This window comes from Telmatherina bonti (assembly GCF_933228915.1).
Source record: "Telmatherina bonti genome assembly, chromosome: 2".
NCBI classification, from domain to species: Eukaryota; Metazoa; Chordata; class Actinopteri; order Atheriniformes; family Telmatherinidae; genus Telmatherina; species Telmatherina bonti.
The window spans coordinates 15,991,697-16,063,785 of record NC_136620.1 but is presented as its reverse complement, the minus strand read 5'-3'; the positions used below and the strand labels follow the sequence as shown (position 1 = coordinate 16,063,785).

The 72,089-nt window shown below is 39.2% G+C and overlaps 3 protein-coding genes across 3 annotated transcripts in view; 2 read left to right on the top strand and 1 right to left on the bottom strand.

The window, feature by feature from the left end:
* spg11 (SPG11 vesicle trafficking associated, spatacsin) overlaps positions 1–23,289 on the top strand; it is a 28,401-nt gene extending 5,112 nt beyond the window's left edge. The window contains 37 exon segments of the mRNA XM_079260903.1: positions 100–245; positions 325–454; positions 1,028–1,038; positions 1,040–1,069; positions 1,071–1,160; positions 1,162–1,186; positions 1,265–1,434; positions 1,581–1,757; positions 3,333–3,404; positions 5,011–5,138; positions 6,507–6,688; positions 6,772–6,967; positions 8,659–8,862; positions 8,938–9,044; positions 9,414–9,559; positions 9,990–10,154; positions 10,300–10,366; positions 10,598–10,760; positions 10,893–11,098; positions 11,561–11,669; positions 12,041–12,200; positions 12,310–12,573; positions 13,000–13,200; positions 13,384–13,491; positions 15,095–15,260; positions 16,843–17,057; positions 17,890–18,625; positions 18,724–18,869; positions 18,974–19,178; positions 19,608–19,745; positions 19,870–20,003; positions 20,559–20,678; positions 21,384–21,552; positions 21,661–21,737; positions 21,835–21,990; positions 22,658–22,809; positions 22,889–23,289. Of these exon segments, the coding sequence (XP_079117029.1) occupies positions 100–245; positions 325–454; positions 1,028–1,038; positions 1,040–1,069; positions 1,071–1,160; positions 1,162–1,186; positions 1,265–1,434; positions 1,581–1,757; positions 3,333–3,404; positions 5,011–5,138; positions 6,507–6,688; positions 6,772–6,967; positions 8,659–8,862; positions 8,938–9,044; positions 9,414–9,559; positions 9,990–10,154; positions 10,300–10,366; positions 10,598–10,760; positions 10,893–11,098; positions 11,561–11,669; positions 12,041–12,200; positions 12,310–12,573; positions 13,000–13,200; positions 13,384–13,491; positions 15,095–15,260; positions 16,843–17,057; positions 17,890–18,625; positions 18,724–18,869; positions 18,974–19,178; positions 19,608–19,745; positions 19,870–20,003; positions 20,559–20,678; positions 21,384–21,552; positions 21,661–21,737; positions 21,835–21,990; positions 22,658–22,809; positions 22,889–23,063 (5,846 nt within the window). The 3' untranslated portion in view covers positions 23,064–23,289.
* Positions 23,290–26,642: 3,353 nt separating this feature from the next.
* Positions 26,643–31,864, bottom strand: fem1b (fem-1 homolog b). The gene is made up of 2 exons (XM_079248080.1): positions 31,393–31,864; positions 26,643–29,695 (listed from the first exon to the last, which is right to left on the bottom strand). Exons 1-2 carry the CDS (start codon positions 31,638–31,640, stop codon positions 28,060–28,062), a joined length of 1,884 nt encoding a protein of 627 aa, XP_079104206.1. The 5' UTR covers positions 31,641–31,864; the 3' UTR covers positions 26,643–28,059.
* A 4,587-nt stretch (positions 31,865–36,451) lies between these two features.
* On the top strand, positions 36,452–62,833 carry LOC306762744 (actin nucleation-promoting factor WASL-like). The gene is made up of 10 exons (XM_079249344.1): positions 36,452–36,876; positions 45,619–45,753; positions 47,900–47,986; positions 48,163–48,259; positions 51,609–51,810; positions 52,136–52,178; positions 56,770–56,923; positions 58,263–58,828; positions 60,496–60,604; positions 61,598–62,833. The coding sequence occupies exons 1-10, from the start codon at positions 36,772–36,774 to the stop codon at positions 61,657–61,659; spliced, it is 1,560 nt and encodes a 519-aa protein (XP_079105470.1). The 5' UTR covers positions 36,452–36,771; the 3' UTR covers positions 61,660–62,833.
* Positions 62,834–72,089: the final 9,256 nt, after the last annotated feature.

Here is a 72,089-nt window from a genome sequence, read left to right as displayed (position 1 = left end):
AATGTTTAACTCATAGAAAACTGAATGCCTTCAGGAAAAGCAGGTTGTTCTTAAAAACAAACCAAACCAAAATCAAACTTATCATTCTCCTATCTCCAGAGACCGGCATCTTCCAGGTCCTGTTCTCTGTGTCCCAGCAGGATCTGCTGAGCCGATTGATGTTGTTTGGCAGTGCAGCCACAGTAGATGCAGTCTGTCACCTGAACAACTGGGGACACTGCTCCATTCCCATCCATGCCCTCCAGGTGGGACGCACCGTCAAACTCATTTATCGTGATTTACCAACACACCACCAGCGTCACCTGATTATTCTGTGTTTTACAGGCTGGGCTGAAGAATCGTCAGCTTGACACCGTAGATCTTTATCTGAAGAGCAAAGAAAATGTCCTGAACCCATCAGCAACAGTCAGTGCAGCTGATGCCCCAGCAGACTCCTCTCTGAGCCTAAAAGACGGTATGTACAAGGCTATATCTATCTATCTATCTATCTATCTATCTATCTATCTATCTATCTATCTATCTATCTATCTATCTATCTATCTATCTATCTATCTATCGATCCATCCATCTTATATATATATATATATATATATATATAATATAATTATGTATATATATCTATATAAGATGGATGGATAGATAGATAGATAGATAGATGCAATGGTGAAAGCATGTGCAAGGCATTTACCCTTCTATTGGGGGTATGCCTCTGTTTAATACCAAAGGGTGCATACCGAAAAATCCTAATCCAGATACATGTCCTGTTACATCTCTATAAAAACATTGAACCTCATATGGACAATTTAGGAATTACATCTACTTTTATGAAAAATATTAGTTAATATCTTCTATATAATTTTCACATTAATCAAATTCATCCCATGGACCAGATTATACACCTGGTATAATCACAGAGTGGCTTCTTTATTTGTTGTTTGTGTTTATAGTCACTTTCATCACTTCAGCTCGGTATAAAAACTTTGTGCAGCCTAGCAGTGTGACGTTTATGTTCCTTCTGTGTGTGCAGGTGTGCAGGAAGCTGTGTCCCGCATTGGAATTGTTGTGTTCAGGCTGTCAGGGATTCGAACAGTGAAGCTCAGAGCCGACAGTTCTCCGAGCAACTGCTAAACATCACCATGAGCTTCATCAATACTCAGATCCCGCTCAGTGCTCTCCTCTCCTCACTGTAAGACATCATCTTTATCTGACTGTAAGTCCTGTGGTGACCTCCGTAAGCTGAAGATGTTCATGTTGTGCCTGGCAGATGAGAGCTCAGATGTTCAGGAGTGTGTCAGCATCTTGGATCGCTATGTGATCGAGCTGAGGAGTTACATGAAGAGATTCCCATGGTCCACAGGAGTTAGCGTAAACACCGGTGCTGCTCCTGTTGAGGTGGAGGCTCAGGGTGATGAGTGGGAGCTGCTTTCAACAGAGGTGACATTTACATGATTCTTTTTGTTTGAGCGTCAGACAAAAAAAGCGTATCGCCTAAAGAAGTCATCTTTAATTCTCTCTTTATGTGTGCAGTGTAAGACATGATGGAGTCTGATATATGATTGATTTGTTTGTTTGTATTTCAGGAAATAATCAGTCGATCCATGTTGACCAATCAGATCCCCAGAGCTCAGGCGGTGCTGCGAAGGCAGAACCGGCCTGAACAGAATCTGTCGGTTCTGAGGATGGAGGGTCTACGTCAGGTGTTTTCCTGCCTGCAACGCAAAGACCTGCAGACTGCCAACACACTCTTTACCAACATGGTGAGAACCCCTCCCTGTAGGAACCAGTCAGTCAATGAGGTGAACTTTCCTTAGAACCAGTGGGCATAGTCAGCCTGGAGGACAGAGCTGGTCTTGTTGTGGCTGTGCATGCTTCGTCCACATGCTAAATAGACCTCTGTTTATTAAATATAAGTCAACAGCAGAATCAGGTGTTTTGTAGCAGAGATGTCATGATTACTTCATTTTAGAGCCCAACCCTCATGGATTTTTTTTCAGGCCGATACCAGTTATGATATTTGGCATAATAATAATAAGAATAGTGGTAATAATAATAAATTAGCCATTAATAATTAATAATTAACTATTATTATTATTATTATTATTATTATTATTATTATTATTATTATTATTATTAAATAAAGAATAAAATAACTTACTTTTTGGTCACCTTAATGCTTATTATTATTATTATTACTATTATTATTATTATTATTATTATTATTAATAATAATAATGATAATAATAATAATATTATCATTAAAGAATAAAATAACTTACTTTTTGGTCGTCTTAATGCTTACAACAACAAAGATATCGGTTACAGACAGAACATTTTTCTTTTTCACAATATTTTTTTCCTTTAGTACTTGTTTATCTTTACAGCAGGGGAATGTTCAAGTACAAAAACATGCAACAAAGCATCAAACTTATGGCTACCAGCTGTACTAATGAATGTATCTTTAGATTTAGACTAAAGGTGTATGCAGTATTAAAGCAACATATTGAGTGAAGTTAACATTAAATGACATCTTTAACAATAAAGGACATTGTCTTTACTCCATTATTTTCTATGCTATGAAGTGATGTCTCATGAAGCCAAATAAAATCCAGAGGAGCCTTTTTTAATGTTAAAACATGTAATCTTTGATAGAATTGCATTTCAAATAATAAAAAAGTCGGACACCAATGCCGACAGAGTGATTAACAGTTATTCTTTACTCTCACATATTTTGTAAACTTATGGTATTTCTGCACTTACAGTAGCCACAGCAGTGTTATTGCCAGCAAACAGACAACATAAGTCTTTCGCTGACTGAGAGGACCCTGTATAATGACAGGGAAGGTTTGCTCCACTCGATGGTACAAACTGATCATTTATTGTGACAAGTCGTTCTTTTAAATTACAGATTGTACTCACTGACTGGACCACACACACACAGATCACACCTAGTACGCGGCACTATATACTACAGACAGGCAGTGATTTAAACTAAGTTAACACAACTTTTGAAATGCTACATAAATGAAAGGCACTTGTCATTACACATGACAAAGTGAGTTAAACTGAAACTGCTCATAGAGCTTCAAACTCAGAGTTTCCCCGAGTCTAGGTCTATGACTGCATATATTATGAAACGTTTAAATGTTTACTTCACTCCAGTAACAAACAGTTTGGCTTATTTTAGCATAATTTCAGTTGTCAACAGGTCATATATCAATCTTTTTCTTTCTTTCTTTCTTTCTTTCTTTCTTTCTTTCTCTCTTTCTTTCTTTCTTTCTCTCTTTCTCTATTTCTTTCTTTCATCTTTTGTCTTTTGTCTTTTGTCTTTGCAGGGTCTCAATGTGAAAAAGGAGCTACATAGCATCTGTCTCTACACCAAAGACAAGGACATCAGGGAGTTAATGGTGAGGCTGGTGTTTTAAAGGAATCACAACCAGCAACTAAAGTTTTTTCATACTGAATACATTAATTATTTACTTTCTGTTTTCAGCATAAGTTTGTTTTTAACTATAGGATTATCACTTCTTGCTCATCATATATTCAGCACTTACTTGAATCATTTGTTAATTTCCTTTTTCATGACATTTGATATATATTATACTTTCAAAATGAGGGTGACCGCTTTGAAGTACCCTAAGGTGCATTCACACCAGGATGTGGTCCACGTGACGCAGTCCGATTGGAGACTTGGTTCAGTTGTGGGTGAAGTATTCTTCTGGACCAAGATTGCATTCACAACTCAAATGCATCAGACTTCTAAATAAAACCTTCTAAATGTCATCTAAATAGCATGTTCCACTCTCTGCCAGAAGTGGCGCTGGGACAAGAGTTACTGAACGGGAGAACGAAACACACTGAAGAAGAAAATTCATTCATTTATTGGTTAATACATAACAATTTTGGTTTCTTGTACATAACAGCTAAATGGAGCTGCATCAGATAGTAGTGGTTTTGGATAGATCAGATTTCTATCAAAGCTCTTACTGAATTAATTCCTTCGTGTCTTACTGTGAGCCATTTGTCCTGCCCAGAGCCACCTGTCACCCCACAAGCACACATGTTTTTGTTGTTTAACCATGGTGTCCAGCGCTTGAACCCACAGTACACTTTGTTTTGTAGTGGTCTTCCTGTATTTGTTCAGCATGAAGCAGACTGAGACCTTTATTTGTGGCCAACAGAGCCCGCTTCTTTTATTCAAATCACAATGGAGTATTGTGAATACACAAACTAATTCTGATTCAAATAAAAGAAGTGCAGAAAGTGGACTATAAAACAAAATGCATTGTTGGTTCAGCTCAGGGTTGTGGGTAAACACAACCAAAAAGAATCAGACTGTCCAGCAAAAACACTTGGGTTTAAATGAAAAAAGGCTGGTGTGCATGCACCCTTAGAAGTTAATAAGATTTCCCCAGACTCCAGCCCCTTGTACTGGATTCCGGTATCAGGGATTTTAACTTTGCAGCTTGGGTCAGAGTGAGATCTGAACAGCATTATGATAAATGATAAATGATATGATATAATAAAATGCAGAATTGCTTCTTCCCTGCCATCTTAGACTTATAAATGCAGTAATTAACATATGCTTTCAAAGATATAAAGCAGAAATACATATTATTATTATTATTACAATCGGCCTTCTAAGTTAAGTGTTTATTTTCTGGTGCTTATTACATGCTGCATTCTCAAGGCTTTGCCAGACAATGACTCCTGGTGTTTGATTTAATGAGAAGTTTATCAGCTCACCTGCATTATTAATCCTCAGTTTGCATAAGAGCTGTGGAAACTTGCAGTGCATTGTGGGAGTTGTAGAACTAGTTGTAGCTGCCCTTGCAACCGCGAGCCATCTCACTAGAGGTGACACGCCTCTTCTTGGAGGAGATACAGTCTTTCTTTATTAATTGATCTATAGCTGGAGATGTAAGGCACTTTCAACTTCCCTTGAAATGTTTGTAGTTTAAAAATGTGCATCAGAAATGGTCTTTGTAACCATGTGACTAACCTAACTCTCAGGTGGAGGAGTTGGTGAATCGGAGTTCTTTCTCAGAGGAGGAGATGCAGAATGTGGTGTTTATCCAGGAGCTGGAGAAGCTTGGGTTAATGCCACCTGTCCGCTGTGCAACCCACAACGTTTCACAAAGGTAAAGTTACTCTGTGCTAACATAAGAATGAAGGGTGAGATATTGTCCTGAAAACATCATCAAAATCTGTTAAAAACAAAATCACAATTAAATATCAGTAAAGACAAAAGAACACTTTAAATGTTTAGTGAAATGAGTAAACTTTTTTTTAGTTTGAATTTTCTACATTTCTCTTTGCTTCATAACATAATGCAGCTTGAATTTCAGGATCTTCTCAGTATTCATAACTCAGTTTGATGACTTTTAACCTTTTCATCCCACAGCCCCTGTACAGTTGTAGTTAAGTATTAACTCCTCTAATGATATACTGGGTTCACTTCTTTTAGATCCTCACAGTATTTCTAAGATTAATTTGGGGCTGACTTTCAATTATTTGACTCTGGTTATTGATAGAAGTGTCCATCATCATTTTCTGGTGGCTTCATGAGATATCTACCTTTGTAACACCTCTATTAAAACATTTGAAACAAACAAAAAAAAGCCCTGCCTGTAGCATCACATGGCAGCACCTGTGTCCAACTGGACTCACGGCAGTCTGACAACCCCTTAAATATGACATGTCATCATGTTTGATTTCTTGCTTGTGTTGTTCTCACTTAGATGTAAGTCGGTTTGGAGAAAATGACCGATTGATTGTAGAGTCTGTAAAACTGCTCAGGTTCACTTTTTTTCCTTCTACTGTGGCACAGGTCCGCATCAGAAATGACTCATTCCTGGGACTACTGTACTGAATCCCTAGTTTAATCAGGCTGCTGTCTCTTTCTTCTTTTTCTTCTGGTTTTCGTGGAATGTCTTGTGGTTTTCCTTTCGGAGAGCATAACCATTTGTATTTTCTGCTATGTTCTAGGTGAAATTAGTCTCACACAGGAACCCATACCGTGATTCTGACACTTCCGTATTGGTCTCAGCTTTCTTTTAAGACCAAGATGATACAAATAGCCCTTGTAGTTGTGAAGACACACTTTCATTTATTTCGATATGTGAGGTAGGCTATGAAAAATTCTGTGAAAAGTCCTTTTTTTCTCTATCCCATCCACTGACTCTCCTGATCTCCTGTCCTGTCTAACGGTCTGCCCCTCTTTAGACTCTCTGAATAGTGTGGATGATAAAACAGCATCGTCTAGCCATGTCAATTTCTTCAGTCTAATGTTGTCTGTTAAACTTCCATTTTGCTTTTGTTACAGCAGTTGGATCTTGATAGTGTCTTTACACACTGTATTGATTCATTATTAAAGCAGAATAAGTCCAATACTTTGAAATGGAATTTGTATTTGACTCAATCGGAAGCTTTTTCAGCCTCTATAGTAAGTAACATAATTCTGACTTTTCATTGAGCCATGTGGACATTGTCTGTGTTTTGACCTTCAGGGTTTCCAGGTCTGTTCAGATGGTTCAAAAGGAGCTGGATGGTGAGGAGCTACTGAAGCAGCTCCTGGGACAGAGGACTGGGGAGGTGGGAGAACTGTGGAGGAACGTCCGACTGGACTGGGTGAGGAACTGGAACCAGAGCTGCAAGAAATTCATTGTGTTGTCCAGAATCCAACACACAGGTAAGACACATGGTCAGACGCCACCGTAGGTCTGGACAGTGTCAGTACAGGTCTACCGGTATTCTCTTTATTCTGTCCTCCAGACTTGAGTTCTTATGATCCGTCAGTGTTGTGGCGTTACCTGACTGCCCTCCACAACCAGCATGGAGTGGTTGACTGGATCCAGAGCAAGCAGTCCACCAACTCCCTCTGCTGGCCAGAGATAACCCCAGAGCTGGTGAACAACAACACAATGTGCAGCAACTACATGAAGGAGGACATCCTGGACCAACTGGCCAGGTACAGGAACTTATTACCTTTCTGTGACCATAACAGGAAGTTGAATCCATGACCCTGCGGGACAGTGCTGTAAGCTGAAACATAAACATGAAGACATTTAAAGACTTCATCTCTACAGGGATGGAGGCAGCAGTTTGTTCACACTCATGGAGAGAAAAAAAAAAGGGTTCAGCTTCAAAGTTTTGCTTCTCAGGCCACAAATATGAGGTTAAGCACTGGTAGACCAGTAAACCAGCTATAGACCAAATGTTACATTAACTATACTGTGCTTTGCTAGTTATGTGGAACACTCAGAGTGCCTTTACACTTTACATTTGCCCGTTGGCACGTTTTCATGGTTGTTATTCCAGGACATTCCTTACAGTGGTGGCCGGTTTTCAGTGATGCTCCTGCAGCTTATAATTGGGTTTCTAGGATGTTCCTGGGACTGATGATTGGGATTTTAGTACATTCCTGAATGGATGGTTGGAATTTCAGCACTTTTTTTGCACTGATAGTTACTTTTTCTTGCATATATCTGAACAAATGGTTGATTTCTAGACAACTTTCCTGGATTGATGTTTTTTGTTTGTATATTTAGTTTAAACTTTGTTTTTGTTTTGTTTGCAATAAGAAAATAAGTGAAGGACCTGACATAATATAAACATCAGTGATTAAACCAATGTTTAAACAACACTGACATACAGGGGTGACATCATGGAATAATAATGGCACAGTGTTCAGAGCATAATATATAGCAGGTTTGTATTAGATATGAGTTATATAGGTTTTTATTTATGACAATCCCCTTTTTTCCCAAAGTTCCTCTCCTTTTTTCTTTCTGAAGTCACAGTGCATTGTCTCTACGAGGTGACTGAATTGGTCATACTTATTGAGTTTCAGACTAGGTTGTTCTGGTTGGAGCAAGCCTTTTTACTTTCAGCCACAAGTATTGTTTGAAATACAAATGTGTCACTTTTATTTAGTACTTCAGGGAGACTTCCAACGTACATGCAGGTAAAGGAAAAATCTAATTCAATGCCAAGGGTTCCAGACATGAAATCCCTGACATGTTCACAAAATGTGCTCCCCTTTGGGCAGGACCAGAAGATATGGCAAAAGCATACAGAGACTTCCCCACATTTCTTCGAGCAAGAAAACTGTGACCACTGAATTTAAATTTCTGTTTTAAAGTAATAGAAACCTAGTTACAATTATCCAGCAATAATCCCCCCACAGTAGTGTTTGTAGTCGAGGATGTGTTAGTGTGTTTTCTCAAAATCCAAAATCTCCCCCAACTCATCTCTGTCTGATGAAGCCTTTAAAGTTCTTTCTCACAAGTGTACAGTTTGTCTGTTATGCCTTTTGTATTTTTAGGGTAATAGGCATCCATATATATCAATGTAATCCCAGACTTTATATTCAGGTCAAGGTTTCCTGCATTAAGATACTCCGAACCTGCAAGCACCCATTAAAGTCTTCTTTGCCTGCCTGGTGATGGTTGTTGTTCCCTCCTGGGACTGCTGGTTGGGTTTCTATGTTCCTGGAGCTGATAGTTGGCTGATAGCATGTTATCAGAACAAGGGCGTTCCCAGAATAACTTTTAGGTTTCTAGCTCATTTTGATCTGATGTTTTCTTATCTAGATGGTGTTCGTGGAATGATGGTTGGTTTTCTCTTATGATCATGTCATATTCTTCTTTACTCCTCCAGGAGAGGTCTGTTCATCCCAGACGAGCTGTCAGACCTGCTGCGGCTGCTGTGCCGACTGGCTCATGGTGGAGGCCTTATAGTTGCATCCCCCCCTGTCTCCCAGTACCTTTCTACTCTGGGTCTTGACTTCCATGGTGCCTTCATCACATTCTGCCTGAACCATGATCTTCAGTACCTCCTCTACAGCTACCTGGATCACCACAGGTTTTTTTTTATCAGCTGCTTGTTTATTCTGCTTCACAGACAGGTCATTAATCAGAATTATGGTCTCCTCTTCAGACTGTCACCAGGAAATTACAACCTCCTGACCAATCACAAGCTGTCAGTGGGCCATCCCTGGTTGGAGATGTTAGTGAAGGTCCAGGAGATCACCAGAAATCTGTCAGGTAGCACACTGGTTCCTCATAGAAACTCGTATGATAAGTTCAAAGTGACTTTTTGAGGTTGTTATGCATACAATTCCCGACAGGGCAAAACCTGAACAGCTTATGCTAGAACCAGTTTAAAACCAGCTTTAGGACTGACCATGAACCTGTCTTTATCGAACAGACCAGTATAACCTCTTGGTTTAAACAGATCTTCTTCCATACTGTTTCTTGTACCTCCATCCCCTTATAGTCCCCTTAATCTGGATTGAACCAGTTTTGATCATCCAGAAACTGATCTTGGTCTGGAGGATAAAGCCAGATCACTAGCAAATAGATTATTATGGGTGTACTGGTTATATCTGAGTCTGCTCATCTCTGTGGTTCCAGATCCAGGACTAGTTTTCCAGGCCAGCTTAACCTTTGCTCAGGTGCTGTTACCAGGCAACCAGGCATCTGTCAGCAGTCTGCTGTTAGAGGGACACAGTCTGCTGGCGCTGGCTGTCATCATGTTTTCTTCTGGAGGAATCGACCAGGTAAAGACTTGTATCCTCTGTACAGAGAATAATTCAGTACATGCAGATAATTCTGACAACAGGACAAAAAAAACCTAACAAATAGTGTCAGATTTATTTCTTAGTCAACCAAAATGCTTAATTTAAAAAAACTCCAAAAAACCATCAATCAGAGAAGCAAATCCAGTCAAACAGAGTAAAAGCAACTTAAATCTAAGGAACACCTCAACATGGACCTGATGGACTCAAATTGATTTCTGATTAAATCCAGATTTAAAAAAAAAAAAATCCATTTTCAGATGGAATGTGAATGATCTTTACTGGGAATGTTGTGCTGCAGGTTTTTTCAGAGCCTTAGAAAACCTCATTGGATCTATGCTTTTATTTGAAGTCTCCTAATAAACAGTGGAAGAGAAACACACTGTAAATCGCTTGTGCTTCTTTTGTCCAGGTGATGGCTCATGGAGAGTGGTCTGGCAGGTCGGAGAGGACAGTCGACCCCCAGCTCCTGAAGATGGCGCTGGGGCCCCATCCCAAGCTGAGAGCAGCTCTGTTCCCTGCTGGACCATGTGGGAATATCCAAACCTCTGACATTTCTGTTTATCACCTTCTTCAGGTGCACACAGAGACTTCTTCAGAATACCTGTTTATCAAAAGTGTTGGATGTAAACCTGCATTTATCAGTGACTTGTTAACATGCTGGTTTTCCCCTGATACTAATTATCTGTATTTTGATTCCATTTTGATCTGTTTTTTGACAGTCTCTCTACCCACTGGACCCATCTAGGCTGTTTTTCTGGCAGACAGCAAACAGTCTGAACTCTGCTGGTAAGTGTTCATCTGGTCTTTTATCAGTAATCAGATCAGGCTGCGCCATCTGCCTTAAAAAATGCTGCATGCTTGTGTCCTCCTACTGGACAGTAGCAGCAGAGGTATGTGAGCAACATGAGCAGTAGCATCAGCAGCATCATTAGAAGCATTAACATCATTCAGATTGTTGACATCAGCAGCATAAGTTGCAGAAAAACTTGACGTGGAAGCTGTTTGTTCTCTCCTCAGAAACATCTGAGCTGCCTCATTTCTCCAGCCCGCACCTGGTCAGCAGGTTTGCTCTGATGGAGAACCTGGACTTTCTCTACTACATCCGTCATGGCAGACCGTCGTTTGCATATGGCAACTTCCTCATCCAGCAGCTGAGTGCCTGCAGTGATGTGAAGCTTCTGTGAGTGTGACACTGAACTACACGTTTGCAACAAAAGTCGGCGCAGTTGGATCTGTTGGGCGAACGAGAGGGATCAGGGTGAGGGGTTAATGTTCTGCTGCTCAGTATTCACTCTGCATGTGTGTGTTTCAGGCTGCAGCAGGCATGTCAGCAGGTCTACAGGCTGACTCTGCAGTTTTTCAACGTGCCTTCTGTGACATCGGCAGCTGTCTGTTTCTATGAACTCCTGGGAGTCTGCAGCCTGAAGCTTAGAGTGGACATCAAAGCCATGAATACCATCCTGCAGCACTGGAACCAGCGCAATGGTCAAGTCCCAGCACAGAATCTACGTACTCTTGGTAAACACAGACATATACATTACACTGGAACATGTTTTCTTCCCTCCTTTTTGGGGGAAGCTGTAAACTCCAGGACTTTCATCTGTCTTTCTGTCTGTCTGACTCTCTGGCTCTGAAAACACACTATTCATTTGATCTTTCTGGAGACTGCTATCGTGTTTACTTCCCTCTCAAGCTTGTTGCTCTGTCCAGTCTTTCCTCAACCACCATATTGGCATTACATTTTTATTTTAATGAGTTAAATAATGAAGCCCTGATGTTCAGACCTCAACAATGCCAGCAGGACCCACTACATCCACCTTTCCACTCTGGCTGCACATAAGAAATCATGATCACAAATTTAGGTGGGAAAATGGGTCTTTGTCAAGACCTGATGCCAACCCAAGTGGAGCTTTATGGTCATCAGTCTGATGGTTTTAAACTTTTTTATGGAAGTTCACCCCCTCTGCTGTCTCTTTTCAGTGTGTACAGGTGTAAAGCTGGTGGAGGCAGAGCCTGGAGTGGCAGAAGAGCTGATTGGTTGCCTGGAAGCGGCGGTAACAGACAGTCTGGAGCAGAGGAGCATCAGCAGGTTAGCACCAACTCTTTAATACTGACAACATTAAAAACCCTTCTAACACATCTGTGCAGGACAAAGACACTTCAGACCTGGTTTAATGGACCAATGTTTGACCAACCATTGTGATTGATTATATAAATAACAAACCATAATTACTCATGTAAAGCCTGAGGATTAAATTCTGTGGAAATGGGTGGACTGGCAGAGAAAAAAAGGAACTTAATAATAAAGACAACCATGGAAAATGCATATTCAATGAATGAGAAAACAGAAATTGAGTCATAATTCCTACAGAGATCATGTGGAAGGAATAAAACTTCCTGATATTTAGTTTAATATTGTGATAGATCTCTGGAGTTTTGCTGAGCTATGTGTGTTTTCAGGTCGTCATACGAGGCAGCTCAGGAGTGGGCTCTTCCTGTTCAGTTCTGCCAGCTCCACGGTCTGAAGCTCAGCTCCATTTATCCCACCCACTGCTCCAAGGACAGACAGTTTATCCACTTCCTGTTGTTTGTCCAATTGCACAACTTCCCACCTGAGCAGGTAAACACCGCCACCCTCTCACATCCCTCCTGGAGCCGGTTTATTCATCTTTCTCTGCACTTATGTCATTTCGGTTCCTCCCTCTGACCATATTTGGTTTTTCCTGCAGGTGAAGTCACTAGTGGTCCAGTTCGAGCCCACCCTGCAGGCCCATCTGAGCCTGGCGTTTCAGGATTTACAGGTCCACAGTGAGAGTAGGGGACACTCAGGGTATCTGAGAACTGGAGGAGTCTCTAGAAGTTCGGAGCAACCCAGGGAGCTGTTCTTGGTCCTCCTGCAGAGCCAGGAAGCGCCGGCACCGTGCAGGTATCTTCTGCAGAAGGCGCTGGCTCAACGATGTCCGGTGCTAGCCGTACTGGCCGCCTGCCTGCAGGTAACTCTCAAAAAGTACATCCACAGTTCTACTTGTTTATATTCTGTCTCAATCACTCAATACCAAACTCTATGTGGCTGAAAACAGATCTCCTTCTCAGCAGGTCATAGTGTGAACGTATGAAACTGGTGTTTCTATTCTATTCTATTCTATTCTATTCTATTCTATTCTATTCTATTCTACAGTCATTTAACAGACGCTTTTATCCAAAGCGACATACATGCACACTCATAGCCCGATAAACACATTGGGGGGCAATTTAGGGTTCAATGTCCGTGCCCAAGGACACTACGGCACATAGTCGGGGGAAGCCTGGAATCGAGCTCCCAACTTTCCAATGACAAGCCGCCTGCTCTTCCTCCTGAGCCTGACAGAATCAGGTCTTTATGAAAACTCAGGAATGATTTGTTTCCTCTCATTTGACAGGAGCCACAGCTGCTGCCCTGCCTCTGTGTGTGGCTGCTGACCTCCGTGGATCACGTCACTGCTCAGGAGGCCACATCCCACCTGAATGAAAATCCTGAGCACCATGAATGGACCCTCCATGACCTGTCCATAATCTGGAGGACGTTACTTGGGCGTGGCCACGTCAGACCCCTCCTACGAGGCTTTGAGCTCTTCCAGAGGGTAAAAGATACTAGAGCATAATACTTAAGAAGATGAGTGACCCCTAGTGGTTTTATTGTTTTTCAGTTGTAGGTTACGTATCTGGGATGATAGTTGGTATCATCTGACTTCTCCTCGTGGTGTTTTTTTTTAACTGATCATGTCTGTTGGTTTAAACTCTGACCGAGTCTTTGTTCGTCTCAGGACTGTCCTCTGGTTCTGGTGCTGAGGATGTTTGAACTGTGTTGTGACTACAGAAAATTCACAGAGGCCAAATCAAAGCTGCTGGACTTCCAGAGGACACTCATCACTGTGAGTCAATACTTCATTATTATTCATATCACTATCGTCCACTAAGAAATATTATTTTATATCTCTTTATTTTCCAAAACCAGTTTTCTATCTGCTGTTTCTGTTTGTGATTCATGCAACTGGGCTTTCTGTAGAACTGAACAGTGGAGAATTGTTTCCCTTTCAGAAAGAATCCATGTGACGCATGAGTTGAATTATCTCAATGTATTTATAAATACATTAAGATAACTGATTGACAATAAATAAATAATAAATGACAATAAATGACATTTTCATTATTCCGTAATTAAAAGTTTTAACTTTTCTTTTATCAGCTGGTATTATAGTTATCTGAGAGGCCCTCATGGAACTCACTCATGGAGTTCAGGAGTAATTAATGACCTGTTTGTACATGAATCCATTTTTATGTCATTTTAAACTCTCCATGTGATAATTTATAATCAAGTAACCACTTGAAAAATGAGGAGAATCAGACTTCTTTCCATCTTTTTTATATTTTGTTTTCATTCATCATTTGATCACATTTGTTAATTTTTCTCATCTGTCTTTATGTGTATGCACAAGGCCCAGAAAACCTGACCTATAATGGGCATTTTATGTCCGTTTACCGGTGCAAAATTGGACCATCTGGTTCGTCCTTTCAACATGCGAAAGATCGGTTTTCATCAGTTTAAGACTAAAGATGAGAACAATTCTGGGGTCTATGAACACATTTATGAATCGGATGGATAGTTTTCATTAAAAAAAAATCCTAAAGTACAACTTAAGAACAAATTTAAGCGATCTTATAAGAAGATAATGGTGAATGAGGCCCATTTGAAGATTGTTCCAGAATCAGTGGAGTCCAGCAGGAGATCTGAGTTCTGTCTGGAGGAAACAGGATTCCCAGAAAGCAAAAGCTATAGTTATAGTTAGTCAGCCTGATCACATTCTGTCTGAGGATTTTCACTTTATGTCTGCTTACTATCTAACCACCAAGCAGAAAAACTGATACTTTTTTATTGTTTCTTACATCAGGCTGTTAAGTAATATGAATAGTAGATGATGATGCTCAAAGTCACTGTTTCCATTTATTTATTATCAGCTTTATTTTTTCACTTGTTACTTCTTATCTATGATCTTCTATTTTATCTTGTTGATGACCTGTAGACCTGGTCCTGACCTACTCCTCACCTGATCCATTGTACTGACATAGTCTGAATGCTCTTTGTATCGTCTTTTGTTAGTCACTGCAAATCTAAATCACTTGTCTGTGATGAATGAAGTTGTTTAAATTTTGACTTGAATCATAAATTTCTTTCAGTATTTTATCAACCAGTAGTCTCTAACAGACACTGTGAATTAGGTTTTAGGGGGTAAACTTATCAGGAAGGGGTTGTAGCTGAGACAGGAGCTAGTTCTGTCTGTAAAGGGGTCATGGTGGGAATCCACGGCCCATCTTTTCTGTTTCATCACTTTTTACATTTTTTATTTCAGATATGATTATGGTAGTGTTGTTAAGTGTGGTGACAGTAAACTTAAACCCTGATGTTAATTTCAGGACAATGAATATATCTGTAGGTAAGCCGGATCTTACCTGAAACTTCCTCTTTTTCTTCTGCAGCTTCGTAATGGGGGCCCGGCCCCCTCAGACAGCCTCCCCCTGCAGTGGGTGGAGAGCCATGCTTCCGTGCTGCTCCTTATCATGCTGCAGAGCTGCTCTTCTCAGTATGACCTCCACCGGATGCTACGGCTCTTCGCTGACGTCGACAAGCTCCTAAAGTCCAACGGTGAGATGTTGTTGTGTTGTTGTTACACCTTGAGTCTAACGTTCTACCTTCATCCTTACCATCATTCTCACCTTCCACTTTTGTCCTGATTATCAGCCTTGCATTCCACCGGCAGTCTAAAGTTACACCTTTAACCTGACTATGAGTCTGATGTCCCACCTTCGTCATGCTTTTCTTTTCTCAGACTTTCCACCTTCACTCTGACGTTCCACCTTTATCCTCATTATCAGTATAAAGTTCCACCTTTGTCCTGATTGTCAGACATTCCACCTTCATCCTGATTATTAGTCAGACATTCCACCTCCATTATGATTTTTTTGTGAAAAAAAAAACTACCAAAGAGTCTGGAGGAGTTGGAAAACGATTAACGACGCTCACTATGATGAGACAAGTAAATAAACAGGTGAATAAAGAAGAAGAACAAAGTAATTTATGGTTGGAAATGGAGAAGCCATTCAGAACATCGTATCTGAAGGAGCTAGGTCTAAACAAAGTTACTGAGATCGCTTGACCCAAGAGTAGGTTTGCTGTGATGGACTGGCGAGCTGTCCAGGGTGTACCCTTCCTTTCGCCCAAAGACTGCTGGGATAGGCTCCAGCTTCCCCGCAACCTTCATTGGATTAAGCGGTTAGGATAATGAATAAATGAATGAAGAGTAGATTCGACCCGCCGCTTCGCTGTAATTGATTTCCATTCAGATGACTTCTCTGCAGAATAAATCACTTTTATTCTTCAATATGTGATCTTGTGGCAAACAACTACATTCACTTGTGCCGTTCCGGGCCAAACATCTGGCCAACCAGTAACGCCTCACCTGGCCAGGTAACAATACAGTGCCCTGTAATGGCAACAATAAGGAAAACAGTTAAACAAATTGGCTCCTATAGTATCTGCTGGAGTTCTGAAGGGGTTTTCTTTTTAAACCAGACTTTTTGGAAAGGCTGACTCTTGGAAGATGATAGAAAGTGTCGCCATTCTTGGGATAACTTGAAATATGATTCTTACGCACCGTCTTGTCCATATCCTGCACAGATCCTGTCCTGGGATCATGTTGCCCCAGACGAGCTATGTTGGGTTGTAAACTCAGATATCGGAAGCAGAGCTCGCACAGTGACATGGAGCACAATAATGCTGAGCATGTTAAAAGAGAGATACAAGCAAGAACAGAGTATAAAAGAGACGATGAACTGTGAAGTTTCCTCTACATGTTCCACCTCTGTCCTGATTATTCGTCAGATGGATTTTCTTTCAGGTGTTAGTGTTATTCCCAGGTAACTTTGAACACAGGAGTTTAACATCTGGTAATAATCCATCTGTTTGATTGGTTTATACAGGAAAGTACAGCTGGATGTACCTCAGTCCTCCACATAGTTTACCTGACATGAACAACATGCTTCTTTTTAAAGGCGCTGCTTATTTTTTAATACTTCTCCTTCTCTGTGAAAAGATGTATCATGCTTCCTCCATATTGTGCCAAACACAATGCCTAGGTTAAAAATTCTAGATTTTACAATTAAAATGCTCTTTATTTATTGTTAATTTGTGTCAAAACTGAAATGTCCATTTTTTGTTCCCTATACAGGTCCAGACTTTAAGAAGCTGAGTCAGCTTAGTCAGCTGCTGAAGGGGTCAGGGATCAGCATGGCCCCCAAGCTGCTGCAGTGTTCGACTTCCTCCATCCAGCAGGATGAGTTCCAGCTCATAGTGGATGCTCTGCAAACCAGAGGATGCTACAGCCAGGCCAGGAAGGTGGCTCAGCTGGCAGGGCTTCCGGTCCATCAGCTCCTCCTCAGTCAGGTCTGATCCACCACGCTAGAATCAATATTATAGTTCAGGTCTGATCCACCTCACAACCAACAGCCAATAAAGAAGTCTCAGGATCAGGATTATCACAAGCAAGCGAGTACCCACTTTTATTGTTGCTGTCATATAAATGACAACAAAATTACATGAGAGCATCACAGCATTGCATAGTATATGAAATAAAGTTCATCATAATGGTGATAGTAAAGTGCAAAAATCCATAAATATCCAGTGTTTAAAAATTGGCACAACTGTGAGAATAAGCGCTATATGGAAGGAAGGGGAGTGGATAAAAAAAGAGGGAAAGATACCAGAACATCAAAAAAAAAGGAGAACATATGGTCATGTTACAAAGTTGGATCAATCCATGCAGCAGTGCAAATGTCTGGTTTACGGTTATTGTTTGGGTGGGGTATACACCTGGGCCTGGTCCTGGTCTTGGTCTTCCTGCATCTGGCTCTGGACCTGGACCTGGACTTTGTTCATGGCAGCTCTCACTGCTGTCTCGCTGTATATTCAGGAAGGAAACTCTGAATATGAAACCTTGCTTACGTCACCCTGCTGCAATTGCTTTTAATGTTTTTATGTGAAGCACTTTGAATGTTCTTGTACATGAAAAGTGCGTTACAATGAAACTCCTCTTTATAGTCAGGATCATGAAGTTGTTGTGGACCAGAGCTGCAGTAACTTCCTAGAAACCAGTTTATTTAGACTGTTTTCGTGTTCACATCACACCATGGACATGATCCACACTTACATCTCAGTGACTGATACATCATGGCTGCTGGATTATTATGTTTGATTCTTCTTCTTTATTTGTTTGTAGCTCCTCCAGGAGGTGACCTGTCAGAAGACCAAGCAGCAATGGAGGAGACTAGAGACCCGCATCATCTTCTGGAGAAAATGTCACCAGCAGCTGAAGGACGATAACACTGATTCAGAATCAGTCGCCCAGTTCTTCCTGTCTCTGGCTGAAACTAGGCCAGCTAACCCCCCCACTGGCAACGAGGCTCAGACGGAGCTGCTGGACGTACAGGAACGCTGCTTGCTGCTCCAACTCACTGCTCATTGGCTCTCTATGCTCAGCCCTCTCCCAGTGGACCAACTGGAGAGATTGGAGAAGAAGCTGTGGCTCCAGCGGATCCAGAAACAGGTCCTAGCGGCAGCGATGGAGACAGAGAGCGTCTTCAATCTTCCTCCTATGGCCTCCTCATCTGAAATCAGTTCCTACAATGCATTCATGAAGGACTTCTCCTTCTCTAACATCACAGAGCTGAACATGGACAAGTACCTCAGTCTGGAGGAACTTCCAGGACCCTCAGAGGACCACAAGGCTCAGTCTGACCTGAATCCAGAAGAAATGAGAGTCCTGTCTTCACTCGTTGGTCAGTTACTAGACGAGGGCAGCATCTATGAGGCCAGCCGGGCCTGCCGCTACTTTTCCCTGTTCCACCCTGATGTCTGGGTGACGCTACACTGCCATGGCTTGGCAAGGGGTTGCCTGGTTCCTGAGACAATGGACGAGACATCAGGGGGACTGGAGACCAGGACTTTCCACAGCTGTAAGACCTGAGGCTGAACTTTCACGATTAACACCTCTTCTTCACTTCTTCCTTCCCTTCTTTTCTCCTTTACACCTTCTCCTCCTCTGTTCTTCCAGCTCAGTCTTTGAGCAGCCTGTCGTCCTTCATCATGATGCCGCTTCCCGAGGACACCGTCGCCGTGCAGCTCCAGAAACTGGTGGATCAGTGTCGCCATGGCAACAGCTACTGTAAACAAGTCTTGGGTCTCTACCAGCTCTCCAAGGTGCACGTTTTTCTGTAAACTACCAGTTCCATTCTAGCTCTGTCCATCAGAAACAGTGTTTTTCTTCATCATTAACCCCCGTTCTTGTCCCTCGTCGTCCTCAGGAGCTGCAGTGCACTTTCAGCCACATATGCAGTGAAGACCCTCACGCGATTCTGGAGAAGCTGCTGCTGCTGGACCAACCGGAGCGTTTCAGGAAGGCCCAGGCCTTCATCAAAGCCCAGGGCCTTTCTGCAGACGCTGTGGCCGAGCTGGTGTCCTCAGCTGTGGTTCAGGGCTTGCTGGGGTCCTTCAAGGACCTGCAGTCTGGTGAGACCCCTCACAGCTGAAATAACATTTTCCTTCTTCATCTTTTTTTTTTATTTTTTTTTATCAAGATGATAGATAGGTATAGCCATTAAACGTATAGATTAATCCTGTTCCCTAATGTATTGGAGTATTTCGACTGATGTATGGATATTTTATTTAAGATGAATTTATAGTGATCACACTGTAACCAATCTGTTTTAATATTTGATACATTAAAGTAATGGTTAATAAATGTTTGTATTTATTTTATGTTTTTATTTCCATTTTTAATAAATTGATGACCCTTTTTTTTTTTTTTTTTTTTAAAATAACCAATAATTCAATCATTGTATTTATTTTGTGTGTTATTGTATTTATGTATTTTACTTTTTTGCCTGCATTGAGGTTATATGTCCTTCTTACCTGCATCCCACCTGTTTGTATCACCAGTAGAGAAGCAGGTATTTAAGCCATCAGAGGGGAGGGACTCACTGCTACAACTGATCAAACTGTGCGATGACCCGAACCTGGTGGGACTTAAACTACTGGACAGTCTCAACACTGTTCCTCTGAGGGACCTTAACTGCAGTATGATACAAAAAGGATTTTATTCGCATAAAATGACGTCCATATTCGCATCAATGCTATGACCCAACAAACCTTTTCCTGATAGCCGTCCTGATATCTAACCCTCCGTTCTTTTTCTTTGTAGTTGTGGAGCTGCTGATCGTGTCCCACAGCTGCTTCAGTCTCACCTGCAACATGGAGGGGATCATGAGAGTTCTCCAAGCCACCCGCCACCTCAGCCACGCCTACCTGGCTCCAGGCGAGCACCACGGCCTGCTGGTAAGACATCAGACTGCAGGAGCTGGTCTGACGGGACATGACAAAGAAGATTTATCCCATTTAAACCAAAGTTATTAGTAGTTATCAGTAATTTAATCTAAAGACTTCAGATGGAGACAAGACATCTAAAGGTATTTTATACATAGTGGGTAGAGGGTTGGATGTTGTAGCTTGTTTGTCAGAGTGCATTTTGAGCTTTAGTTTAAAGACTAGAACAAGGTTAATGTTTGTTCTTGAACTGGAATGAAACAAAAAAGACATTTATGTGAATATTTCTGCACATATAATAAAAAAATGAAGAAATTTTCATTGGTGAGGCGGCATTTTTCCATGTGACTATCTGTTTACACAGAACCGACCCTTAGTGTCTATCCATCCAGGTCTAGTCATGTTTATTCCCAAAAAACATTTAAAACGCAGTCCATAAAATTCCTGCAAAACAAGATGATCCAAACACGAATCTGTTCTTTTTATTTTATTGATCCAACAAAATCATGGTGATGTTTCAATGACTTCCTCCTGGAAAATGTTTTTAATCTGAGCTTGTGTGTGCAGGTACGTCTGCTGACAGGAATTGGCAGGTATAATGAGATGACCTACATCTTCGACTTGCTTCATCAGAACCACTGTTTTGAGATGCTGTTGAGAAAGAAGGTGGACACACAGAATGGACAGGTTTGGCACATATTGATCAGTAATCTGTAAACATGTTGTTGGTGTTTACACACTGCTTTTCTTCTTCTTTTTCTCTTTTTTTTCCAGTGAAACAAAACATAGAGAATATAACTATTTAATATTAGTTTATTTAAAGAAAGTAATCAAACTCTCATTACCTCATAACTCTCTCTCATAACTCTCATAATCAAATTCTCAGTACCCATTTCATCAGCTTGAGCTGTTTAAATACCTAAACACTTGACAGAAAGTGATCTCTGCAGCCCAAAGATCGTTTCATGCCCCCTGCCCTCCTGGAGGAATTTCCAAGTCCTGTTCCCTTCAGAGCATCAGAACCATCCCCACTGACCCCTCACATCCTGCAGGCTAACTGTTTGATCCGTTGCCATCAGGATAATGCTACAGATCAATCAAATCACACACCATCAGATTCACCAATAGCTTTTCTTCCAGTATGATGAGAACTGCCAACAAATACTGTACTGGAAATGACAATCGGTTCTGCACTAAAGCCCCCTTAATTCACCTTAAAAAAAACTGTCAGTTTTAGTATTTAATGTATTTTATATTGTCTATTTTATGCTTTTTTATTCTTGTCTTTTGCACATTGCATTGATTAAGTGCCTTCATTTCATTGCATTGTTGTATAATGACAATAAAGTCTATTCTATTCTATTCTATTCTATTCTGTTCCCCATGTTGCAGAGCTCCGGTCTGAAGATGGCTCTGCTGGATTACATAAAGCGCTGCCTCCCTGCAGACAGTGAGAAACACAACATGGTGGCGCTGTGTTTCAGCATGAGGAGGGAGATTGGAGAAAACCACGAGATGGCTGCCATGACGCAGCTGAAGATGATCGAGTCTCAGGCCTGGGGTGAGCCAGCAGACAGCTTCGCCATGTAGAGATTTGACCTGAAATCTTTATTCTACAATCTGAGCTGATTGTGACTCCAGTTTTACTGCTGCTGACTGTTTTTAACAGTTGTGACTCCTGATCTGAAGAGTTTGTTGGTGAAAGTTTTGGGTCTGCTGAAGGATGCTGCAGAGAGCTTTTCCAAGGTATCACAGCTCTTTCATGTACTCCTCCTTCTACATTCACAGCATGAAGTCAGGTTTATGCTGGTTATGATGGTGTGTGTTTATGTGGGGCCACAAGGACTCGTGCATCCGTCAGGGAAGCCGTTGTGTCCGCATGGCGAAGCTCGTCACTCTTCAGCTCCATTTCCTGAATCAGGGTTCAGACCTGCGGATTATCAACCTGCGACCTACAGAGCTGCCGCAAACTATCCTGGCTCTGCCCCGATGCTACCAGGTCTGCTTCTGCTTTCACTTAAATGCCTTATATTTAAGTGGTTGCCAAAATAGGGTCCCTGCCCCATGTTGGCACCCCACAGTGGTAAAAAAAAAAAAGCACAGGGGGTCTGTGAGCTTCTGTTCAGATGATGTGTGATTGTTACGATTAAAAGTCCATGTTCATGCAACCACAGGCTTAAAAATAAAAGAATAAAAACGGATTAAATTCTAATTTAGTTTAATAAGATATTGCTTTTGAATCAAATTGAGCTGAATTATTAAATACAAAAAAACCCAAAACTTTTCAAGACAAACTGAAGCACTTTGCTAATGAGCCAAAATATTTGTCCACAGGTGCAGAAGTCTAAGGGTTACTGTAAAAACTTGTTTGCAGTGAAAACCTTGAAAGAATTATTCAACAAAATATTAGTTTATTAGTGACATAAACTAATATTAGTTTATCTTTTTAAAAAATATATTTCAATTAAACCACAATTCAAAAGCAATGACATGATTTTTATAATGTTTTTTATTTATACTTTTGTCAATTTCAACTAATTACATTTGTTTTTCTTCTGTAATGGGAGGGGGGGGGGGGGGGGGGGGGGTGTTATATAAATGAGAAGAAAATGGTAAATATATGGATACATATTATACATAAGTGACAGATGTTTTGTGCCTCTCAGGTGATGGTGGTGTCCGAGGCTTACAGCTACTGTCCAGACTGGCCTGAGATTTTGTACCAGAAGGTGATCCTGAAGGGCGACTTTGTTTACTTGGAGGAGCTGAAACACCACCGCCCACTCACCCCCACGCTGTTTGAGGACATCTTCAGGAAGTAAGAAGTGCTTCCAAATTTTTCTCACATATTCACTGATGAAGGTTCAAATCTCTGCTCTCCTGTCTGTGTGTTCCAGACTGGATGGCGTTCCCAGCAGCGTCATTCCCAATGTGAAGCGCCTGCTGACCCACTGCGACAATGTGTACACCCGCTACAGGCTGGCCTACCAGCAGAATTTTCACGACATCACCAAGACGCTGTTGCAAGATGCCAAGACCTCCAACTACCTGAATGACCGGCTGGCCAGCTGATCTGTTACTGACAGGTGGACCAGTGACTGGTTGGATGACTCGACAGTCCTGGGATGTCTTCGTGTTGTTGCCCAGTACACATTTTTATTCCAGAGGGAAAAGAAAAGAAATTTAACAGTGATTAAACTGGATTTTTTGTGTTTTACTTTCCTCAATGAATGGAAACAAATTCGATGAAATTCAGTATAAATTATGCAATATTTGAACCTGCTGACCTATTTTCCCGCCCGATGGAAACAAAATTGTGACAGTGAAAAAAAAATTACATTAAACTCACTTTTTTGTGTTAACATTTTACTAAAGCTTCTGTCTTTATAATTAATAAATGTCATCTTTAATTTGTGTGCCATGTCTGTTTTATCAGTAAACCTCTTCACAGTCAGCTGTGCAGGGTGTGGCATGAGATCCATGCAGTATAGAGCACACTGGGAAGTAGCAATCCTAACATGCATCATACTAAAATGATGGGGAGAAACTAAAAAGTCTCCCAAGTGTTGGCACCTGAATCAAACACAGTTCAAATCCCAAGCAACTATATGAGATTGTAAGAAAAATATTCGTAAGACACTGTCCACTTTAGAGCTTCTGATCATTTTTTCACAAGCAGAAAGTGCTGAATACAAAAATGTCTGTCTCTACCCTGGAAAGAAAATTTGGCAGCTAGCAGCCAAAATATTAAATCATATTTTACTTTTTCTGTTTTCCAGCTCCACACATCCACGCTAATGTGTCTCCTACGACTCTGCCTTTGTTTGAAATGAATAATGAAGGTCCTGATGGTTTCCATGGAGATTAGGGAGGTTTTACAGCGAAGTACTCACTCTTCCTGTGTTATACTATCATGCTTCACTTTTATAAATCCTCATGGTGTTTCTAAGGTGAATTCGGGGGCTATCCCTCAGTTCTCTTGACTGACCATCAACATCAGTTGATGGCTGCCTGAGATATTTACCCGCAGAACACCTCAATTAAAACACCTGGCAAACTGCTGAGGTTTATCTTTTAGCTTCTATTGCAGCACAGTTCTTCATGTGATTTTGCTTTACCAAGTCTTGGCAATCGTCTGGTTTTCACTGAAAGTAATGTTTTTTTTGGGGGGGGGAGGAGATAACCATTTACATTTTCTAATGTGTTCCAGGCGAATTTATTCTCCCACAGTAAACATATCTTGATCCTGACACATCTCTGCTTTCTTTTGAGACAAAGATCACATATACAGCCCCTTGCATTTGTGAAGAGCTACTTCATTTATTTTATGTTCTGATCCACGATAGCTAGAAGGGATAGCACTGTCTATGGTTCAGAGGAATTCCAGATGTGGGGAGAAGAGCGGCTGAATGCTCTGCTTCTCATAGTGATGAGGCAGGGAAGGAAGGGGGGGGGGGGACAAGAAGCTGGAAAGAGGACAGGAGTAGCTATGTGCAGGAGATCAGATATGTATGGTGGGACCTGATTGTGAAGTACTTTGAATGGATTGATGAGAATTTTAAAGTTAATTCTAAGTTTTATGAGGAGCCAGTGAAGTTATTGGAAGATGGGGGTGATGTAGCAGTGGTCTGTGTATTAATGCCTCTTTATTTGTGGGGAAGGAAGGACAGATGAGTTGTTGATGGAAATGAGAAAACTTAGATTTGGAAAGAGTGTGGGGCGTTCCTAACAGGAGGACTTCTGTTTTAGGTTTGTAGACAGATTTTCCATGATTACAGGAAACTACAATGATCCTAAGACTCTTTTTAAAGTCATCATAAAAAGACTATCAACCCATGACAGCTTTCACACAACTCAGCTGTGTGTCTGCTGATGAAGGCCAGAAAGAGCTCTTACAGCAGTTTTAAAATCTCTGCAGCGTGCTTTCAGGTTTTTTTCAGCTCCTAGAGGTTTTAGCCCAGAGTATTTATCAGACTCCCTTTTAGTTTATGAACCTCTCTGGGCTCTCAGGTTGGCAGGGGATGGCCTCTTGGGTATCCCAAGGGTGGGGGGCCAAGACCCATCCAGAAGCATCTTTTAGTGTTTATGGGACTCGTCTGTGGAACAGCTTTCCAGAAGAACTGAGGTCAGATGGGAGTGCTGATATTTTTAAGAGGCAGCTTAAGACTTACCTTTACAGAAAAGCTTTTGTTTAATTATTTTTTAGACTATTTATTTATTTATTTATTATTTTTAGTTTGCTGTATTTAATACAGTTGTGCTCATATTTATTCATACCCTTTCATTAAAGAAGGAAAAAACACAGTTGCCTGTAAAATAAGATGAAATTGACTAAAGTCATAATAAATAAAAAATTTATGAAAATCATTACATTATTTTCTAATTGTGGTTCAATAGATGTTTTTTTAAAAAAAAAAAAAAAAAAGCAAACAAATAAGAATTTATTACATATTACATCACTCATAAACTAACATTTCGTTGAACAATCCTAATGTTTCCGCTACAGTCAGGTGTTTTCTGTTCCTCTCAGACTTCTGCACCTGTTGACAGGTATTTTATCCCACTGTTCAACAGAAAAGTGCTCTAATTTGTCCAGAACCAACTTGGGTTTTTTTTTTTTCTTTCTTCAACTCAATTCATTGAAAAAACAGTGTCTTAAATTACTAAATTAAATTTTTGCAAATTTTTAGTTATGGTTCCTTTTTTAAGTCTCCAGTTATTTGAGTAACTGTTGTAAATTCAGCCTTTTCTTTAATGAAAGGGGATGAATACATATGAGCACAACTGTGTATATATATATATATATATATATATTTATTTTAATGTGTGATGTATTTATTCTTTTTTATTTAACCTTAAAAACATTACATTTTTAAAGTGTCTCAGTTTCCACCATTCCATTAGTGAAGGTTTGGTCAGTGGCCTTTCTGTGTGGAGTTTGCATGTTGTCCGCGTGTGTGCGTGGAATCTCTCGGGGTTCTCCGGCTTCCTCTCACCGTTCAAAGACATGCATGTTAGGTTAATTGGTTACTCTAAATTGCCCCTAGGAATGGGTGTAAGTGGTTGTCTCTGTGTGGCCCTGCGATGGACTGGCGAGCTGTCCAGGGTGTACCCTGCCTGTTGCCCAAAGCCGGCTGGGATAGGCTCCAGCTTCCCCGCAACCCTCAATTGGATTAAGCGGTTAGGATAATGGATGGATAGATTTTCAAACTGTTAAATCAGAGCAGACGTCATCCTGTCCTGCACCGCTGCAAGGCTCTTAAAGTGGAATAGATACAAATTAAAGACTGATGGTGCTGCCACTGTCTCTTAAAAGTCGAAGTGATAAATGGGTTTAACTCAGTCCGAGACTCCAGCAGAGACTCCAGGTGCTGCGAACTCCTTCTGCAAACTGTCGCCTTCACACAACCATTAAAGGTGGTCGCTCGGCTCATTCTCCTCCTGCAGGCCCCCATGCACCGCAGCAACTAGCCCAACAACGCTTTGACTTCAGGGTAGCTGCAGTTTATTATTTCATGATACCTTTTTGCTTAAACATGCTTTTTTTCCCCTTTGTTTTGCTTTTTCTAGTTTCCTTCATCGTACCTTCACATAAATGGTTTAATAATCACAGATGGCCATTACTGCCCATGTGAAACACTGAGCACAAAGTAGAGTTGTGTAATTTATTTACACAAAGCGTCAAAACAGATCATTTTCGTCAAAGACTTTTGCGATGAAGTTATTCAAGTTATCATTCAGCCCTCAGGACATGCAAAAGCAAGACCACCAAGCTAATCAATTGTTTCAGAAAACGGAAAAAAACACAACACTGGTTCATCAACAGGGAGGCATTGACTTTCACTGAAATGATCGTCTTTATAAGAGAAATCATCCCAAAACAAAGACAGTTAAATGTATTTTCCTATAGACTTTGACACCATCATCTTCTCATTTGTTCAACTTCTGACTTAAGATTTTTTTTTAGCCATTTTTACTGTATAAGCATCCAGCATCAACTAGAAAATTCCCCAACTGCTGTCTATGTATACATTTATATCCATATCCACCTTATAACAAATGTTTCAATAACTAAAACCTGTCTTGTTTAGCATTTCAGAGCATCAGTAAGAGGAATTAACTTAGGCAGCTACAATAATGTAACTTGTCCTAATTACTGTCATAACCCAATGTTAAATTCCAGGAGCATAAAAACTTAAATAAAAACACACAATATTATGTAATAATCTACTTAATGACTTTGTGGATATTATGGTCAGATTATTCATGTAATAAGGTCTTTTTTCTTTTCTTTTTTTATTAGTTGTTCTTCCTTCAGCCGCTGCTACTAGAAGTGTGATGATTAGTTTTACACAAATAGGGATAAAGCTGGACGACCTGGACTGACTTACGAGTTCAGCTAAAAAAAAACCAAGTTTGTTAAGATTAGATGAGCCAGAATCTGCTTTGCATTACAAGCTCCTGTCATCGGTTTTAAGCAAAAATGGTTTCAACAATAAGGATTATCAACAACAAAAAAAAAAAGATATGTCAAAAGAAAATTAAAAAAAAACAACAACTTGCTGGTTGGTATTAAGCTCAAAGATGTGAACATTACATTCCACATCTTTGAGCTTAATTATTTCTTTTTCTTTACTTAAATATACTAATGTTGTTGCCGTAAAACTGTAACTTTTCTTTGATAAGAAATAAAATATGTGGGCTGGAAACATAGAAAAAGAGTTTTGTTTCTTGGCAGGCACTCATTTTGTCTAACAAAGTCTCCTTGATGGCAGAGTGGTGCCCACACTTTAGCTGTCTGGCGTGGAAATAAGGCAAAAAGAGGAGCGGCACGGCTGCTACAGACAAAGATGTTCTCCCTCGGCATCACAAAAAAAACCTGTTGCAGCTGTCTGACACACTGGAGAACAGAGAGGACATGGGTTTGTCTTTGTTTTAAATATTTGTTTCTTTTTAAGAAATAAGCCAGTCATCTCTTCTGTCATCTTCAGCACCATCTGACCTCTTTAAAAAAAAAAACAAAAAAAACCACAAACTTTTTTCGCATAAAAACGCCAGCATGTTTGTTTCAGTGGTACTCCACAAACTCCTCTAAAGTTTTGGGAATCTGGTTGCGGTAGGTGATCTGGTGCTGCAGGACAGCTCGGGCTGCCAGGCACTTCAGGCTCATCTTCATCTGCGTCTTCAGCAGGATCTCTGACACGCCCGTGGTGCTCTTGTCCAGGGGCGTCTTCTTCTGCTTGTTGGTCATGTCTGTGTGAGCACCGGCCTCCACCAGGTTGATGATGATGGCATGCAATGTGAGGAAGTCGCTGATGGGTCTGTTGTACTGGACAATAACATGAAGCGGGGTGTTACCTTCGTGATCAACTGCATTGACGTTTGCGCCACAGTCCAGCAGCAGCTTGGTAACCTGGGCGTTAGGAAAGCTACAGACGTCGTTGGTGTGGAAATCATCCACTGGTGTGCTGGAGCTGATGGCCAGGTGTAACAGAGAGGAGCCCTCGCGGGTCCGCGGATCCAGCTGGATAAGTTTATAAATGTGCTTGTTAATGCTGGCCCGCTCTTCGCTGCTGCAGATGGTCTCGGTGGAGATGCAGGCCAAGTAGAGGAAGGTGAAAATGTTTGATTCGTAATTGTCAATGGCCTGCGGCAGCTCAGATTCAGCTGCCGCATCAACTCGTGCCATACTCCGCTGGATCTCCATGACGCTGCAGTTCAACACCTGCTCGACGGCAGACGCCGTCACCTGCTCCTTCAGGTGGACCATCTGAGAGAAGACCTGGGCAAAGCGCAGAAGGTCTTTGTGTGTGTTCCGGTTTCCTTTCTGTCTGAGGCGGAGCGCATGGAGCCACAGTTTGATGCACTGCTCAAACTCCATGTTGTCGGCATAGACGGCGCCCCGATAAATTATGGGATGTGACACATCTATGTTGTCTGAGCCCAGGACGCGCTCCCGTATTATCAGCCCCTCCATATGCAGAGCGTCTCGGTCAGCTCGGATGGCCTCCAGCTGTTGGAGCGTTTGACACTCGTTACGGCCTCCGTAGGCTTCCACAGGAGGCAGCGTCTCCTTAGCAACCACATTGTCGGGGTTGCGGTAGCGCTCCACCATGGCCATGTGCAGGTAGTGGTACGTTTTCTGGATGTCATAGTTCTCCCTGTCGTTGGCAAAAGAGGCACCCAGCAGTTCCAGGGCCTCAATGCGACTGTGGGGGTTGCAGTCAGCGTGGGACAACAGCAGCTCCACCACGTCAGCTTTACAGCTCTCTGCGGCCACCTTCAACGGGGTCATGCCGTGTCCATTCATCACCATGGCCGCCTGACAACTCATCAATTCTTTCACGATTTCTAGATGCCCTGCCTCTGCTGCAAAGTGTAAGGCAGTCGCTCCACAGTGAGCCTTGGCATTGGGGTCTGCTCCCTGCTCCAACAGGAACTTTACCACTTCCACGTGGCCTTTATAAGCAGCAATCATCAGGCAGGTGTTGTTGAACTTGTTAGTAATGCAGATATCAGCTTTGTGCTCCACCAAGTAACGGACAATGTCCAGGCGTCCATCGAAGCAAGCAGCACGCAACGGGGTAGAGTTCGTGATGGTTGTGTGGTTAACATTGGCATGGTGTCCAACCAGCAGGCGCACCACCTCAAAGTGTCCTGCTCCAGCGGCACACCACAGGGCAGTGGCCCCGTCGATGACGTATCTGCAGCACACAAGCAAAGAGACAGGTGAAGAAAATATCGTTTCCTGGAACAGGTGGCCTAAATCTGAACTGCAAACTTCACAAAAACACCCAAACTTTTCTGATTTATGGAGAACTGGATTCTCCTTGGCTAGCATATCAGTTTAAGCTAAGCTACCTCAGCTACACTGATGCTCTGTCTCATAGCTCTTCAAAAAAAAAAACCTCTCTTTCCACTGGGTTCATTTGAAGAACAATGCATCTGTAAAACATTTTGCTGAGCTGCATTTCTGGGAGGAGACATTAAATAATGTAGATTAAAGCAGCTAGGTAGACACCCTCTCTATTCTGCAGTCAAGTAAAAAAATTATTGGACCACTCTTGTTTACCAAAACTTTATGTTCAGTTTTAATGTCTGGTACAACCAAAGAAAGGTAAATTTATTTTTAAACCAAAGTGGCTCAAATAATTGTTTCCGTGACTGGAGTTAGGTCACATTCATACACATTTGCAAGAAATGGAAAAACAAACAACTTTGATGAATAAATTTGAATCAAAGCTTTCTATATCATCCCAGAGTGTAAAAGTGTCACACAGCTAACAGTAACCTCGCAATCACATTTTCCTGTTAACTGGATTCAATTTAAACTTGTAAAGATGGCCACACGATCATTTCAAAATTCATCCTTTTCTTTACTAATTGGGATCCTGCGGAACTTGAAGTCTAATCCAACCATTAGCAGGTGAGAGGTGGATACACAATGGACAAGCCGCCAGTCCAATAATCTCAACTAATACCTGAAACTAAGGCAGAGCCTGTGCAGAGCAGGTGAGCTGAAACTCACCAGCTGACCGACACCCTGCTGAACATATGGTTTTAAGGTGGGGGGTTACACATTTCTATCCATTATGGGCCTGGTGATAAATACACTCATTTCAATGCTGATATATGTTTAACTCTGGTGTTTAGTGAGGTGTTGATTAAAGAACAATCAATATTTTGAAGTTCATTGTGTTTACTTGCTGCTGATAAACTACATTAAATCCCTCAGATGTGTTTACTACATGTTTTTTTTTTTAAACAACTATTTAGAGATACAAAAATAACAATTGCACCAATTCCTCTGAAAAGCATTAGCACTTTTGTTAGAACAAAGTAGTTAACTGATCAAACATGGCTGGGTTTGTTGCCAATGTACAGCTAAACACCATTATGTGTCTAATACCTGGCATTAGACAGCATTGTAGTGATCAACTAAAACTACAAGTTTGAGCAAAAGTTATAAATAGGGGTGGGAAAATCGAATAAAAAAAATCTGGATTTTTTGTTTCACAATTTTAAAATCAATTAAATAAAATTAATACACTATCAAGTTTTGTCATTTTTATTGGTTTTATTGCTCTTTATACTGGTCTTCTTGATCATTATAGCAGCAGAATGATGGTCTGGCAACTGTGTTGTTTTCTCCTAACTAAAATCAATAAAAATGACTAACAAAAAGAAGTTTTATCAATTTTATTTTAAATCTACAAAAATCCTCAATATTAAAGATTTGTGAGAATCACAATTTAAATAAAATCGGCACCCAAAAAAATCGGAATCGAATCGGGACGAAAGCATATCATCACAGCCCTAGGTATAAATGTGTATTTAGACTTAAATCCCAGTACTTCCAGTACTCCCAGCATGTGTTTGGTCTGAATGTAGCAGCGCCTACCCGTCAAACCGAACCGTTCCAGTTTGTTCCGTGTCCACTTTGTAATGATCCAGGAGCAGACGAACCACTTTGTCGTGTCCGTTCCGAGCTGCGATGATTAGCGGAGTGGACCTCTGCCCGGCCAGCTGGGTCACGTAGCCCAGAAGGTACTGGGTCTCTGCCTCGGAGTGGTTCAGCAGCAGGGCGGCCAGGGTCAGGACGCGACCCTCGCTGGCTGCCTTGTAAACGTAGCCGGCAAGAGACTCCATCGGAGACCGACAGGCAGCCAGTATCTCCTTTTCCTTCGCAACTGTCGCCCCCAATGTCCACTCCTCCGAAGGAAGCTGCCTCCCATTAAAATGTGCACAAAAAATACAGCACTACCATCAAAAGGATAGGAACATGGAGCTTGTCTACTTCAGGCTTGTAGATGAAATGTTGGATATGAAGAGTCCACAGTCCGTGGGAGTAGATTCCATGTAGTGTCAGTGAGCTAGCAGATTAGCTGCGCTGCTAAAATCAATTACTGCCTGTTTGAGACTTCATCACTTTATATTGGTGCCTTGTAAGTGACTTAAACTACTTATCTGGTCTAGGTTTCCCTCTTAGGATCAACAGAAGAACGCAAAAAAAAAAAAAAAAAAAAAACCAAAAATAAAACGAAAACAAAGTACTTTCACCTTTTCTAAGTAGTTTCCCGGAAGTTGTTGTTCAACGTAAAAAACCCTCCGTCAGAAACTTTATCCAGCAGCGATCCGTCCTTCCTCTCCGCCCTCATTCTTCTTCGCTGTCTTCTTTCAGGTTTGCACAGGAAAAACTGTTCAATGTTGTGTTACTGCCATTAGCTGGACTAGGTGTCAGAGCAGTATTTTAAAAAGTAACAACTAAAATTAATAAAAGTAAAAACCAAAATGCATTACATAGGAGTCAATTCCCATGAAAGCCAATTTCTGCCACTTAAAAAACTCTCACAAAGAATTTCATTATAATGGGATTTAAAGTAATAATTATGAGATAGAAAGTAAAATTGTAATATTTAAAGACAAATTATGAGATAGAAATCTATTATTGTAAAACAAAAATATCAAAATATTAGATGAAAAATGCATTATGTGATACAATGCCATATTATGATGTAACATAAATGTGAGAAAAAAAATTATTCAATTAAAAAGCATTAGAGAGAAAAATTCATATTTTGCGGCTGTAGCTCAGGAGAAAGAGCAGTCGTCTTTCAACTGGAAAGTTGAGAAGTTAATTCCAGGCTTCCCCTGACTACATGCTGAAGTGTTCTGGGACAAGACACTGAACCCCAAGTTGATGTGCCTATCAGGGTATGAGTGTGCGTATGAGTGGGTGAAAAAAGGTCACTATTATGAACTGAAAAATAATAATTGGGAGATAAAAAGTCAGTAATATGGGATAAATGTAATTGTATTAGATACGAAAGCCATTATTAGATTTGAAGTCATAATTAATCAGATATAGTCATTATGAGATTAAAAATTAAAATTTGGACTTTTTTTAAAAAATATTTTTGAACAAAGGAAAATATTTTTACATGCATATACATGTATTTTCTTTTCTTTCTCTTTTTTTTTTTTTAAAAAGAAAATACATGTGACATAAAAAGGCAGATGAGATTAAAAGTCATATTTATAAGACAAAGTCAGTGTTATGAAATAAAAAAGTCAGCAGTGTGAGATTAAACATTTTGAAGTCATCCAATTTAGCCATAATTGTGAGATAGTCATTATTATTATTATTATTTAAGATAATATAATAATTTGTGATGACAAGAAGTAATTATGAGCTAAATGTTATCATTATGAGATAAAAACTCAAAATAATAAGATAGTGAAAAGGCCTGGTGTACAACAGATCTTTCATTGTTTTTTAAGTGTAGGCATTATAATGCAGTGTGATAATATCCTCATTTTAAGCCTTTTGTATTCTTATTAATGTTTAAAGATGAATAACTGATGAAAAATACAGTGCAATGTAAAATCTATCATGGTTGAGTTATCTTGATGCTTGTCAACACCATGTTTCATTCTTGTAGAAGCTGCAGAGGACTGATCTTAGTGGCTCAAATAGCAATGGTCTCCAATTCCTTAAGATCTAACATCTTGCAAGTTTTAGTGTTTCCTTGATTCAACACACCTGATTCAAATGAAAAGGTTCTTGAACAACTTGTTGTCAACTTTTTTACCAGACTATTAATGAGCCATTGATTTGAGTTAGTTGTGTTCCAGCAGGAAAACACTAAAACCTTTAGGAAGGTAGATCTTGAAGACCAGAATTGGTTGCCATTGATACAGAGGTAACATTTGTCTCTGTAAATGTGGATACTATTACACCCCAGTATGTCTTGACAATTACTGCATGGCTGCGGGTTTGACACAAGTATGAATATTATACATACAAAAACATTCTAAATATATGAAAACGACTTTAAAAAGAAAACGCTGCACAGTCCCATCACAGCAGATGTGCTCAGATCTGCACTTACTTCAATGATTTAAATCAGCTGATCTTCTACTAATAATATTGAATAAGATTAGGGTCAAATGTAAGAAGAAATAAATAAAACGTGCCTTGATGTAGTTTCTGTTCCTGTCCTCAAGTTGCTCAAACTTCCCACCAGTACCTCTGTTCTTCCCACTGTCTCAGGTGAAAACACCCCTGCTGTGAAAAGCACAACAGGAGCGCAGTAACAGTATATCGCCTGTAGATGGCGTGTTCGCAATGTTATCATTAATAACTTACTTACTAAGCCTGAACTATTATGTGGATAAAATGCATATATATTTAATAGAGAGAGGAAAAAGTAACACAATCTATATGATGATATTATGGCCAAAACAAATGTATGAAATCTTTTGTTTTTCCACATTCAGCACTGCCTTTTATGATAATTTGCTCTGACTGGACTAAAGTTTTGTAAAAGTTTTAATTTGTTTATTTCTTCATGCATACATCTGTTCCACTGCTTTTTGGTCTAGATACTAGCTCTTAGATTATTTTTGTGAAACATACTAGACATGTTTGCACATTTTTCAACATTGGTAGTCCTACTGCCTTTTGTCCTTCCATGAGAAATCATATGGGCTTGTACAGCCTCAGTCGCAGACAACACAACGATGGTGGACCTCCTCAGGGATGACAATGACCTGGCCTAAAGAGAGGAGGTGGAGCAGTTGGTGGGCTGGTGCAGAGACAATAGTCTTATCTCAAATGTTGACAAAACAAAAGACTTCAGGAAGAATCAGCCAAGCCACGCCCCACTTCTCATCAACGACACAGCCGTGGAGGGGTGTGGACATTACAGACAAACTCACCTGGTCTGTGAACACTGGATCACTGGTCAAGAGGGCACAGCAGCACTTGTACTTCCTGCGGGGGACGAGAAGAGCCAACTTGCCCACACTCATCCTCACCACATTCTACAGAAGCACCATATCACATCCTGATGTGTATCTCTGTATGGTGTGGAGGCTGCAGTGCTTCAGACTGGTAAAGAATGAGGAGAGTGGTGAGGACAGCAGAGAACATCTTTGGGACTCCTCTCTCCTCCATTCAGGACACTGCAAGGAAGCGCTGCTTATCTCGAGCTGAAAATATCAGCAGTGACCCCTCACACCACCATCATGGACTGTTTTCCCTGCTGGCCTCTGGCAAGAGGTTCTGCGGCATTCGCTGTAGGACCACCAGGTTCTGTAATAGTTTTGTCTCCCAAGCCATCAGGCCGCTGAACAGTAATTCCAACATATACCACAGTTACCTGACTTTCACATTTTGCACATTCCTGTATTGTATGGTACGTTACATTCAAGCTGTATTTTATATTGTACAGTATTTTATTCTATTGTATTTTTTTTTTTTTTTTTTTTTTTTTTTTTACAATTTATTGGCACATTTTTTTTATTTTTAACACTGTTGAGCCAATGAAGCAAAATTTTGTTCCATATACACTTTTGCAAATTCATTCATTCATTGTCCAAACCGTTTAGTTGGATTAAGAGTCGCGGGGGAGCACGAGCCTGTCCCAGCAGTCATTGGACGAAAGGCAGGGTACACCCTGGACAGCTTGCCAGTCCATCGCAGGGCTACTTTTGCATATACGAAAGATAATAAAGCCTGTCTAAGTATCAAATGTGTGCTGATCCTATTTTCTACAAATAAACATGCAGACCAAACACACTTTGGAAAGGTAATTTTCTTTAAATTTAGGATAACATTATTAACTGCCTTCTTTCTGATATTTACCAAAAAACATATAACTCTTATGTCAGTGCAGCTGATGTGAGGAAAGTGCAGGTAACTAATTTGTTATATTTAGACAGAACCAGACTTTTTCTACTGTCCTGACAACACACACACACACACACACACACACACACACACACACACACACACACACACACACACACACACACACACACACACACACACGCATACAAAAATAATTTGACAATTGATAGTTTTCTCATAAATTAAGGCACTGATTTTGTTCAAGGATTAGTCATATTGTTGTTCATTTACAGCAGTGTAGCACAATCTGTTTTTACAGTGTCTCTGTTTGTACTAACTTCCAGTTTTACCAGTAGATCCTAATGTGTCTTTTAAAGTTCTACTAGAGATACTGCTGCTTAATTAATCAGTTCAATGTGTTTACATATTGACATATCTGTTTTCACTCTAACTGTGTTCCTGTATCTATACAATTTTTGTCCCATGTACTTGTACGTTGCTCAACTCCAATAAAGGTTGCAAAAAAAGCCCTCACATTTTCCTCCTCTCCCTTTCCCTCTGCAAAGCTGCATTCCTGCTGCCATATAGGACCGTACCATTTAGTTTGAGCCATTACGCCTAATAATCACTATAGCTCGAAATATTCTCAGATTTAATGACATTATTTATTTGAATACATTTTAAGTTATGTGCTTTTTAGTTTATGTCGGCCTGTTTCACAGTGTAATCCATTTTAAAGCAGATGCTGGCAGCTTTGGCACCAAACAAGCCTCCCCTCTGGCCGTCATTTAAAGTGGTCTGTTCCGTCTTTCTGCCATGTTGGATGCGTCCAAAGCCTATGGAGCTGCAGGAGTTTCCGAATGAAAGTTGAGCGTTTGTCCACCTAGAGACACTTAAAGATAGCTTTATTTTCTCTTTTTCAGCATACGGAAAATCCAAAGTGTTTTATTTTGCCGGAGCGAGCGTGGTAAACACCCCACACCCTCCTCCTCCTCCGCCGGACTGAGTCGGACTGAGCGGAGATGATCCGGCTGCAGGCCACAGCAACCACAGCCCGCATGGATTTTCTCTAATTTTCTAGTGCATGTTATCCCCAAATGTTGGGATAATTATACCTTATCTGGGTAACTAAAAGTGTTGGGAACCATGAACAGCCACCCTCCTCCCCGCAGGGCTGTGAACGTCGGATCCTTGCTGCTGACCCCGCAGGAGAACGACTGCCTGTTCGGTTACCTTGGCAGGAAATGTACCGTAAGTTTTCCTGTTTATTTACCTGCAGCAAGTTTAAAATGGCTGCAGGTGCATTGATCAGTAATAAGTTCTCGAGCTGTGCACGCTTATGCTTTGACCGTCCGTATCTTGCAACACTGCGTTTCTTAAACTGGGCGCCTTGTGTAACCAAACCTGGGAACTCAAGTACTTGTTGACGTTATTGATGGAGATGTAGTCTGCTGTATTTGCTAAATCTAAAAGCGTGCATACAAATCTAATAGAAGTTAAATCTATTAAAAGTGTGTACACTGAATAAACGTCACTATGGCGCAGGAAAAAAAATGCTTCTGGCCTGTATAGTAACGTCTTAAAGGCACACCTTAACAACTTAATATGTGTTGTATGTAATACTTTAAAAGTCCTTGGGATCTTTACTGTTCCTAAAGTCATCACATCACTGCTGTAATTCCATATGAAGACATTTATTTAGCTGAATGCATCAATTTCTGTTAATTGAAGTTTTTGTAAATTAAATTAATGTCTTGTCCTGTTTAATACGTTTCCATTGTGGTTGATTGGACATTTTTGTGCTTTGTGCCTACTTAAACAGACCTGTCTTTATTTTTTCTGCCAAATTAATCATTGCAACGTGAAATTGCATTGCAGTACTGCAGTGGAAGCATATATAAAAACCTGGAGCTGCATCAGGAAGATGTGGTGGGACACAGTGTTGCATGGGGATGAGTTTAACACATGTACTATTGTTTTGAACACAGTGCCTCTTAAAGTTGTTTGTTTTAACTTTTCATATCTAGTATTACTTTTTATCGGTTGTAACAGTAAAATGGTGGCAGGTATTCAATAAAAAGCTACAGTAGTATTGTGAATGGTTAGCAATAATTTTTATTTTTCATGGATACCAAATAGACATGCATACAACTCTGTTTATACTCCTAAGACTTGAAATTTTAAGTAGATAAACGAGTGTTTTAATCGTTTATTGCTTTTATTTAAATCTTCTAAGAAAATGCACAGTAAGCATTTTATAAAGTTTAACTTCTGTTTTAACCTCAGATTTATTCTTGTAGATGTTTTTTTCCAATATAAACGTATTAATAAGCTTGTTGCACTGTGTGAAATCTGAATCATAAGTCTTTGCTTTCTGATTTGTTATTTTCCTAAACAAAGTTAGAGAACACATTCCTTTCATGAAGTTGTGTAGCAGATTTATTTTTTCTTCTTCCCCTAATCCGGATTTGCAGAGCCCCCACTTCTGTTATGTGGTGGGTTTTTCTGGTGGCAGATTTGATGAGAAAATAAAGTACTGCAGCTAGATTTACGACTTGAATGTTTACAAGCCATCTTCTGTCTTCTGTATGATGGCTCCATTTTTATAAGTTTAGGAATTTGCTTGACCTTTGTACTTGTTTATTTTATTTTAAAAAATTGATTGGAGTAAAACATGCAATCAAAACTTTTTTTTTTTCCAACAACCACTCATTGCTTTACAAATATTTTCCTTTAACAGTTTCACAATATGTATTTTAAATAGTTAAATACTTCACAGTCTGAAAATTTATGTGCTGATTTTTTTTATCCGAAGAATTTTTCTTCATTAATTTAGTAAACTTAAAAAAATACTGTAAAAATTTGGAAAAGAACCTAAGTTGTTACTTTCCACTAGGGCTGGGCGATATGGCCAAAAAATAAAATCTCAGATTTTTTTAAACCAAATCCGATTTCCGATTTTAATCGATTTTTTTTTTTTTTCCCCTTTACTGTAAAGAAAAAGAAAAAAAAGACAAAATGTCAAAAATGATTCTTTTTCAAAAATGCTTTTATTGCGATCAGCCTAAATTTAAAGTGCAACTAAACAAGCTGTTAAACAAGATTGTAACAAGAGATGGCAGACGCTGCCACTGTAAACATTATAAGTAACATGTTTTTACTTAGTGCGTTTCCACTGTGAGATAGTTTTTAAGTTTTGATCATACATTTAAGAATAGGCCTCACTGCACCTGTGTAATTTTATTCTAAAATAAAAAACTGATAAATAAATAAGTAAAAATGCATCCTCTTGGAAGAAAAATAGTGATTCCTTTTAGAGTATTTTTACATTAAATAACCAGAACAATTTCCCACATTGGCAATGAGGGAATAAAAATGAATGTTTCTTTACACTTAACATGTGTTTCGAGAAAATTGACCTCTTTGATACAAAATACCATTTTAAAAAAAATCCCTGAATGTAATTAAAGCTATATTTCTAACATGTATTATTACATTCTTGCTGTTTTTGCTTAATTTACACATTTTTGGCAAAAAGACGAGCCTGTCACCTGCTTCTGGCTGCAGACCCCTGTGGCATGTCACAGTGCCCCCTCCCACACTGAAAACCCTGCATTTCCATCACACATAGAAACTTTGCAAAAACTAAATATCGCCATAAAAACCGCTGCTATAAAAGTTTTTACGATCTCAAGAGGTGGTATTTTAGACATTTCAATACAGAACTTTATTTCAGAAGTGTAATGGAAACACTATTTTTGCGTTTACGTGTCCCCAGACGTGACGTGGGGGTCTTGACCAGGTAATTCCCGGTAAAGATGCCACAGTGTGGAATAAATAACAAATTTCAGAGTTTTAGAAAAGAAAATGAGAGCGAAAAGCTTTGAAAATCTGAAACAAATTCTCCGCAGCAAGTAGAAAAGCATAAAATAACGCTACGTGCCCACTTTGCATTAACCGCAATTACGATAAGTGATGCTAATGTGCTAAACATTGTTCAACGGAAACACCCGCAAATCACAACTGTTGTTTGTCGAAACTTACAAATATCGTTTTTATTTTGCAACAAAATGTAATCGAAACGCAGAGGGGGCACTTCTTGTACGTTTCTAGCTGCCACATTGTTGTGTTTATGCGTCTCTGTGGGAAACCAGTGGGAGCGCGCTGACGTCACTATAAGGTACGGAAGCCCAAAAGGTGCTGGCGGGGCAAAAGAAAAAAATCCAGATTTTCATAAAAATAAATAGTCATTAATCGATTAAATCAATTAATCGCCCAGCCCTACTTTCCACAATAACAATTTCCAGTAATTCTCGAATTTATTAATATCCTTCTATTAAAGAAAAGCCACTATTTGCAAAGTTACTTATAGCTGGAGACTGGGGAAAAAAAATCCATACATTTTCTTAACCGTTTATTCTTAAGTGTCACGGGGAAGATGGAGCCTGTTTCAGCAATTAGCAGGCGAGAGGCGGGGTACACCCTGGACAGGTTGCCAGACCATCACATGAAAAAAATGATAATAAATAAAATTTGCTACATTACTCAGTGAAATAAGAATGGTTTCAAATTCAATTGAGTTGAAAGTAAAAAAAAAACAAACAAAAAAAAAAAACTTTCTGGTGCAAATTAGAGCAGAAGGCCAAAAATACCTGTCAACAGGTGCAGAAGACTGAGTCCTACAGAAAGCACTTGATTGTTTTTAAGAGTGCACTCACTGCAATCTATCAAACCTTAAGCAGACAGGGAATCTGAGCAAGCAAGACTATGCAGCGGTCGATCAAACTTATTTGGAGGTATGTAAAATAAAATGGTCTGGGTAAAAAAATCCATTAAAACATTGAAAGAAATAATGTTGTTAATAATGTTTAATAAAAACTAGTAGGGCCAGTTGCTATACTGTCTCAACCCAGCTCAACACAATATGGCTCCTTCGACCTCTTAAAGGTTTTTAGCAAGAAATACCAGCATGTTTACATCATCTCCAGTTTCAGTGATGCACAAAGGCAGGTTTCCACCTGTGCTGAAGAGACACTTGAAGCTGGGATACAAGGGTATTTCTTTGCCATGAGGGAGAATTGTGGGAAGAGCTGCTGTGATAGTTTCCACCACACCAGTGGGTCTTCATTAATGTCAAGTGTTCACACCTGTTAGTAGGCTTGAAGCTAAAGAGCCATGGTCTGGTCTGGTTGCAGAGCATGTCCTGGAGCTGGAGCTGTCGGGCTGCTTAGGCGCTTCTTCCTCTTCTGGTTTGATGCTCCATCAGCAGTAACCTCAGTGTCACCAGCAGGCATCCTCATCACTTTAGTCTCCTTTAAGAGGACAAATGTAAAATGAAGGCATTATAGAAAGAGGAACAGATTTTATTTGTCTGTTTTGGGGGTTTTACCATTATAACCTAAAATTACATTCTGACTACACAATACTTCACTGAAATGTGTTTGATTTTATATTAATACAAATCTGATTTTGATCCTTAAATTTACCACAATGATTTTAATTTCCTTTGTCAGTCTGGCTTTAACTGACTCTCTTGGCTGCTTTCACTGACATATCTCAGTTTGAACCTTCGGTCCAGAGCAGTGGCCACATGGAGCAGCTCTTGTGTTGGTGGGTCTCTCCATGTTTTTCTTTCATACTTTAGTATAGAGCTGGGCGATTTATCGGATTTTAATCTCAATTACGGTCTGGGTTTTCAACGATCATAAAAATAAAAGGGTGCGATTATTTTTCTCTTTGCAGTTTCCTCTCCTGCTGCCTTCAGTTGCTAATCGAGTGTCTCTGGCATTGCAGCGCTATGCTGTGAACTCCTCCCCAAGCGGCAACCTCCAGCGGTTAAAAGTGAAGCCTATGCGGAAGTACAGCCTGGTTCAAAAATCCATTTTAGGTTTATAGGTCAGGTTGACCTTCATGACAACTGTGGGGGGAGTGAATTTTTTTCTAACTCGCCCGTTTAAAAGAAATTTAACCTCGAAGTTCGGCAAATTTAGGGGCGTGTCCTTTTGGTCGACAGGTACCAATCTCTGGCTTCAAGTAAGAAGAACGTAGAACAACTACGGTTTTTAGCCAGTTAACAATGTGACTTAGCTTTAGCCCGCTTACCTCCGTTAGCTGGGTTGCTCCTGTTATCTCGGGGTTAGCTCGGTTAGCTTTTAGCTACAGAAAGCTCGGAGTTCGCTCGATGTCAATCATCCGCCATGATGCTCACGGCTGCCCTCTCAGCTCTACCTCTTTGCCCATATTTGTATTTTCCGGGCGAGATGACGCGCATGACGCTGCCAACATGGCGACGGTAGGAACTGCCCACCAAGCTTCAATTCAGCTCTTCAGAAACCTATGGGAGACGTCACGGAGACTCTGTCCATCTCTTTATATACAGTCTATGCTCCTCCCATAGCCGATTTGGTTTGATTCAGACACTGTTCTTGCTAAAGACTAGCGACAAATCTAGCAACTTTTACTGGAGTTATTAGAGACTTTTCTGGTGTTTTGGCGACTGACTTGAAGGCACATATTGTTCTGCAGTTACTGTAACAAACAAGCAGTGGGAGCCTCTCCCATCCTAAAGCACTCCCAGTCGGCCAGTCTCAGTCGGCTCCGGCTGCAGGTCAATGTAGAATTACTGCAGTAGGTTGTGGAAATTCACAACAACATAGTTTATACCATTGTCAGTGAGAACTGACTGCATTATTTTCGTATACATAGTTCGGCGAGTTAAACATTGTAATATCCCTCCGTTATTATGGCGTTACCATAGCAACGCGTTAATCAGCTGTCTTTTCACAGGTGAACTAGAAAAACGTGTTGTAGCCTGGCAGCAGTTCTTTGGCATCAAACGTACATCGAGGCCAACATAAAATAGTTCCAATATAAACGGTAAAAGCGGATTAAACAACTCGGAACCGTGCATTAGACGGTTTATAATGCGTGACACGGAGTCGAGAACACCACGATGAGCAGCGTTGTTTAAAAATACTGGAAAATTTTGTTAAATAATCGAGATTTCAATTTTTGTCAAAATAATCAGGATTATAATTTTTGTCAAGTAGCCCTACTTTAGTATCTTCCTCTTTATGCACCTCGACAGGTCTGTGTCAGCCTCTTGCTCTGTCAAGATTGAGTTGTTAGAGGTGCAGTGTTAGTTTTCCAAAAGACACATTCCTATTTTTCTCTCCAGTAAGTGCATCAGTAAATTAAACCAGACGGCCCAGGGTGGGCTCAAGGATGTCAGTGTGCTGTCACCAAGGAATGAAGTATCTGGTTCTTCTATCTTGGGAAAGGACCTGGGCAATGGCCTTGTGCTGCTTGGGGACTGGAAACTGTAGCTTGTCTGGATCCCCATCTGGTTGAACATTTTTTGTCTTTAATGTGTTGTCAGGCAGCTTCAGGTTGTTCTGTGCCTCTCTCAGCTCATTCTTTTTTTTTTTTCTAGCTGTAGGAAAATGTGCTAACCCCCTTCTTGAAGACCCAATTACAGAAATGTTAACACGTTGATTAAAAAAAAACAAAAAAAAAAAACGCATTTCATCGCGGAACCTTTGTCAGAGCACAGTTTCCAAGTATACCGATTACACTGATGCACACACTACTTCTAAGAACTTGGCTGAGTGGCGCTATTTTTAGAGACGTTTCAGACCCTTCAGTGAGTCCATTCTAAGACGAAACAAGCATCCACAAGTCTAGCATCTTTTTCTGGTGGTATCAGGGACTCTTGATGAGTAACAAAAGAGCTAGGGCCCGACTGAAATGGATTTTTTGATACCGATACCGACATAAAGACTTTAGAGCAGGCCGATAGCCGATATAATGGCCGATAAATCCATCCACCAATAAAAATAAAAAAAAATTCAAAAGTATTACTCAAAGCTAAAACACTACATTCTAAGGTCATTCTTAAACTCATGTCTACCTGTTAGACACCATGAACTATCTGAATTATTCACTGATCCACAGTGCCTACACACCATCACTGTTTTATCAGCTGACCTCTTTCCTTTTTCATCGTATTTGACAGGGAAACCAAAGTGTTCCCACACAGGGGATTTGATTGAACTGAGGCGTTCAAGTTCCTCCGCTCGCCATTACCATGCTGCACTTGTGTGGAACGGTTATGCATGCAGCTTTCTTTTTTTTTTTTTTTTTTTCATATCAATTCGCGGATCACGTGTGTGGCGAACTGATACTGATCCGAACGGATCGCGGATCAACGATGATCCGTTGCACCACTAATAAGTGTTCAGAAGTTGTGTAAATGGCACGCAGCCACCAACTGTCACACACGTTCACGAGGCTAAACACGAAGCACTGCTTTCCTTGCTGCAAAACATCGTTTTCCTCACTCTTATGACTTTCCTGCCTCATGACTACAGGTGTTTTGGGGGCGCCTCTATAACATGTAGTTATTTTTAAAGACACTGTTGGAAAAAAAAATAGCCGTCAGATTATGGCTATTTTTAGAGATGATGATGATCGTCGCTATTTAACTTAACACGCAATGACAAGTTTGTAGAGAATGTAATAGGGAAAACTGTTTGTTTTTTTCACATTTCAACTTACCAGTGACAAAATATATAATGCTGGTGAGCAGACTTCACTTTACTTGGCTCAGCTGCCAAGGATGACCCCGCCCCTGCTACTTATCCAGCAGATGGCGCCCATGACACGTGGGTGCCATCTGCTGGATAAGTAGCCCAATTTTTAAACTGGGCAGTCTCAGAAACAAATGTGACGAAAATAAATCGATAAAGAATCGGCAATTTTTTACCGATAGCCGATATCACCCTGGACCCCCATATTGGCTGATAATATCGGACGGCCGATATATCGGTCGGGCCCTAAAAAGAACGTGTAGTTTTCTCTTCTTTGTTAGCAGCAGGTGCCAAGTCCCCTCCCTCACTTCCCCTCCTCCTCTCTCCTAAAGAACACGTAGTTCGGTCCTCGTGCAGCGCCATGCTGTAGTTAGAGCTGAAGGTGATCACCTGTGCTGCGTGATCAGACTGAAGTTGATGCTGGTTAATTCGTCCTGGTTTCCTGGTTAATCAAGCATTTTTCACAAACCCCATCATTCATTTTGTGTTGATCCTCTCAGATCAGCCTCTGCCAGAAACAAGCGAACAGAGAAAGCTCCGCCCTATGTCCTACCTGCAGGCTGCGTCTGATTGGTCAACTGCAAGGAGTAGTTAACTGAGCAGCGAAGGTGGGCGTTGGTTTCTTCTCGTGAATGTCACAACCTAGAGAAGATGACCAATCACTGAGTCCCTCCCTTGGGTCGTCATTAAAATTTTAAGTTGAACAAACTAATTTCCGTTGCAATGGAAACCAAACGTAGAGAGTGATGGAAAACTCAAACATGCGTTCATGGGATTAAAAAATGGCGCCGCTCATTGTCAGATGAGCATTCAACACTATAACATTGAAGAAAGCTCAGAAAACTAGAAATAGCATAATAGAGCCTCTTTAATTAGAGAATAACTGGAGCTGCAGCTGTTAGTTAAAGTATTTGAAAAGATACTTTGGCTATGTTCAGTTTTGGCCAGGGATGTTTTCTATTCCTTTTTTTTTTTTACTGATTCAGAGTTAATTTAATTTATACAGACATTAATAGAGTTTGAGTTAATTATATACTCTTTTACTAGTATTTGATTTATTAATTGCTTAAAATCCATTTAAAAGAAAAATGTTGGGGGCAAATTTCATTTTGCGATTAAAATGCAATTAATTAGACTCCCACCCTTAATATATATGTATGCATGTATTTTATTTTTAATGTATGTATGTGCGTATATATATATACACACACACACACACACACACACACACATATATATATATATATATATATATATATATATATATATATATATATATATATATATATATATATATATATATATATATAATTTTAGGAACTCATGGAAGCTTCACTGCTGCCAAATATGTCATAAATTTATTGTATATGTAATTCGTATATATTCTTTATTTTCTATGTTTTAGACCTTGTGTTCGGCTGTGGTCCAGGTGTATTGGGCAGAGCGTGGCTGCAGCTGGGTCAAAAGGTGCTGTGGAGTGGCATGCCTGGTCAAAGACAACCCCCAGAGATCCTACTTCATCAGAGTGTTTGATATCAAAGTAAGTGAGATCAGTATTAGTTCAACACAGCTGGTATTTCTTCCTGTTTGCAGGATCAAAGCCTACATTTTTAGGCCTATGAAAGTGGTTTCCAGCTTAAAGGTTCAGTGTGAAAGATTTTCTGACATCTAGTGGAAAAAAGGGCATAGTAATTACGTCAGTTGTGAATGGACGGTGGCCAGAATTCTTCCAGACATAAATGTGTTAATCCAAGTGGACCCAACATGGGCACACAACACACACACACACACACACACACACACACACACACACACACACACACACACACACACACACACACACACACACACACACACACACACACACACACACACATACATACATAATCACATTACGTAATAGTGTCATAACAAAACCAAAGGAAACATTGCTAGTGAACCCACTTTAGAGTTAATTTTGGAAAAATTAAAAACCCAGTTCATAGATGTGCATGCTGTACAAATATATGCAAAACAAAGATTTCACATACCAAACATAAAAACTTAAAATTATTGTTTCCTGTGACCTGGTTTTCTGTCATTTGCAAGCCAGCAGATAAGGTGTGGCTTTAAGATATAAAATTTAAAAAAAAAGTATATTGATTAAAAGGGAAAACCATACTGATTGATTACAGATAATTATCAAAAACTTTATAAAGATATATTTTAAGTGTAGACCTATCCATTTTATGCCGCTTCATAATAGGCCTGTGCATCTTTGCTGGTCTCAAAATTGAATTGGAGTATTATGTTGTCCTTGATTCAATTCAACGATGCATCACTATGTGTTCCAACCTTAATTTTTTGTGACTTCAGATTGCTAATTTCTTCATGAATACAAGTAGTCAGATAATTATGAACTCCATGTATGTTTTTTTTTTTTTTTCCCCCCAACTTTTAACGCTTTCATGCACAGTGACCATATGGTCTATTTACAATCTTTTTTTTTTTTTTTTTTTTTTTTTTTTTTTTTTTGTGAATAAACCACTTCAGTGGGTGTTACTGAGTCACGCAATACGTTTCCTCCCACTGGTGAATAAATGAATATATGATATAACTGAACATAAAGTAATTATACAAGATGGCCATTGTGATAAATGGGAAAAGAAAATTATAGAGATATGTTTAATGATGATTTACATAATATAATTATGATTATGTATTATTTTAATATTTTATAGAGTACATTAAAATGAATCATGATAAATTCTAAATATCACTAATAAGCAAAAGTATCATTGCATATGTTTGTAGAGATAAAATACTGTATTTAAAATGTTGTTTTTTTATTTTATTAATTCATGCATGAAAGGGTTAATGTTCTGATGTTGACAAAAAAAAACATATAAACAATTATGTTAAATTTATTTTTCCTTTACTGGTAAATCAAGAAAAAGCACCTCTCTAGTGTCAGATTTAGTGCAGTAAAGAGGTGTGGATTGTCCATTTAAACTTTCTGTAGTTGGTTTCGTCAGACTGTAGAGAAAATTCATATGTTTTACATGTTCTCTTTTATGGCGAGAAAGCGTTTTCCTTTAAGTATTGTAGTCTATTTGTAATTGAACACAGATAATATTTTTGAGGTACACATTTGTTGATGGAAAAAGTTCTTTTAATCCCTTTAGTTCATTTTCACATGCTAACTGCTAGCATACCAGTGCTAACATTTTGCTTTTAATACATTTTGATGTGCAGTGTTACGTGATTTCACTAAGACAATGCATTTCAAATAAGATACTGTATATTATGTATATCTGTTTAGTTTTACAGACTTACTATTTAAAGATTGCAAAACGCTTCATGTGGAATATATAACAAGCTATAGCCCTTATGTTTGGCCCTCTGTTCTTGGCCTGAACAAACCTCCTATGAGTGCAGAATTAATAGCATGGGATAGGTTTATTTTCCCCTTCCTTAATGATGTCCATTCCATCAAACTTTTTTAGCTTCATTGTGTATGCATAATTTCAGAGTCGAGACTTTTCTTTCTTTAGTCATTGCTGTAATTTTCTTCTGTGTGCAGATAGCATTGTTTGTTGTGTACATGCATGGTACAACCTTTATGGATCAGAACGCTGTTTCTGTCACTGAAAACAAGTTTAAGGAGAATAAGTTCATCAAAATTTTTTATTTGTTTTATTTTTCAGGAAGGGAAAACTATGTTTGAACAAGAACTCTACCACAACTTCTCCATCAGCAGCACCAGACCCTACTTCATATCATTCGCAGGGGATGTAAGTGTCCAGTTCTTTGTATCACGCTAAACCCAAATGTCCACAGCAGCTGATCTCACACGGGAAGTGTTGCCACCAATTACACGCCCAGAGTTACTTTACATGTTCTGCAGTCTCCCTCCAGTTTTTGATGAAATGTCATATCCACAGTCTGTTCTGCCTTGACTTCTCCTCAGAGCTGTCATATTGGTCTGAATTTTGCAAGTGAAGAAGAAGCCAAGCGATTCAGAGCAGCAATCAATGACCTGCTCAACAGGCGGCAGCGGAAAACAGGTGAGACTTTTGTGACCTTTTCTCCTCCCCACTGAAAACACCCTTTCCACTGTGTATATGGGCATAGATAATAAGAAGACTGGAAAAAAAAACAGACAAGTTTGTTTTAAATTTGCCTGATTTGCTTTGCAAAATTGGCATTATCTTGCAATGTAGCACATTCTGACCAGTAAGCAGTAGGCAAAAAGGCTGTTAAAAAAGTATGTGAATTGTCCTGGAAAAGAAGTCCTGGAAGTTTGAAGGTCTGCTGAGATGGGAGGAACTCTGAACATCCTCTTTGGCTGTATTTATTCTGTTGATAAATGGGAGTAGACTGGAGTTTGATATCTGTGTGTGTACAGTTAGGGTCAGTAAAATAGCTGGGATCACCTTCCTATACATACAAACTTTGACCAAGGCAATCCAAGTGCTCATTGACAAATGATAAAATTCAGTTCATACAAACAACCAGCTGCAGAAACTGTTGGGATTAAAGATTAGGGCAAATGTGCATCGCAGAAGAGCTTAAAGTGAACAACAGAGACCATGTGCTCTACATATGGCACAGATGGCCACCTGACTGACCAGATTAAACTGTAGCAGTTAATATATATGCACACACATATATTACTACACACAGATATATCTATATCTATTTCAATATTTATTTTTTCTTTATTATCTGGATCGGTCTAAACACATGCATAAAGATGCATGCTCCATACAGATTCAAATCATTGTGTATTTAGCAGACGTGCAAAGCTTCTCTGAGTCTGAGTCAGGTGTGTTGCAGCAGGAACTTTAGGACAACTTGCAGGACACTGGCCATTGAGGACTAGGATTGAGGATCCCTGCACTACCTACTCTCATCTGGACTAATTAGACTGCGCTTAGATGATCATGTTCTTTGATTTCTCAAATTAACAAGATTCAGCTTCTCTGTTATGTGAGAAGCTGCATAAATTACTGGTCAATACTTCCACAGCCATCAGGATTTGTGACTACCTAATGAACAGCCAACAGTTTGTCAGACTGAAAGTTTGTGTGTTTTGAGATGGTAGTCATCAACACAGGAGCACCCCAGGGGGTTGTTCTCTCACCATATCTTTTCACACTATAGACCCCAGACTTTTGAAACAGTTCTGAGTCTTGTGATCTGTAGAAATACTGTGACTCTGCAGTTGTGGGGTCTAGCGGTGATGAGTACAGAGAACTGGTCAGTCAATTTGTGAGTTGGTGCAGAAACAATCAACTCTTAAATACAAAAGAGATGATTGTTGACTTCAAAACAAAACACAGGCTACATTCTGGGAGATGAGCTGGAGAAGGTGGTGTGATTAAAAGTATGGAGTTTAGCTAGATGACAGACCAGACTTGAAATAATAACAGAGGCCTCTACAAGAAGGGACAGGGCAGACTTAAGGAAGTTGAGATGTCTGCATTGGCATGTTGCATGTCTTCTATAGGTCTATGATAGAAAGTGCATTTCTTCTCCCCCTCACACCTTGCAGTTTTCAGAACCCAGATTCAGATGTTCTTTGTCTTTTCATTCAGTGCTAAAACAACACAAGTATCTCCAAATAAATCTGTACAGCAACATTACATGAGAATATTTAAAAGCAAGTGACGACCATGCCTGTCCTGGACTCCAGGAGATGACTTTAAGGAAAGCCTCTTGGTCTGGTCATAGAAAGCCAACATTTATTGGGGGGAACGGGGATTTGGACTAGGATTAGCAGAAGGATTAGTGGTTATGTCAGATGTTCCCTGCAGTTCGTGCAGCTTATAAGGAATTCGTGGACTGAAAGAATCAGTGAGACAGAATTAAATGTTTGGCCAACGTGTGTTGAATCATAATGTTTCAGGCTAGGCTCATAAAATCACTAATGTTCAACTTTGAAAAACTAAAATCAGCAAATGGTGGATAGTTTGTAAAAGGCCAATTTCGTCTCACTCCACGAAATAAACATTTTTTTTGTAATTTGTGTTTCACTTGGCCATGCTCATAAATACCCAAAAATATTGGAAAGCTTGGATGTCAGGCAAAATCTCTTGATTTGTCAAAGACAACATTCGCATGTTTGTCTTTTCCAGTTGAAGAGGAGAGAAGTCGCGTAAACAGTGAATAACTTTAGAAATGAAGCGGGTGGTCCAATGGGCAGCTAGAGTTGGACTGCTGATTCACGAGGAACGGAAGAAAATACACATATATTGAAATATTGCAGTATTTTGTGACTATTTGAAATCTATATTCAAAAGCACTGTATTGTTTAGTTTTGTTTTTTTTTAACAAAAAACTTCACTGATGAGGAATATTTTAATTTCTTTATTTGTTACATCAAGAGCAAGTTATTTATTCTGTAGTAAAATTTAGATTTCTTATTCAACAAGTTGTCAAGCATGTAAGAGCTTATTCTAGTAAAGAAAATCTGCAATGTACCTTCTCGTGTATACATTTATCGCCAGACTCTTGCCAGTACAGATACCTATGAGCTACAGAATTTTATGATCCAAGAGAGCAATAAACACAGTCTTTGCCCCAGAAACATGTCCAAATGGTCTGTAGTCCTTTGGTTCAGGTGGTGGGAATGTTTTAGGCACTGGATCAAGGCAGGATGTTTTCATTTCACAGTAACTATTCTGACTAAAGCCTGTTCCATCCTCCACGAGACGCAAGAACTGAGTTCTTGTTCTCGAGGCTGCAAGAACAAGAAAAAACGTCTTGTTCGGCAGGTCCATACATACTCCACAAGAAGCACGTCTGCAGCGGGGAGGGATCACTGCGAGGGGGCGATGTCTGCTTTAATGTGCGAATCTGCTTGTTGTTAATAATATTAAGCCTCGAGAACAAGAAAAAAGTTCTCGCTTCTCGTGGAGTATGTAACAAGCTTTACGCCGGTTTTGCAGAGGTGTTGTAGAATTCTGCAAAGTTGCAATAACTTTGGATTGCAGTCTTTTCTGACAGAATTTAACAACTGTCTGGAAAAAGCATTTATTTAAAACTCCAATTGTTAATATTAATCTTATTAAAGTGAAATTTATTTATTATTGTAGATAATACATTGAACAATTCTCTTAATATTATTATTATTATTATCTCATGATTCATCTACATCAATATCGGTCAATACGAGACAGAAATAAAGCATTTAAATGATGTGAAATGAATAATTCCTGTTTAACCTCGTGAAGCAAAAAACCTGAGCTGTAAAATGTTCCACAGATATAACAAACAAACCAAAAAATGGCTTCCTCAGATCTAAAGCCTCGTCAGCTCTGTAGCTGAAAATGTCAAGTTTATTAAATGCAGCTGTAATGAGAAGTGACAAACATTCCTTCTGGGCCATTTGCTTTTTCTCCCATTGTGCAGGTCTAACTCTGCCCATGGCCACTGTGGACATCAAGAACCCAGAGATCAACAATGTGCGATTCCACAACTCCCATGGCAATCAGCAGCCATACCACCTGAACAACATGCTAAGCCACAGTGGCCTGATCCGGAGGGACAAGAAGAGCAAAGGCAAGAAGAAAAAACTGACCAAGGCTGACATAGGCACACCCAGCAACTTCCAGTGAGTTGCATCACACACATTGACTAATGGAACTTGTCAATTCATTTCATTTTTATCAAGATTTCAATCCTTGTCATTTTCTAAGCAAAATGTTTAGTTAACATAGCAATGGCACATGCAGTCAGATCTTAAAGGGAAACAGCTGAAGAGTGAGCTCAGTGAGGAGGTCTGTGGTCTGTACCATCTTAACCAGCTGGAATGCTCTTTAGGGCGGCTGTAATGTCTGAGAGGATTCAGTCTGCCCACGTGCACATGCTCAACAGCTGACACATATTTACACGGTAACGTGTATGATCTCACCACACATCTGTCCTGTCTTCTTCAGGCACATTGGTCATGTGGGCTGGGATCCAAACACAGGTTTTGATGTGAGTACCCCTCGACACACACAAACACACAGAGTAGAACAATAGTGACATGTGTGGTGGCTGCATGATGAAATCAGACAATAGGCCCTTGTTGCTTCCTGCCTGTTTTCACAAACATCTCAGTTTGTGGACAGACAGAATGTTCCAGAGAGAACCAGTGTTCATCCTCATTAGCAGGCAGACTGGCCCTCTGCAGATAATAATCAATATGCGGGATGAGTTCTTTTAAATCAGGAATTCCCCCTATTTTATGAATTATTGAGGCTTGTATATGCTGCTTCTGTATACCCCCTTATTCCATTTAAGTATTGTTCATTTAAAATGTCTTGACTTCTTAAGTTCTGCTTTGCGTTCATTCAGTGGTCATGCATATAATTTCAGAACATTCGTTAAGCCACAATTTCCTGGACTGATTACACAGATACACACATCACAGCTCAGCTAATAACTTGGCAACTCTGGCAATAATTTAGCGATTTTAGGCTTACTCAGACATTATTGTCTAATAATGAAGAGTGTGGGTGAAAACTTTAAAAAATCACAGGTACTGTAAAAGGTTGAAGAGCTTAACTTTAGGTCTTTTTAGTTTTGTCCAGGGATATTTTCTGTTTCCTTTTTTTTTCTCAAACTGTTTTTAAGATAAATACAATTAAATGCATTTTTTCAGACATCAATAGAGCCTGAGTTTACAATATTCTTTTCTGTCTATTTAATCACCCACTAAAATCTGTTTAAAAAAAAAAATAAAAAAAATTGCTTTCACCGACAAATATTATGTGATTAAAAAGCGATTAATCAAGATTAATTCCTTACAAAGCCTGTAATTTAGATTTTTAGTTAGCTGCTTATTCTGTTGCAGATATATGCCCAAATTCAAAATTTTCATATTCTTTAAATATGTAAGAATAACAAGTCGAGGTCTTGTTCATCAAAGTGTGAATTCCAGGACTTTATAGAAGAAAAAAAAAAGACTGTTTGAAGCTAAATGGGGCTTTTACCCTCATGAAATTATTAGAGGTCCAAGCCTGTGGAGCACCACATGGAACCCAGTTGTTTTTGCTCCATTTATTTTTATTAGAAGTCTAAGCCCACTGATCAGCACAGGGCCAGCATGCTGGAATCCTGTTGTTTTTTACTTTTAAAAAAAAAAAAGAAAAAAAACTTTTTTTTTTTTTTGTTTCTTTTACCGAAAAACTATACGGGCAGCCTAATCAGTACGTGTATGGACGATGGCATATAAGTGACAATATATCAATTCATGAAATAATTTTTAATTCCTTAAATATCAGTCAAAGGTAGTCCAAATTAATTCTGAACAAACCAGAGATTGTCCTGATGACCCCAGACCTTTTTCAGGTTATTTGGAATCACTGTTTAGGAGTTATGATTTTGGAAATGAATAAGAAGCCCCCAGACAGTCTGGAGCCGCTGCCACCAGGAGACTTATTTTACTTCCATGCAAGAAGTGTCTAGATGGCTCAAACTGTTAGTGTATGGACGATGGCGTTTACATGGCTTTGACAACAAAGGTTATTGTAGAGAAATCTAAAAAGTGACAAATATAAACCACTAGGTGGCGCTATGGCAAAGCTCATTACATTTCAGCATCTAATATAAAACTCAAAAGTTGTATACATTACCAGATTCCTTGGATAATGCCCCATAATCCTAAAATATACTTAATTTGTTTACAAATATTTTTTTGAGTCAAGTAGAAAATTATGCAAAAACCTATTTTAGTTGTCCAAGGTCTTGGACCAAGTCATTGTGAAAACTTGGCTCTTAAAACTAGAGACAAAGCATTAACAAAGTATCCTTCCACATTTTGCTCTACTATTTTGTATAGTATATCTGAATATGATGCTAATATTAGCAAAATAATTTTTCTGCCAACACCTCAACAGCAACATAAGATAATCACGTGAAACCTCTGAAACAAGTGGGGAACTTGTTTCAGAGGAACTTGTTTCATGCTTGACTGGGAGCCACCATCAAGGCATCAGTGAGCACTTTTAAAAAAAAATTTAGCCAGAAAATGCCTCATATATTTAACTATTTTTAGTTTAGTAAAAATCTAATCCTCTCTAGTCAGAATAACGTTCCATCTCATGACGTCACTTCCACAAAACACAAAACATGCCTCAAACATGATATGTTGAGGTGGCGGAAAATAACTGTCCCTAACGTCGTCCTTCGCCTTTGGCTGTCTATGTGGAGCGATACTGATGGCAGTGTAAAAACAAACATACATGGCCTGTACAATGGATAACGCTAACACAGTTTTCAGGACATCCATGCTGTTGTAAACGCTCATGTGACATCATGGTGTTTTTTTTTTTGTCACAGACTGTGGTGTTACAAAACCTGGTTACATGTGTCCACATGCAGATGTGCAAACAGTATTTGCAAATCTTCATTTTGGTCGGAGGTTTTTAAAAGATTGGGTTTTGATTGCATAAATCTGCGTTTTTGTGTGGATGACAGGCCAAATTGGAGAAAAATATCTTTGTTTTGTGAGATTCCCTGCCACGCGATGACAAGGCCTCAGTCTGCTGTGAGGGACATAAGCTAAAGTACAAAGAAAATCACATGCAGACATTTAAAACACTAGTAATTATTTGCATTTTATAAATCTTATATAAAACGTTTTGTGGATACATTGTTTATATTTGATATAACCTCTAACCCCTGTTTGGGCTTATCTTGTCTTTGTTCAAAGCTATAAGTGGACTGTCAGTCCTGTTTGAGCTGCTTGCAGTTCTACTTCTGGCCACCAGGTGTCATACTGACCCTGCGCGGAAGCATAATATCACTTCAGACAGCTTGTAAAATGTCAGTCGGGGTGAAAATACTTCAAAACCAGTGAATTTTCATCATCTGTTTCTGTCTTGGTGCAGTGCAACAAACACATCAGATGAACACATAAAAGAACAGTAGACTTCTGCAGAAACCTTTCCAGGTGATATGTTTTTGGTAGACCGTGTTTTGGATTTAAAGGACAATTTAGACTTTGACTACGTGTAAATATAACTGCATTTACAAAATGTCAGCTCAGGTGAGATGTTGCACCTGATAATTCATGTAAAAAGGGTTTCTGGCTACAGACGCAATAAGACCATAATTTTAATTGCAGCAGTATTGATCTGGATGAGATTCACAAGTGCCGATTAGAACACCACTGTTTTCCAAAGGATTGTGATGATTTGTAGCTTTCTATTTAACATGAGTCCCAGTCTTGCTCCCAGTTTTGCTAAGTCATCATTCAACATTAAACAACATTCAGGACTGTTCACATTCAGACCTTTCAGAGTACACATTTAAATTGGAATACTGTCTAATAATGAATGCACAACATTGCCATAGATATACCAGATTTTGCAGGGTGCCAATTTCAATCCATTGTCCCATAAAGACAAATCATAACAACATCGACCAAAGTAGATGTGTATTTTATTATTGTAACAAGTAGATATACTTCTTATTTTTGACAGCTTTAATTTTTGGAAATCTTTTTAACAAAAGATTATAGAGAAAAATATAATTACCATCCTTTCCGGGGAAATAAAAAAACACCAAAATGCAGTTTTAGAAAGGGGTAAGAAGGAGAAGGGTTTTGAAAAGCTGTGGCAAATTCTTTGCAGCAAATGGAAAGACCTGAAACAAGCCACAGTAGACCTCTTCAAATTTGACCTTTTTCATCAAACATATGCAAACTGATATTTTTCCCATTCTCCAAGGTCTAAATTAACTAAATATAGCAGTTATTTTGATCTTGGACCTTGGCTATGCCTGCGTCTAGAACTTTGTAGTTTTATTGTTTGCGTTTTTCAAAAACAATGTAAAATTTGGGATATTATGTCCTTTTTTTCATTGTAGCTTACCAGAGGTTGATGCTATCGCATTGAAAGTTGTACCAAATGAAAGTTAATAAAATGTTTTTGCATATGCTTGTGAACACATTAACACCTGTGTAAATTTGAACTAATTTTAATGTACAAACAATGTCAAACATTCATATTTTTTAATGCTTGGAAAGGATAACATCATTTGACACATACAGTGGATCCACTGTATCATGGGCTAGAGACCTCTTGTCACTGGTAAGCTACAATGAAGCCACAGTTAGCCATACCTGAGGCTGGCCACAAGAATTGCGGCTTATGTGGTCAACACGATTCAGTGGAAACACCTGCATATCGCAACTGTAGTTTGTTTAAATTTTAGAAATCTTCCATTTGTGAAAAAACTGCAAGAGAAGTGCAGCTACTGTCTCTTGGCAGCTGCAGTTCTAACCCAATCAGGTAGTTTTAACTTCCACCACTGTTGCAGTCTTGGGAATCGCTTATTGACACTTTCCCAACTAAAAAAATATAGACTGAGATTAAACATTTTAGGTGCTCTGTAAAACCCAGTCCACTATGAAAGTTCAAAACATTTTAGTGGAATTTTAAGGATGCTGCAGGAGAGGGTGGTGTGTTGTTTCTTTGTGTCTCTTCCATCCCGTCAGGTTTAGAGCATCATTTCATTAAAGTATATGTCTAAATGACATATTGTAGTCAGTCTTTACTGTGTTTTGTTGTGTTGTGAACAGCTGAACAACCTGGACCCCGAGCTGAAGAACCTTTTTGACATGTGTGGCATCTCAGAGGCTCAGCTGAAGGACCGAGAGACGTCCAAAGTCATTTATGACTTCATTGAGAAGAAAGGAGGGGTGGAGGCAGTCAAAAATGAGCTGAGGCGGCAAGGTGAGCGAACACACACATGCACACATTGTCTTTAATCTATCAAACCAATCTTCATTCATATTGCGTTTTTACTTATGTTTGAGGTAAATAACTTCAACTTTATTTATAATGCACCTTAAAAACAATGTTGACCAAAATGCCACAAAAGGTCTTAAGGTACAGTACTATGTACAACTAGAAAATCTTGAAGAAGTTTTGATGGGTGCCTATGCAACTACTGCCCACCCCTCCCGCAGTGTGACAGCTATATTTTACAAAGACAGAGCAAGTTTGCGGTTGTGTTGACCTAATGAATGTGAGAGAGTGCTTGTAAGACATAAACAAACATGTAGAGACACCAGCAGTATGATATATATGGTGTGTGTTTCAGAGAATCAGAGAAGAGATGCTCTGACATGCATCTGTGTATACTCACTAAATGAAAGTGTTTATTTACTGACATCCATTATAAAACAATTCAGACTGTGAATTGTGTGGGTGATTCTAATCTTACACACCAGGTATGGGCAATATGACAATATATATTGTTTGGACGATTCAATAGAAAATGTCTATCGTTTCATTTGAGGCTCTATTGTTTACGCCACAATAAGGCGCTTTACTGCAGTATGCTACATCAAGATATATAATATATTGTATAATATAACCTGTACTATATAATGTAATAAACATTATACAGTACAAGTCTAAATTTTCCCATTAGATTTAATGATGTGTGTCCAAACTTTTGCCAGGTGATATTAGTCACCTGACTGCTGATGATTTGAGCCACAAGTGTGTTTGAAAATGTTAGATTTGGTTTCAAAAGAACATGATAAATATAAAACTCCTCTGACTGAACACTGTTATATCTAAGAAAGATGGATAGATAGATGGATAGCTTTCAAAATGTGGGAATAAAAATACCCTGAAGTACTCATTAGTGACATTATTTTTTACTTTTTATTGCTTTTTTTCTTGTAGATGCGTTATTGTGTGAAACTAGATTTCTTTATCTTCCTGCAAAGGCAAAAATTTCATGTCCTAGTGAACGGGCAGAAGTCATCTTTGCACATCGTGTGTTTTTATTTGTGCAGATGCTGAAGATGAGGCATTTGGTTAGCACTTGTTCTGCACATCAAATTAGGAAATGAGGTGAAAAGTCTGAAAACGAAACCGTGGCGATCTCTGTCCTTTAGAGACACGCAGCCACCCTGTTGGATGCAACAGAAATTCAGCTTCATACCTCGGTGTGATGATGTGCTGCAGACTGGCCACCAGGCATTTTACTGGTCCGTTAACATCTGATGTTCTCGTCCTAAAATGGTCATAATTCAACTCCTTTTGTCTCCCACTGCAGCACCTCCTCCACCTCCTTCTCGTGGTGGCCCTCCTCCTCCCCCACCTCCTCACAGTTCTGCCCCTCCGCCTCCTCCTCCATCCAGAGGGGGTCGAGGAGCCCCCCCTCCCCCTCCTCCTCCTCCATCCAGAGCACCAGCTTCAGCTCCTCCTCCCCCACCTCCGTCCAGACCAGGAACTCTGGGGGCCCCACCTCCTCCTCCTCCACCCACCAGGGGAGGTCACCAGCCTCCTCCTCCTCCGCACCACCACAACCAGCCTACCCCTCCACCCCCTCCACATCCCCCAGTGGCCCAACAGAGTCCTGCGAGCGGCGTCCCTGGACCACCTCCTCCCCCTCCTCCCCCTCCCCCACCCGGTCCCCCTCCTCCCCCAGAGCCGGATAGTGTTGGTGGAGGTGGGGACTCCCCTCATTCTCCTAGCCCCGGTGGGAAGTCAGCGTTGCTGGAGCAGATCAGAGGAGGAGCCCAGCTGAAGAAGGTGGAGCAGAATAACCGAGCGCCGACCTCCAGCATGGGACGAGATGCATTGCTGGACCAGATCCGGCAGGGAATCCAGCTCAAGACAGTAAGTTTTGTCTCATTATGCACACATCACATCCATTATGCAAATTTAAACTGTCAGAGGCCAGTTAACCCTTTTTAGAGGTCAAGTTCCTCCTGGCTGAAGCGCAGGTGGAAGAGCAGTCGTCTGAGGCTTCTCTCGACTACGTGCCTAAATTCTGGTTCATTCAGCATCTGGTCGCGTCTGATGTAGATGGTGTGTGTTCTTATACTGTGAGTGTAGGGTCTGCAGATGGCAGTGGGGCCAAAATCAGCCAATAAAATCCGTAGGAGTGAGTTGCTTTGATAGTTTGTTTCTGTTCCGGCAAATATTTCCTGTTTTCAAACAACAATGGCAGCTAACAGCATTCATCCAGCCATAGATGTGTGTTTTATGAAATCAGCAACAAGACACAAAGGGAGAAACGCATAATTACACTCTGACCAATCACAGGGTAGTACTTCTGTGTAACTGTGTTTGCATAGGCAGGAGACACGCCATGTCCAAAGAGGTCCATTTTGAGCCTCTGTGGACCCACGCTTAGCTGATGACCTGATGCAGGACGAGGATGAACTGGCCTTAAGCATTGCCTCCTGATGTGTGTGTGAATGTGACATGCAGTGTAAAGCACTTTGAGTGAAATACATGACCGGAAATTGCGCTATAAAAGTACAGTCTATTTACTATGTCAACAAGGCTTGTTAAAGACGTTATGACTATATATAAATATAGTATAATAACAGCAGGTCACAGTTGGTGGATGATGATTCTGAGGAAGAATTAGGACGCCAGTCAAACTTAAGGTTGTCACGTTATTAAAATGTCCAACTCGATACGCATACGAAGTGTGATGCTCAATACTATTTATGATACTAAACGGGGAAAAAACACTTTTATAATAATTTTAAATCAGAAGACTACAAAAATAACATCACAACTTATACAATGAAAATTATGATTGAAAATAAAAAAAATTCACATTATGAAACTGCATTATCTTGCTATTGCTGTATAAATAGCAGAAGACATGAGGCCATTTTCATTTGTCGAAAAAGACATTATTAGAACTTCAGAGGTGAAGTACTCCATTCAGTCATACCCACACTTTTTTTTTTTTTTTTTCTCCTTTGGTCGCTGCCATGTTTGTTTCCAGTGTAAACAATGGTTCCACCAGGTAGCTGCTGTAGGGTGACGGCTGCCCACTACAAGGCCTGTTAAAAACGGTTAGAGGTGGTAGCTCTTGTCCATGAACTGGCAAATGTAAAAGTGGACTTTAGTATCGATACACATGTTGATGAAATTATAGTATTTATTAGTATCTGAGTATTATTTATTTATTTATTAAAACATAAGTCAAAACATGTCAAGGTGAAAATGAAGACATTCAACCTTTACTTTGTCTGAAAGAAGAAACTGTATTGCTGTAAACTATATTACAAGGAAAAGGCTCAAAGGAAAAAGAAGGAAGGAAAAAGAAACAATAATTATTTTCTATTGGTAGAAAAATGGACTATATCAGCCATCCAAAAAATGTGAACTTCCTCTCATTTGTGTTATTTTAAAAAAAAAGAAAGAAAAAGAATTGTAATTTTTAAAAATACTGTAAGGTTGTGTGTGTTTTTAACTAAAAGTATCGCTATAAAGAAGTCTGATCAGAATGCAGCTGTAATGATCTTATATTGTGTCCTGAGGTGTCAGAGCAACCAGAGTCCAGCCCTCCAACACTTGCTCCAGCAGCAGGCATCGTCGGGGCTCTCATGGAAGTGATGCAGAAGAGGAGCAAAGCCATCCATTCTTCAGGTGAGACTTCAGGTGCTGAAACCATCATGTTGATGGTTAAATAAAATATCATAGGGCACCATCTCTTTGCCCAGTTAAAACAAGGACATTTACTGTTAAACAGTAGATTAGGGTTTTAAACAGTAAAACCAGTCTATCTGAAAGTTGGCAGTCATTGGTGGAAAATTTGTCTGAAAATGGAATAAATGTAACTAAAAATCTGGACAGACTGCAAGCAGGATAATCCACGGAGCTGTGGGGAGGAACGGACACAGAGTAGACCTTCCACTTCGCAGTGCGTTGTAGCAAGACCTCCTCCGCAACCAGAGCCATTATATAGAAGATGTACACAAATCCAGGAGGAGTGGAGTCATTTAAAAGTCCTGAAGACATGTCCATATTTCAGTTAAGCAGAGAAAAACAAACTTTCTGTCAAAGAAGGAGATCCTGGACGTGATGTCCCTTGCTTGTGAGTTAGCGGATGTTAAGTAGACCAAAGTTGACAACAGTGTTGTCCTATTTGATGTCAGTGTTAGCCAACCTTGCTAGACTGGTTAAGGCGCTGTATGTTAACAGTTCTGTCATCTTAGATCATCTCACCAGATCTTCTCAAGATACTGGGATCAATCTACAAACCCATTTCTTGCTGCTGAGCCACAGTTTCAGATAATTACGGCATTAGGAATTGTTCCTCAATCATTTTTAAGCGGGGTGAAATTAGTCGCATTTTAGTCGCAGATTCCAACAAACTCGCTCTGCTCCCGACAGCTGACGTGCTGTGCGTCTCACTTCTCTCCCCAGCTCAACCATTCCTAAAGGAGCCACACTGTTCTTTAACACCGCCCTGTAAACAGCACCTTGTCTGTGCCACAAATAACTCTTGCAATCATTTTTTTTGTCTGTATAATCTGGCGGGAAAGATGTTGTCAGTTTGCTGAGCACTGACTACTTGCTGACATAATTACCTTTTTCACAGTCTTTCTTCTTCTTTTTTTTTTTTGTTTCTTTCCCCAGACGAAGACGAGGATGACGATGAAGATGAGGACTTTGAGGATGATGACGAGTGGGATGACTAGTGAATATCTCTCCAACCTCCCTCACCTACTCCCGCTTACCCTCTACCTATCGCTGGCACTACAAAAACTCCTTCCACAATCTAACTACAGTTGTAATGTAAATGTTGTATGAATTTGTTTTATATTTATTTCTCCTTTTTGTTTTAATTATTCTAAATAATCTGTGCAATACCTCACCTGTTAAACTGTTACATTAGACCCACTCGTTCATGGTTAAACTCCTCTGTTGCATCATTAAAAAGCACTTAACCCCGTCATTCAGCTGCAGATCACCATCACTAATTGATAAAAAAAAAAACACTCAACTAAGAGGAGTCAGAGCTCTTGTGTCTTCTTTGGGAGATATGTTTTTTGCTCCCTTCTTCACTCCTTGTTTGAGATACTTGAAAAAGGGATTTGAGATCTACCACCCAACAGGATGGATCCTCTTTGTGTTTGTTAGTTGACTGTTTAAATGCAAAGTGACACTATTTTCTTAACGCATTTATTTTCTAACCCTTGCGCTTCCTACTAAAGTCTAGTTTAGCTTTGTTATTTTTCTGTTAAAATACACAATGACCAAAATGTGGCAGCATGGTTGCCTCACGTGGATTTTCTGTTATTTTTTTATGTAATTAAAGCTGTTTATTTGCGCACAGTTTCTATTATAGATGGGGATTAGCATTTCGGGGTGTGCGTAGGTCAAGTTTTAGTTTTTGTGAACAGGTTACATCAGTAATGGAGTCTTTGTTTTTTCATTTCACAGCCTCCAGATGAGATTTAAAACATGACTGACAATGTTACGTTACTTTTTTTTTTTTTTTGTAAAGCCTGACACAAACATTGATTTAGTGTGTGCATTTGTGAAATGAGGGGATATTTATTCTCATGTCTGCTTGTACTTGTTTGTTACATCATTTTATCATTCATCACCTGCAAAACCAAGAAGCATTAATTTGACATCACAGCAAAAAATAACCCCATGAAAATATAACTTCACTCTTCTATCCCTCCATTAGCATATTATGATTTTATGCAATGCGACTGTAAATGCGTCCTTACGGAAAATAATAGAAAAATGCAAATAATATTGAACCAAATGTGTAAAGAAATAACCAACAGTAGTTGACTGTCTTAAAGCTTTTCGCGTCCTCCAGCGAGGTTCAATGCTGCATACAGAAATACTGACGTGAAACCTGTGAAAAGGGTCTGGGTGGGGTTGAGGGGGGTGTCAATGGGAATACTAAATTATGTACCTAAATAAATGTTAATATTTACAAAGGTTTGTCTGGAGTTCTTTGTCAGAGAATTTGACCACAGAGCTGTTATCCTCCAAAGCCTCAGTGCTTGCAGTAGTTTTGCAGTAAAAAAGAAAAAATATTTGTTAGACTCTTTGATGTGATGCAGTACGGTGGTGTTTCTATACAATGAGCACCCTTCAATTTAAACCTAATTTATTTAATCTAGGCAGTGAAAACGCAGTACTTTGGATCCATATGTGTATGAATCCAGTCTCCCAGCTCTGCATCTTGTTTGTTCTTTGAAGTGTCAACCAGTCGAGACTGGCACTACTTATAGCAAAAGTGTCTCCACACTTTCGTAGCGAGACATCTTAGTTCTTTTGTGGTTCATGTCATACCTCACAGGAAGATCCTTCACAGGATCTTGGTGAGGAGTAATGTCCACAGTGCATGGGTTGACAAGTTGGCCCTTTTCTCTCTTTACGCCTCCTCAATGGTGCAGTCTTTGGTTCTCATAGTTTCTCCTACCACTACACCGATGACTCAGCTTTTCATTTTTTTCCCACCTGATGACACAATTGTCTTTTTGAAAATCGGCATGGAGGATCATCACCTTCAGCTAAATCTGTCCAAGACCAAGCGTATTTATTTAAAAGATAGTGTATGACTGGGACCCACCATGAAACACTGTTCTGATACCCCCCAAACACACACACACAAATAGATACATATACAATTGTCCTTAAATTTATTCCCTGAACATTAAATGGTCTTAATTAACATTAAACAGAATGATGGTCTGGATGCTGTGTTCTGCTGAGCAAATTTACTTTGTCAAAGGGAGCTTTAGAGATGCGATCCCCTTGATATTCTGGATTCTTAATTTATTTTTATTTTTATTTTGCATAATTGTTTGTATTCAGAGTTTGTGTAGTACTGCTGGACCAGACTGGAGAGGATCAAAAAAAGATTGAAAGAGAAGAGAGAAGAAAAAAACATAACACCTATTCTCTAGAGAGAGAGAAAAAAACATACATATATATACACGCACACATATGCATGTACTCACGCACATGTACACATGTGCATAGACAAATTAAAAATGATTAAAGAAAAAAAAAACTTGACAAATGAGGCCACTTTGCTGATAAGCAGTGCATCAAAGTAGCTGACAGGTGCATAAGTCAGAGTTACAGAAAAAAAACTTGATTGCAGTGACTGCTTCAAAGGAGTTGTTCAAGAAAATATTACTTTATGAGTGACACAAACTATTAGTTTATGTCACATCATATTCGTTTGCTTGTTTTTACCACAGTCTGAATGGACATGGCCGGATTATCCAGTGGGCATTATGGGCACAGGCCCATGTGGGACCCACGTAGGGTATACATCAGCAGTTTGGACATGAAACAGATAGTTACACCACAGTGTCTAGTGTACTGCTATTGGTAACACTAGCTGAGAGATGTTAGAAAAGTATTTTCACAGTATATCATTCACAATTTTTACAATATGCTGTGGATTGGGGCCCCTGGAGCACTCTGGACCCAGGGGCCTGTGCACTTTTAATTTGGCTCTGCAAATGGAATGTCATAATTCTCATTAAAGTGTACACATTGTGCTTTTAAATACTTTTTCACATGTAAATTATTCAGTTATGGTCTACATAAAGTAGAACCGCAATGCTTTGGTCTGAATTCCAGATTTTTCTTGCTCCACACATACCTTAACCCCTTTTCGGAGAGACGTCTTCAGAGCGACTTGTTTTGGTGCTGTCTCTTTAAATGTGAATGAGACATTTCATGCCCCGCCTCCCTCCAGGTAGCCAAGACTTTGACTCCACCCAGTTCGGCCATGATTGTAGTTTATTAGCAGCAATACGATTATCTACCAGCAGAGATTTTTTTTTTTTTTTTTTTTTTTTTTTTTTTTGGCAAGTTCATTCGAGATGTCAGCTACGGAAAACGTGTCCATCCAGCCTGACATGTTCGAGCCAGAGTCTGACCCAGAGCAGGAGAATGAAGAGGACAAAACCTGTTCAAATGCATTGCAATGCTGTGTTACCACAATATTTACATCCTCTCCATTAATACCAACTACTACAATGTATAGCGCAGATTAGCTGTGGTGTTAAAAACTTTCCAACACCTATAAAATTATACTCACTGTTTCTGTACACAGTTAACGATGTGCATAATTTTATTAAGTGTATCTTATTTTGTGTTGGTCTCGATGATTGTCGTGTACAAAAAGCTTATAGAATTTCAATTTATTGTTTGGAGTTTCATTTATCAAATAGTAGAATTATAGTATTTGCAACCTTTCTCCTTTTGCAACACTTTACCTTCTGCATAAGTTTGATTGATGCTCTCAAAAATGCTTATGACATGTGTTGTATTCTTAACTAATGTTTATCCAATTTATGCATGCCTGTGTTAACTGTTCTAAAGTTTTAACTTAATCTATGTATTAACGAACATGATCTATTCTTCAGTCATTTCTGTATAATAAATTAAATACCACTGATAGGTTGTTGCCTGAATGGAGGAAGTATCCAGTGAACTGATATGCATGGTGGATCATCCAGGATTTGAGCCTGTCTGTCTCAGTGAGTAATCATACAGAATGCAACAAATGTTTACAAAGCTCAGTTGTTGATGTTGTTGTTTCCTTTTGGCCCTGTCCCTTTTAGGTTGCTTCAACAAATCATCACTGTGGTGAAATGGCACATGTTTTTACACTGCATGCCTTTCCTGACACAACCACATTTAACTGGGCCTCAGAGAACAGACGTACATTTATTTCTCATCACGAAATCAACAGCGCCCTCTAGTGTAGAAAGATGCAACATGCAACTTGTTAAACAGATACTTTCTGACAATAAAACGTTGATTAAATGCTTATGGGAATATTTTTTTCAAATACACATACACAGTGGTGTAGTGGTCCCTCAAGAAGTAGATATACTCTCAATTTTTCACCTTTTTTTTTTTTTTTTTTTTAAAAATAAGAAAACAGAAAAGTAGCCCCCCTCTATTTAATTCACCCCAAAAATTGATCTGTATATTTGTCACATAATTTATGTTCTTCGGTTTCAGGAAGGAAGAGTTATGAAAAGAATAAACCACTACTGGCACACAGACAAGTGAGAGACATGCTCATAGACATAAATACATATGTCTTTATTATGTCTATGTTCAGGCTAAAGTTAACGCAGCTGATGGCTAACTGTACCAGTGTAGCATAGGTAACCTTATCTGAGCTGCTGGGCAACGTAGCTACATGTATAGAGAACTTTGTAATCGTACAAACAGCATAAGAGGGGGTGTAGAAGTTGGTATACTCAGTCCTGACTGAAAAAGAAGTGGGTATACCTGCATATACCTGCGTATACCCTTGACTACACTACTGCACATACACACACATGGACACACAAAATCTTTGGGCCTCTTGTTGGTCTTCTGTTTTTCAACTGACAGAAATACCAGAATTTTCTGCATCTGCCTAAAATTACAATCGTGCAACTGGTACATGTACAGTTTCGCCACAACAGTCCTCAGAGGGAGTATCTCAGTATACATAAAACATACTGAGTAAATTTTGCTGCTATTCACAACTAAACACTCTTCCTCCCAATATTTATTATACATAAAAGAATTTTTTTTGTGTTTTTGTTTGTTTTGTAATTAATAAATCAACAATTCAAAGAAATAAAAATAGAATTTAAGTTAAGATAAGATAGGACTTTATTGTTTGCTTGCATGGAAAATTGTACTACAGTAGAGAATCAACAATAGTTAAATTAAAATCAACCTACAGTCATACTCAACAGGAACAAATAGTCCATAAATACACAGAGCAAGGACATAAAATCCATAAAAACACATTTTTAAAATGTGTACCAATTAAAGTCCATTGGAACTTCTAGACAAAATGGGAAAGATAGCACAATGTTACCGATTGTGTGATGAAGTATGGGATAAATGAATATTTATGCTTATTTCCTCTACAGACGACGAGCCTGCTGGATGGAAAACACTGATATTCATTGTGCAGGTATATGAGAAAGATCTGCAGCTATCTTATTCGCTGATCTAAGAGTGTGTTCAGACCAAACATGAGACAAATGCGTTCAGATCTTAAAAATGATAAAAATTTGATAATTTTGAGCAGGTCCGAATTTGTTTCAGTGATTTATTTAAAAATGCAGATACATTACCTGTTAGGGCTGCGACGATGCGCTTTTGTCCCGATTCGATTCTTTTCCAATTTTTTGGGTGCCGAATTCGATTTAAATTGTGATTCTGACAATTCTTCAATATTGCTGATTTTTGTAGATTAAAAACAAAATAAATGTATAAAACTTGTTTTTGCTCATTATTTTTCTTGATTTCAATTAGAAAAAAAACAACAACACAGTAGCCAGACCATCATTCTGCTGCTATAATGCCCAAGAAGACAAGTAAAAAGATCAACAAAAACAATAAAAATGACAAAAATTTTATAAAGGATTATTTTTATTTGTTGGAAAGAAAAAAAAAATCGTTTTTTTTAAACAAAATATGGATTTAAAAATTGTGAAGCAATCTGCCCATTTATTACATAAACAACAATAATGGTAATAACAATAATAATAATAATAAAAATAATAATAATAATAATAATAATAATAATAATAATAATGGAATTATTAAATGAAAAGAACTAACATTGTGTATGTGAATACAGGTTTTTTCCATATATTAGTAAATTATTGTCTAACACAGTTAATCACTTAGTTCTGAGGTTCAACATTCAACCATTCAACTAACTGGGTGTTGAGTTGAGACCAGTTTAGTCAGCTGTTGTCCGAAGGTCAAGAATGAACTTTGAACCTTGACTTTTATGGGAGAGAAGTCTGTATGGAAATCCGATCATCTGCAATTCCCTGTCAACTCAGCAGTCTGATGAAGATCATATGACATGGCTAAAGACCAAAATGTGACTTTATGGACATTGAAGAGATGAGTCGTTTTCCACTGGTGTAAACAGGAACGACTAACAGTCAGGCATTCGTTGAAAGAACAGCAAAGAAATGCATTTTAATTGAACAAATTACATTTTCTGTTGTGAATGAAATATCTGATAATGTGGAAAAATATATCTCTCAGTAGTCGTTTAAATGTGACTGATAAACAGACTAAATGCTGTATAATTTACTGAAATCTCAGTTTATTAGTCTTACAAATTCATTAAACTGTCAGTGACCAATTATACTTATTCACATACCAATGAACATGTCCAAAAATATATGGCCATTAGTGAACTGGTAAAACCTTTCGTAACTCGACAGATACATTACCCGTTCTGGCAACGATACGCTTTTGTCCCAATTCGATTCCTTTCCAATTTTTTTCGATTTAAATTGTGATTCTCACAATTCTTCGATATTGCTGATTTTTGTAGATTAAAAACAAAATAAATGTATAAAACTTGTTTTTGGTCATTATTTTTCTTGATTTCAATTAGACACAGTAGCCAGACCATCATTCTGCTGCTATAATGCCCAAGAAGACAAGTAAAAAGATCAATAAAAACATTAAAAATGACAAAAATTTTATAATGGATTATTTTTGTTTGAAAAAAAAATCGATTTTTTTTTAACAAAATATGGATTTTAAAATTGTGAAGCAAAAAAATCCAGATTTTCGATTTTTTGATTCAATTTTCCCATCCCTATTACCTGCAGGGTTACTAACTGTCGAGTTAACTAAACTAGTCTACTTATGACTACATAACAAGCTGACTGAAAGGTTATGTTTCTGAAACGGCTTCCAACTCTGAAAACTGATTACACAGCATTTGTGGAGTGTATCAGAGATGGACAAGAAGCTGAGTACAGAGAACTGGTTAGTCAGTTTGTGAGAAGGTGCAGAAACAATCACCACATCTTGAACATACACAATGGGATATCAACATCAGTAGGAGCAGGAGTAAACAAACCCCTGTTCACATCCTTGGAGAAGAAGAAACTGAACAACCTGATCCAGAAGTTCTAGTTTTGGAGACTGATCTGAAGCTCATCCAGTAGAAAAATACTGCACAGGCTGTTGAACATGATGGACGAGTCTTCACATCCTCTATGCCAGTGCTTATCAAACTTTGCCAGCCAGAAACCCCAAGATAGCAAATATTGCTGTTGATGCGCGTGACTTTTGACCTCATGCAAAGATAAACTGGTTAATTGTGTGATATATAAAATGGGCCATTTTGCAGCATCCTCTACACATAAAACTAGAAAAATGTCAGAATCTTCATGAATAAGGAGGAAGAAGTGTTTTTTTTTTATTTTTATTTGGTTCACTGCTGTGAAAAGACACCTACATGCCTAAAATCTGCTTGTCTTAAGGAGGTAATAACAAGTTCAGATTTTTAAAAACATCTTCTAACTTTGTTATTTCTGCATTAATGTGTTAAAAAAAAATGAAGGTTTTGCATTCAGATTATCTCCTCACATTGGTTTAGTGTTAACAGCCATGATAAAAATCCCAGTTTGATTTGATAAATGTAGAACTTATAATAAGTTCTACATTTATGATTTTACAATTATCTAGTGACCTTCTGAAATGAATTCAAGACCCCCAAGGGATTCCAACCCCCAGTATGAGAATCACTGCTCTACACAACATAGAAAGGAAACAAGGTGTGTTCAGTCAGAGGCTTTTTCAGGTAGGTGCAACACATGAAGGTACAGGTTATTATTCATGCTAGTGGACATCATCCTGGCAGAGCAGCTGATCTGTGTTAAAAACATTTGAGAAATAAAAGAACATGATCCTCCCAGTGCTGCCTGAATGGGTCCGAAGCAGGTAGATGATGGCATCTTCAGCTTATTGGCCATTATAATAAGCAGACTGCTTATTGAGGTGAGCAGGACTTTCCTGATGTGAGATGTTAGAGAAACTGGCCAGTGCTTTAGAGGGTAGATTGTTTTTTAGATTTTGGAACAAGATGGGATGTTTTCTGGAGCACAGGAACTCCTTTCTGACTCTGGTGTTGAAAAGGTGCAAAAGAATCCAACATAGTAGTTCTTAGCAGGTCCCTGCCTTTCAAACAAATTTAGAACCATATAGAAAAAATATGTTCTAATCATAACAATAATAATAAATAAAAAAATGTGAAGTCAACATCTGACTTTCTAGGTGAGAGCAGAAATGAAGGAAGATAAAGCTAGCATTCATTGTGCAGCAACAAATCTGGTTTTAAGACACTAAATGCTCTCATCATTTTTATGATCTTGGTCATGAAGTTCAGGAGAACTTTGACCTCCCACTAAATCCCAACACCAGCACATTCCTGACTGAGGCTTTTCAGAACGATGTGTGTGTCAGTGAAGCCATTTAACACTTTGGAATTTACTATCAGTTCTAGCACTAAGACCACACTATTACCTGATCCTCAGTGATGCTACAAAGACCTGAAATTCCTCTCACACACACATACACACACACACACACACACACAAATCCGTCTGGATTGGACCTCACTGTTTCCGTACCATGACTGAGTTTGTATTTTGGATTACTGCACAAGAATCAACTATTAGTTTGCTTAGTTTATAAGTTTTGGAAGATTAATGCATCAGATTCCCCAGTGAAAATGAAAGGTTTTATATGATGAAGTGAAAGCAAATAAACCTATCCAAAAAATAAATAAATGAATGATGTAAAAAAAAAAAAAAAAAAAAAAGGAATAAAAATATTAAAACAACCTGCTTAAAAAAGAAAAAAAAAGAAGGATTTGTACTACCCCCCCCCCCCCCCCCCCCCCCCCCCCATCTCCCAAGGCAGGTGGCTGTTCATCTATCAGGCTCGGGTTCTCTCTCTCTCTCTCAGGTTCTCCTGGAAGCTCGAGGGTCCTATGCAGTATCTTAGCTGTTCCTAGGACTGAGCTTTTCTGTACAGAGATGTCTGATGTTTCACCAGGTATCTGTTGGAGCTACTTCTCCAGTGTGGGGGAAGTAGCTCCAGAACAATTTGAATAATATGGAATGAAATTTAAATACTTTATCAGTGTCCCATACCTAATCTGCCAAGTGGGTCAAATATTGATTTATATTTTAGAATTTGGCCTCATAAATTATACTTCAAATATAACATGATTTATTACATTACAGGACTTAAATACATGTTCCTAATAACCTCCTCATCCATTAATCAGAAAACAGCACAGAGTACATAAAAAAGTCCTGAAGCAGTTTTTAGGAAAATCATCAACAGATTAGTTTCTGCTTTAAATATTGGGTTTCTAACTTCAGACCTTTAAATACACCGCCGATGCAGCCCACGGCTGTGTGTGAAACCTGTGTTACGTGACATGCAACATGACATGTCATGGACTCTTTTTCACTCCCACCCCTGAAAAGAATTCAGCTGGTAACCTCCACCAAGCCTTTACAAAGGAATGTCCCTGATATTACATACTGACCAGTCAAATCTTGTAACTACACCCTTTATAGTAGAATTATTTGGACCTTGTTTACTAAGATGTACAATTTTAGACCATGAATCTGACACAAACAAACCGTTAACTGATCATCTTGCAATGTCCTATGTGCCAGATAGGGTTGTCTATAAGCTGATGCCCATACAACAGACCTCTGGAAAGCTAGGATTGCTGTGATTTATTCATTCAAAACCTTTTTCTGATTCAGTGAACAAAGCTAAATTAAAAAAAGAAATCTAAGAACATATCCCCCTAAAAAATAATCAGCTGAAACCGCAGGCAGATCCAGCAGCATATCTTCTTCAGCATATCTGCATCAGTAATGCCCATCACACAAGAGTTGCATGTTTGGATTTTTTCAATGGGAAAAACTATTTCACTACTCTGTATTCGAAGTGGATGCTGTTTTAGAGGGAGCAGTCTCACTGTTATGTTGCGTTTATGGACTGTGGACATGTGTATAGAAAAATATGTATCTTCCACTGAAGAATACTAAAGGAGTTTGCTCCTTTTCCTTCTGCCATCTCATCCAGACGTGAGGCCATTTTATGTTTCTTTAATCTACTATTACTGTATGAAAAAAAAAGAATTTCTAGTCTAAAAAAAAAAAAAAAAAAAAGTTCAACATCGGCCTGAGACAAACTATCATTGTTTTGCTGTTAGTTCTTCTTCTCTGCAGATCTTTGGGATTTTCTCTCTTTAGTGTCCAAAGAGCAAACAGCTGCT

Bases quoted from the DNA above. Each gene is read 5' to 3' on its own strand.
- fem1b (XM_079248080.1), bottom strand. From the start codon at position 31,640: ATGGAGTCTCTTGCCGGCTACGTTTACAAGGCAGCCAGCGAGGGTCGC. The intron at 29,696-31,392 runs GTAGGCGCTGCT...TGTGTGCTGCAG, and splicing joins GGAACGGTTCGGTTTGACGG to ATACGTCATCGACGGGGCCA.
- LOC306762744 (XM_079249344.1), top strand. From the start codon at position 36,772: ATGAACAGCCACCCTCCTCCCCGCAGGGCTGTGAACGTCGGATCCTTG. The intron at 36,877-45,618 runs GTAAGTTTTCCT...TCTATGTTTTAG, and splicing joins ACCTTGGCAGGAAATGTACC to ACCTTGTGTTCGGCTGTGGT. The intron at 56,924-58,262 runs GTGAGCGAACAC...CTCCCACTGCAG, and splicing joins AAATGAGCTGAGGCGGCAAG to CACCTCCTCCACCTCCTTCT.